General features: G+C 35.1%; 6 protein-coding genes and 1 long non-coding RNA gene across 8 annotated transcripts; 5 read left to right on the top strand and 2 right to left on the bottom strand.

The window, feature by feature from the left end:
• Nucleotides 1-4,824: 4,824 nt before the first annotated feature.
• Nucleotides 4,825-8,045, top strand: LOC133828772 (uncharacterized). Its single transcript, XR_009891315.1, has 3 exons — nucleotides 4,825-5,132; nucleotides 5,408-5,477; nucleotides 6,514-8,045. It is a non-coding gene; the product is annotated as an uncharacterized LOC133828772 (long non-coding RNA).
• A 486-nt stretch (nucleotides 8,046-8,531) lies between these two features.
• On the bottom strand, nucleotides 8,532-11,285 carry LOC133829644 (uncharacterized). Its single transcript, XM_062259380.1, has 9 exons — nucleotides 11,156-11,285; nucleotides 10,130-10,201; nucleotides 9,986-10,030; nucleotides 9,807-9,881; nucleotides 9,677-9,706; nucleotides 9,520-9,582; nucleotides 9,354-9,412; nucleotides 9,165-9,257; nucleotides 8,532-9,074 (listed from the first exon to the last, which is right to left on the bottom strand). Exons 2-9 carry the CDS (start codon nucleotides 10,188-10,190, stop codon nucleotides 8,757-8,759), a joined length of 744 nt encoding a protein of 247 aa, XP_062115364.1. The 5' UTR covers nucleotides 10,191-10,201; nucleotides 11,156-11,285; the 3' UTR covers nucleotides 8,532-8,756.
• Nucleotides 11,286-20,781: 9,496 nt separating this feature from the next.
• LOC133829643 (26S proteasome regulatory subunit RPN13) lies at nucleotides 20,782-24,962 on the top strand. The gene is made up of 14 exons (XM_062259379.1): nucleotides 20,782-20,918; nucleotides 21,396-21,493; nucleotides 21,598-21,690; nucleotides 21,769-21,828; nucleotides 21,918-21,956; nucleotides 22,071-22,145; nucleotides 22,250-22,316; nucleotides 22,722-22,803; nucleotides 23,625-23,743; nucleotides 23,866-23,889; nucleotides 24,136-24,230; nucleotides 24,309-24,386; nucleotides 24,483-24,537; nucleotides 24,621-24,962. The coding sequence occupies exons 2-14, from the start codon at nucleotides 21,449-21,451 to the stop codon at nucleotides 24,749-24,751; spliced, it is 963 nt and encodes a 320-aa protein (XP_062115363.1). The 5' UTR covers nucleotides 20,782-20,918; nucleotides 21,396-21,448; the 3' UTR covers nucleotides 24,752-24,962.
• A 547-nt stretch (nucleotides 24,963-25,509) lies between these two features.
• LOC133829642 (protein APEM9) lies at nucleotides 25,510-28,065 on the bottom strand. Of its 2 annotated transcripts, XM_062259376.1 has the most exons (7): nucleotides 27,957-28,065; nucleotides 27,613-27,719; nucleotides 27,358-27,528; nucleotides 27,191-27,268; nucleotides 26,774-27,056; nucleotides 26,031-26,371; nucleotides 25,510-25,952 (listed from the first exon to the last, which is right to left on the bottom strand). In XM_062259376.1, the coding sequence occupies exons 2-7, from the start codon at nucleotides 27,684-27,686 to the stop codon at nucleotides 25,820-25,822; spliced, it is 1,080 nt and encodes a 359-aa protein (XP_062115360.1). In that variant the 5' UTR covers nucleotides 27,687-27,719; nucleotides 27,957-28,065; the 3' UTR covers nucleotides 25,510-25,819. The 2 variants fall into 2 exon arrangements, with proteins under 2 accessions (XP_062115360.1, XP_062115362.1); XM_062259378.1 differs by lacking the exon at nucleotides 27,957-28,065 and having other exon boundaries at nucleotides 27,613-27,933.
• Nucleotides 28,066-43,695: 15,630 nt separating this feature from the next.
• Nucleotides 43,696-48,271, top strand: LOC133829640 (carotenoid 9,10(9',10')-cleavage dioxygenase 1-like). Its single transcript, XM_062259374.1, has 14 exons — nucleotides 43,696-43,962; nucleotides 44,424-44,494; nucleotides 44,725-44,739; nucleotides 44,877-44,988; nucleotides 45,346-45,445; nucleotides 45,617-45,679; nucleotides 45,903-46,013; nucleotides 46,088-46,272; nucleotides 46,489-46,627; nucleotides 46,800-46,917; nucleotides 46,999-47,100; nucleotides 47,222-47,473; nucleotides 47,598-47,709; nucleotides 48,061-48,271. The coding sequence occupies exons 1-14, from the start codon at nucleotides 43,711-43,713 to the stop codon at nucleotides 48,088-48,090; spliced, it is 1,662 nt and encodes a 553-aa protein (XP_062115358.1). The 5' UTR covers nucleotides 43,696-43,710; the 3' UTR covers nucleotides 48,091-48,271.
• A 187-nt stretch (nucleotides 48,272-48,458) lies between these two features.
• Nucleotides 48,459-52,319, top strand: LOC133829641 (carotenoid 9,10(9',10')-cleavage dioxygenase 1-like). Its single transcript, XM_062259375.1, has 14 exons — nucleotides 48,459-48,859; nucleotides 49,024-49,094; nucleotides 49,262-49,276; nucleotides 49,371-49,482; nucleotides 49,697-49,796; nucleotides 49,893-49,955; nucleotides 50,177-50,287; nucleotides 50,373-50,557; nucleotides 50,675-50,813; nucleotides 50,935-51,052; nucleotides 51,133-51,234; nucleotides 51,320-51,571; nucleotides 51,703-51,814; nucleotides 52,135-52,319. The coding sequence occupies exons 1-14, from the start codon at nucleotides 48,614-48,616 to the stop codon at nucleotides 52,162-52,164; spliced, it is 1,656 nt and encodes a 551-aa protein (XP_062115359.1). The 5' UTR covers nucleotides 48,459-48,613; the 3' UTR covers nucleotides 52,165-52,319.
• A 1,585-nt stretch (nucleotides 52,320-53,904) lies between these two features.
• LOC133829638 (carotenoid 9,10(9',10')-cleavage dioxygenase 1-like) lies at nucleotides 53,905-60,550 on the top strand. The gene is made up of 14 exons (XM_062259373.1): nucleotides 53,905-54,498; nucleotides 54,605-54,675; nucleotides 55,257-55,271; nucleotides 55,575-55,686; nucleotides 55,960-56,059; nucleotides 56,438-56,500; nucleotides 56,644-56,754; nucleotides 56,871-57,055; nucleotides 57,740-57,878; nucleotides 57,983-58,097; nucleotides 58,185-58,286; nucleotides 59,066-59,317; nucleotides 59,731-59,842; nucleotides 60,043-60,550. Exons 1-14 carry the CDS (start codon nucleotides 54,031-54,033, stop codon nucleotides 60,070-60,072), a joined length of 1,875 nt encoding a protein of 624 aa, XP_062115357.1. The 5' UTR covers nucleotides 53,905-54,030; the 3' UTR covers nucleotides 60,073-60,550.
• The last annotated feature ends 1,619 nt before the right edge of the window (nucleotides 60,551-62,169 follow it).

Here is a 62,169-nt window from a genome sequence, read left to right as displayed (position 1 = left end):
AATTTTTTTAAAAATTGGTAGGATGTCTGCTATAACTATAATATATACTGCCATATAAAAAATTGGCTTATAAATTCTTAATGTGCTGAAAAACGCCTAGCATTGCATTGCTTCATATATATATAACAATATTTATGGGATTTTTTTCTTCATATTTATAGGATTCTAAAAGTTGTTTTACAAAAATATGGATATTTAATTTTTCTACTTATTATGGCTTTTTGATTTAGAAGTTCATATTTTTTGGAATTTTTTTCTCATAAATTTAAAAAAAATATATAATTATGACACATTTTTTATCATAGTTGTATTTTTTATTTTATTTTGAATGTTATTTTATTTTATTTTTCAATTTTTTATTTTTTCCTTCATTTTTTTATTATTTTTTTAGTTTTTTTTCTTTCTTTTTTTCCTTACTTATCTTTTCTTCCATTTTTTCCTTTTTCTTTTTTTCATTTTTTTTTACAAATTTTTTCCTTCATTTTTTTTTCTTTCCATTTTTCTTCTTCTTCTTCTTTTCCATTTTTATTCTTTTTTTTTGTTGATATTTTTTCAGTTTTTTTTTCATTTTTTCCTTCTATTTTTATTCATTTTTGTATTTATTTTTTTCTCCTTCCATTTTTTTCTACCAATTTTTTCCCTCATTTTTTTTTCTTTCCATTTTTCTATTATTTTTCTTCTTCTTCTTTTCATCTTTACTTATTCATCTGTTTTTTTTCCTTCATCATTTCTTTTGTTTTGTTTTTTTTTCATATTTTTTAGTTTTCTTTTCTTTGTTTTTTTTCTTCATTTTTTTCCTTTTATTTTTTTCTTCTGTTTTGCACTTATTATTTTCTCCTTCCATTTTATTTATTTTTTATTTTTTTCACACATATATTTTAACATTACATAACTAATATAAAAATAATCAAATGAAAAACACGTAAAAGACTAAAATAATCTCCTAATTTAAATAAACTTAATTAAGAGTAAAACTATGGCATAAACCAATTTTTATACAAAAATATGGAAACTAAATCCATAAAATTGAATTATTTTTAAAATGGCCATAAAATAAGTTCTTTTGAAAAAAAAGCCATATTTTTGTAAATTTGTTAAAAAACAATAAAAGATGTAATTTCCTCTAAATTTATACTTATAATAACTTTTGTATTTGTGCTTGAGGCATAAAACCCATGATTTAATATATATATATATATATATTAAATCAAAAGAGATCTAGATGAATCAATATATATATATATTAAATATATATATATATATATAAAATTTGTTTGGTTATCAATTTTTTTTTATTCATAATTATGCCAGAAGCTTGCCTTTCTGTTCTTGACACCAGAAGCTTGTCTTTCTCTTTTGTTTCATCTATATCTTTAAATATGGCATAATTATGAATAAAAAAAATTTGATAACCAAACAAATTATATATACCAATCTGGATCATAAACAGCGGCCAAGCCCAATACAAAATTAAAAAAAAAAAAAAATTTAAAATATGTGAAATTCAAAGCTCATATCTCAAATATTCCAATATAATTAAATGGAATTATTCAAAAATATGACTTTTATACTATTATTGTGCAAATATATGATAATTATACATCTGATAACTCTATAAAATAGAGTTATTTATTTACCACATTTTATATGCTAATTGTTGCTTAGTTCTTGGGTTTTTAATTGATTTATTAAGTTTTTAAGTAATTGTGAATTTATGGGATTTATTTTGATTTTATAGATTTTTGTGTGTTTTTATAGTTATTTTATTACAATATGTTGTAGTTTATAATTTTTTCGAATGCCAGATATAGAAAATGCGTATAAAACAAGTTGTTTAAACTTTAATTTCGACGTCGTAAATTATTCAAAATTTCTTGGAAAGTTGTAGAATATCTGCTCTATGTTAAAATGAGGTTCCATCTCAAAACCGTGATAAGTAAAGTAACTCATACTCTTATAAATTATTGAATATATACTTACATACTTTCCATGTGGGATATTTTCTCTAAGATTCTATAACTACTACATAGACCGCCATGTAAAAATTTTGGATTATAAATTCTCTAAAAAAATTTATATATTTATATGGATTTTTTTTTTGAAAAGCATAAACATTTGAATTTTTTTTTTTTATTTATATTGTTTGGTATTGGTTGCTTTTCTTTCCAATGGATCGAGAACCTCTCTCCAAGGTGACCTTTGAAAATCATGGTAAATCTGCAGCAAAATCGTACCTTTGATTTGCTCTCTGTTTTAATCCATTTTTGGGGTCTTACACTTTGCATGACACTAATATATATATATATATATATATATATATATGAGTGTCACTATTTGGTAAATAATATATGAGGTGACACTTTATGATTGGTTAGCAATATCTCATAATGCTTATTAAATTCAAATAAATGGGACCCAATATTGAATTGCACCAATAACAGTGTGTCACATCATTGTAGTGTTGGAACCAGTAGTGCTCCTCAGCAATTCTCTCTATATATATATGAGTGTTGCTATTTGGCACTTAAGGTGTTCAACAACACATGAGGTGGTACCGTATGATTGGTTAACAATATCTCATAATACTTATTAAATTCAAATAAATGAGACCCGATATTGAATTATACAAATAAAGGTATACAACTTTCTTTATAGTGTTGTACCAGTAGCACCCCAGAGCAATTCTCACTCTATATATATATATATATATTTATATAGCTAAGCTAGACCATAATAATAATAATAATAAGTGTGATTGATGATAATATCACGTGGAGAAAGACCCAAATAGCTAACTGTAAGAACTGCAGTAAAATAGGCAAGTTTCTATTATAATGTATATTACTTATTTCGCGTTTGGATATATGTGCTTAAATTACTTTTTGGAATACTTAAATAATTATATTTTTATGGACAAAATCAAATTTTAAAATTAAATATTTTATGCTAAAAAGTTACTCTCATCATGTAGTATTACTGTGCCAAACTCAATATTTTGTTGTTCTTTTTTTTTTAATCAAGAAGCAGAATGAAAAAAAAACAAAGAAAAGACAAAAAAAAAAAAAAGAATATATTCATTTTAACCGGAAAAATAGTTTCTTTTTGCAATTTGATTTCCTTCTCTCACCGCTGATATATGTATATATATGTATATATAGATATACATATTAGGGGGACCATTTTACAAAATGGTACTGTTTCTTAATTAATGACTTTTTTCATTTTTGGAATACTTACACTCTGCATGACTACAAATTTTTTTTTTGCTCATACACGTAAATGGTAATGGTCAGCATGGGTACGTACATATGTATATTTATATATAGTCAAATATATATAACAGCTGGACAACACTTATTAACATCAATGAAGTTAATTTATGGTGTGTTTTCTTTTCCTAAGATCTGGACAATGGTGGGTTCACTGATGAACGAATATAAATTCGTTGAGTAACGGTGATAGGGATATATATGAGAATTATTTTATATGAGTTTCACTTTAAGTCCTACCGGTGTGGGACTTTTAGTATTCGCAACCCATGAACAGTTTTTTATGCAAATTTTTAAAAAATTCCAAATAGTTTACAGTATCGAAAACTATGTTCAAACATGATATTGTACGCGTGACTAATTTTTTTTATGCGCGTGGAAATCAACATGTTTGAATCTAGTTTTCGGTACTGTAAACTATTTAGAATTTTTTAAAAAAATTTCAGAATTCTCTAAATAGCTACAATATACACGGTCATAACAAAAAATCGGACAGAAAACTTGTTTACGGAATAAAAAATACTAAAAGTCTCACAGAACTTTTTTTTTTTTTTTGAAATAAAAAAGTCTCACAGAACTTAAGGTGAAGCTTACAGAATTCAGCTTTATATATATATATATATATATTTATATGTTTTTTCTTTCTCATTATTATTTAAAGATATTTGTGTGTCTGAAGAGAGAGAGAGAGAGTGGAGATCATACTGCTAACGAGAGAGATGGGTTCTTAGCTAGGGGGACCATTTTAAAAAATGGTACTTTTGATCTTCTGATCTGTGTTTTAATGTATTTTTCATTTTTTGAGTTCTTACACTTTGCATGCCTATAAAGTTTTTTGTTTTCCATATACGGTAAATCATTATTAAATGGTATATATATATATATATATATAGATAGATAGGGTTTGAGGTTACTTTGCCAGCTAACAGCTATAATAATAATCATGATGTTCTTCACAGCATTACTATAGTCCATTGATTTTTATTGAGGTTTCCTTTGTTGGGTATGTAATAACTTTGATCTCACTTTTACGTATTACTCTTCTCTTCGAATGAGTGATATTCACATACATACATAAATACATGCAGATTAATAATTACATTACATATATTTACATATATAAAATACACAACAAATAATATATATATATATACATATATACACATACGTACCACCAGGTTCTGAACCAGCATATATATATATATATATAGAGAGAGAGAGAGAGAGAGAGAGAGGGGTTATTAGGGGGACCATACTTTTGATCTTCTGATATGTGTTTTAATGCATTATTTTTCATTTTTGTAGCTCTTACACCTTTCTTTGACTACAAATTTCTTTTTCCTTATACACGTAAACGGTAAATTTTGCATGTGATGAATATTAAATGGTTCAGAATAATATATATTTATATATATAGAGAGATGCACAGAAAGGGCTTGGGGTTTGAGGTTTCTTATTAATTGTTGGTACGTAATAAATAAAGAATATTATTGGTATATATATATACATATATACAGTCTCTCTCTCTCTCGTGATAAATAAAGAATATTATTGATCTCTGCAATACTAAGAAAGAGTTATATATATATATATACAGTCTCTCTCTCTCTCTCGTGATCTTCATCATCTTCTTCACAGCACTAGTCCTTTGATTTATTGAGAACCCTATCTCCTCTCCTCCTCGAATCCTAGCTGAAAAAATTGGTCAAAAAATTTACCTTTCTCTCTCACTACAAATCTTCCTCTCCCTCTTAATCTCTCTCTCTCTCTCTGTTTTTCTTTGTTGCCGACCACAAGCAAGAACAAGGGCCCTATCAGCTGTCATGGTCTTCCTCTCTGTGCGTCTCTCCATCAGGGTCTCATGTATGGTTTTTCAGTTTCATCACATATATATATATAAATATATATATGTCTGTAGTCTGTCTTATATATATATATATATATATATATGTATTTCAACTTAAGAAAAAGTACTACTGTTGGTTTCTTTTTTTTGGTAGTGTTGTGTTTGTGTTGTCTTCCTTTGTGAGTCTGTAAACCATATTTGATATTTTTTTTTCTTCCCTTTAACTTAAAAAAAATGAGCACTAACTTTATATATATATATATATATATATATAAATATATATATTTTGCAGCAGAGAGCTTAACTTAAAGAACTACTGAGCTTTGAGCTTGTATTGGTGTTGGCTGTTCTCCACTGGCCTGGTATGAAACTCTGGCTCATTCAATACTACTGCTCATATAAACGTTATATATATATATACATATTAATTTTTATTACTTGTTTTCTTATAATAATAATAATATTGGTTCTGTAAACCATATTTGCTTAAAATCTTACCTTTGATTTTTCTCTGCTTAGAATTTTTATCAATTTTTGGTGTCTTTTACTCTTTGCTTAAAATTGGTTCTGTAAACCATATTTGCTTAAAAATGAGCACTAGCTAATAACTTTATATATATATATATATATATTGGCTTAATAATATTGTAGAAAGACTTAACTTAAAGAACTGACTGAGCTTTGTTGAGCTTGTGGTGTATTGGCTGTGCCCCAAATACCGGTCATATACATTTTTTTTTTAAAAAAAAAATATTACTTGTTTTCTTATATTTTCTGTGGTTATATAAATAAATATATTTTATTTATTTATTGATTAAATTAATTAGATAATTTTAGTTATTCATTTAAGTAATAAGTAATATATATATATATGCATGGTGTTGGCTTAATTAAAAACTAAAAACTATATATAGAGCTCGATATATATAGACCACTGTCCTTTTCTCTTTATCTCTCTCTTGTTATGTATTTTTATATACTAAATCAACTATAATATTTTACCCTAAAAATTAATTAGAGAGAGTTCTAAGATGAAAATATGAATCAACACCCTAATTTTCCTTGTCAAATATGAAAGTATTCAGTTTTATTATGAAATATACTATATGTACTTAAACCCCTAAATGCATAATAAACGAGATAAAAAAAAATTAATATAAAATACATATAGTATATTTCATAATAAAACTGAATACTTAATTATTATGTTAAAACAAACATATCTTCTTTTTTTTTTGTAGCAATTTTTTATTATTATTTGGGTTAGATTATTTACTCGAAATGATAGTTTTTGTATTCTGGCTTGGTTAATTACTGTCACTAATTATATATATGTATATATATATATATATTTGAAACTAAATGATTAAATAAATTATTATTGTTGTTGTTGCACAGGAAATGAATCCATTTTATAGAGATGCATGTCAAGGGTGGTCGGATTTTATGACAGATATTAAAGACCAAGACCAAGAAAGTAAATGATACATTTTTATATAAAAAATGATATATATATATATATTTGTATTACTTATTTTGATTTATATTATTACATGAGATGACATGCATGCACTTGTGTTGGTCATACGCCATACCTGATTTATTAGAAATGCTAGTTAAAAAGGAGTGGTGGGGGGAAGTGAGAGAGCTTTCACCAACTAGTGTTGTTGGCAGTGCACAACAAAATAGGATAGGTAGAGATAGAGTGGTTGAACGGGCTTTGAGTTGGTTGTGTACAACTATGGATAGAGCAGTGTCTTAGATATATTTGACGTTGTTTATGATTACGGTGTGGCATTCAAAGAGGACGAAAATAATAATATTGCTTTAAGTAATGAATTGTTACCTGTTTTTATGGTCATTTAATTGATTAGTGTATATTTATACATATATACATGCTATTATTCTTTTATGTAGAATAATAATCCAAGAATTTTATATCCATTAAGAACATATGAAATTGTTCCAATAATCAAGAATGAAGTTATAAGTCGTCTAGATGAAAGACATCCTCTAATGGATGTTGTTAGTGTGGGAGATGACTTTTTAGGTTTAAGATGGAACCACAATTGTATTTTAAACAATAGTATTATTTATAACTAATTATATAGAATGTTTTAATTAATTAGCAAATTATATAATAATAATGTAATTTGTTAATTAATTAAAACACTCTATATAATTAGTCATACGTAGTATTATTGTTTAAAATACATACTCAATTGTTGTTCCATCTTACATCTGAAAAGTCCTCTTCCAAACTAAAAACAACCATAAGAGGATGTCCTTCATCTAAACGACTTATAACTTCATTCTCGATTGTTGGAACAATTTCATATGTTCTCAGTGGATATAAAATTCTTGGATTATTATTCTGCATAAAAGAATAATAGCATGTATATACATATAAATATACATTAATCAATTAAATGATCATGAAAATAGGTAATAATCAATTACTTACAGCAATATTATTATTTTCGTCATCTTTGAATGCGACACCATAATCAGAAACAGCATCAAATATATCTTGGACACTACCCTGTCCATCGTTGTACACAACCAACTCAAAGCCCCCTTCAACCACTCGATTGCACAACACTAGCAGTTGAAAGCACTCTCACTTCCCCGTACTCTTTCTTCAACAGCATTTCTAGTAGATCAGCTGTCGCATATGCCCAACACGTAGCTGCATATATAGGCAATGTAATAATAACAAATCAAAATAAAGTAATACAAATATCATGTTTCTATGTAGAATTATATAGGTTGATTCATATTACCATAAAATGTATTTCTTGTTGTTGATTCTAACTGAGAGAAGGGGGAATCCTACGAAGTGCTTTGGTTTTTTTTTTTTAATATGATCTAAAAATTAAGTCTTTGTGAATAAGTAACTATGAAATGTGACAAAAATCTCACTTTTTCAGTGAAATGTGACCTGATTTTAAATGTTTTTTTTTCCTTTCAAGGTAAATAATAAATGATTTTCATAAATAAAAAAAAAGTGAATTAAAAATAATAAGCGCTTACTTAAATAATAAGGCTAGAAATATAGGAAACTAATTATTTTCATAGCAACCAACATCTCACAAAGAAATAATATCATCTAAAAATAAAGTATTTTGTGAAAATAGTGAGAAAAATAAACTTATTTTGTGAAATATACACCTAACTTTGACCGTTTAATCCTTTCAAGGGAAATAATAAATTATTTTCATAAATATAAAAAAGTGAATTAAACTTTGTTAACATGATTAATTTTAGATATACTTGTGAAAAAATTCCATAGAAATAAGCCTTTTTTATTTGTAATTATATCTTGGATCGATTGTTTTGTAAAAAAAAAAACTTGTTTTATTATGTTATATAGAGATGAAAATTTGACATATTAATGTATGTCAATGGTATATATCTTATTAAAAATCAAAAACCCTATCTCAAATTCACATTTATTTTAAAATGAAAAATATAACAAAAATACTCAGCAGCAACGTTGCCCATCAAAATCTTCATCTCAACAACTTTGTCAATGCCACTTAGCAGCAAAAAGACTGAGTGAAGAAACGTTGGAACTACCTTTACGTACGGACTTAACTTTATGGTTAAAAGAAAGAGTATGAAATACTATAATAGAAGAGCTAGCTAGGCCTAGACCTAGACCAAGGCTTGGGTCGAGAAGCTGAGGTCCTCCTAGCCCATGGAATGGGTTTTCTTGGTATGCCCCAAAATTTTAGGGCGTAATTGGCACTCACTCTTGGGGCCATGGAACCACCTCTGGACATTCTTGACCTGACAACCAAGCCACGTTTTGGTACTAATTTTGACCAAACCTTAGCAAGGTAGAAACCCATATCACGGCCCCTCAATGTAAGATAATGTGTAAATGAATTCAAGTTCCAGTTCACAACATGCCCTTGATTAACACCGATCACAGATTCAAGTTTCACATCACTGCCCTGATCATCATCATCATCATCATCATCAAACAACAATGTAATAAGCTTATATCATTAATTAACTGACTTGTAATAACATATTGTTATTACCATTTTCTTGTTATGCTCTTCCATTGCAAATCTTGCCATTGCTAGAAATGGACGAGGCACAAATGGAGTTCCTGGAGCAGCACCGAAAAATGCCTACATCATGAAACAAAACATGTTATTTATCTATATAAATATATATATATATATATATGATATTGATAGGTTTACTTATATGCATGTGTGTAATACCTTCTCTCTTTCTTCCTCGTAGTTTTCGTCCAGATCAAAGCTTTCGTCACTAAAAATGTCTATGAAAATATAGAGGCCATGATGATCAACATGCATGCATCACATTATTAATTGATGATAATAACATTTAATCTCAAATTAATAATAAATATATATATATACATACCATTAAGAGTAAGATCCTTTCCACTGTGTCTTCTGTAACTACGCCAAATAATTTTGGCTGCCTCTGCATGCATATATACATGCAGATTAATAATTACATTACATATATTTACATATATAAAAGACACAACAAATAATATGTATATACACATACGTACCACCAGGTTCTGAACCAGCAGGTTGATGTTCTAATAAGATTCAACAATTATAGAAAAGTTAATTGCAATTAAATAAAATTCGAAAATCATCAAAACGTTTAGTAATTAATAATAATATATGCATATGTACCAATAATAGGAGGAAGGCGTCTGAAACGATATAGTACTCCTCGGAAGGCCGGGGAAACTCTTTTTACCGATGGATCTATATATGCATATGTTAACCCAAATCAATTAATAAATAAACCACCAAAAAAAACATATATAATGATAACAAAATATCACTTCTCTACCCATATATATATATACCGTAAAACGAAATGGGGCATCCTCTAGGTTCTGCCTTGGCCGGCTCTGCAAATTAAACAACCAACCAATTAATTAACATGCACTATTACATACATAATAAATTTGTATATACATGTAATAAACATAATATATATATATATATACCAGCAGCAGGAGCAGGGGCTGAATGATTAAGTTGGTTGATAGTAGTGACTTGATTGTCCATTTGATGTAATTCTATTACATTGGGCAGCGAATGAGTGATATTGACATATTGTTGCAGATGGAATAATAATCAACCAAATCAGTGTTTTTCACAGTAACCAAAATTCAAACCATATTATATAATTTCAACCCCAAATCATTCCTAGCTCTTGGCCTGATAAAATTCAAACAATTCTAAATATAAACATATAAATATATATAGACTCGCCTGAAAACACATATATAAGACCAGAATACACACTTACAGAAGAGAATTATCTCTTCTTCTAAGTTATACATAGACTGAATATTGTCTCAGTCTCAGTGACCCAATGGACCAAGGAAAATTAAGTAAATCTTACATGCAAGTACAATTATTGGTGTTTCTACTAACTACAGTTCCAGGTGGAAACATGCCCAAATCACAACTTTGGCACAAGAGACTTGGGCATGTAAGTGAAAGAAAGAGGATTGCAAAGACAGCAATTACTTTGTGGTGATAAGTTAGAAAAACTTGATTTTTGTGAAAATTGTGTTTGGAAAGGATACAAGCAGAGTTAAATTTAGAGAAATCCTTCATTATGTACACTCGAATTTATGGGGACCAGCAAGACATGAGACACTAGGTGTGTAGGAAGATATTTTATATCTATTGTTGACGATTGTTCAAGAAGAGTTTGGGTATATATCTTGAAAACAAAAGACGAAGTTTTCAGTACGCTTAAAGCCTAGAAGACGATGGTTGATAGTAGTGTCTTGATTTTCCATTTGATGGTGTTCTAATAATATCAACACATGTGAATGTGAATGTGAGATAGAGTATATATATAAACCCCAAATCATCTTCAAATTCAAACCTAATTGCAACAAAAAACATCTGATTCAAACCTAACCTAATTGCACATATAACACTAACACTTGAAATTGAAACACTGAGAAAAACAAAACAAATTGAAAAAATAGGGTTTGAGATAGATAAGGATATACCACTGAGAGAGAAAGGGCCGGCTCGATGGAGATCGGACCGCACCGGAAACGAGGCCGGTCGACGAAAAGAGGAGGTAGGGTCAGAGTTCAGTTTCACCAAATGCCTAATAACAATATTAGCATTAATCAATTAAATTATTATTTATATTTTAATGTTTGGATATCAAATAAACAAATTAATAAATATATTATGACCATTCTATTTTTAGGAAATTTCTTTGGTAGGAGTAGTTTTCGGTGCGATTTTTTTATGACTGTGTATATAAATTTTCAGAAAATTCCGAGCCGAAAACTAGTTTAAAAACAGATAGTTGCATGTGTGACTAATTTTTTTATAACCGTGTATATTGTAGTTATTTATAACTCTAAACAAAAATACAAGTAAATAGAACAAGAATAATGAGAAGAAAAATATAAGAACAATAACAAATAACAAGAAACTCTCTCACACAACCAAAGTGAAGAGTGTTGGGGATCACCAACTTATACAAGGTTTGAAACATTTGTCCAAAAGCTTATTTCCCCCTAACTCAAGCATTAAGGGATCTCTCACAAATTTTGGAAATGTTTTCTAGAATAATCAAATTTCTAGGTGTTTTCTAGCAAAGTGCTCTAATGGATAGAAAAGTTGTGTCTTGCAAGTGAGCAATAGACTCCTATTTATAGAGTTTAAAGACACCATTTGAATTTCAAATTCCATCAACCCTATGGCTGTTATTAATGATTAATTTTATGTTTATGGAATTAAAAATTAGATTTGGGAGTTATTTGGGATTTTGGAGCCGTTCAAAAAGGTTGGAAAAAACTTTAAAAAGTTGGTCAGTTAAGCACCTGTAGCCGTGGCCAGGAGCATCAGTGGTCGCGGGCACCAACATCTTGTGGCCGTGGCCATTGACCAATTTCAGCACACAAAAATGTTTTGTTTTTCCAAACGGTTCCAATACACTCCCAATTGATTTTATAACTCCTAAAACACAATATTGGGGTTAACATCATACCTCTAACATTCATTTCACATATGGCTTTAAGAAATTCATCTCAATATTGTGTAACATCAAATCTACACAATAATAGGCAATATTTGGAAGTTACAAATTTGTGACTGGATTTGTAACACTAATTATGTTACATATTTGGATATTCACACATATTTAAATATTGTAACTCTCAATTATATGTTACAATATGTGACACTCTTTGTCACATTTATTTAATCTAAAACATTATATTATAAAATAATATAATACTGGTCACACCAACATAATTGGGGAAACGTCTCGATCTGTTCCAGATGGGGATGATGATTTCATCAATGACGATTGTTATCCCCAAAAATTGGAGATCAATAACGTGGCAATAGAGATGACAAGTGGCAGTGCATGGTCCGTAAACGACACATTAATAGTCAATAAATATATTGGCTCCTCAGAGTTGTGATAAAGTGATCTGGCATAGGAGTGGCCCGGTAGACCAATGAAGAGTTTTGACTGGCCAGTCAAATGTCATGACCGACCAGGCATGACCTTGTCCGACCAGTCATATGATTGTCTGCCCAGGCATTACCTTGTCTGCCTAGACATGATCTTGTCTGCCCAGTCATGACCATGTCCGACCAGTCATGACCTTGTCCGACCAGTCATATGATTGTCTGCCCAGGCATGACCTTGTCTGCCCAGTCATGACCATGTCTGACCAGTCATGACCATGTCCTGCTAGTCATGACCTATCTGCCCAGCCAAGTGCATGTCTGCCCAGTCATGACCTGTCTGCCCAGTCAAGTGCATGTCTGCCCAGTTAAGTGCGTGTCTGCTCAGTGAAGGTGTGGTCGACCAGCCTGAATGTGATATGGATCGACTAGATAGAGCAAGACTACGTCAAGATTCCCAGAAACGGTTTCAACAAGAATCGGTCTTGGCATACACGGGAATCTCTCAATTTATCCCACAAATTTAGTGTATTGTTATATTTTGGATATTATTGTAATTTAAATATAATGAGAATAATAAAATATCTCAATTATGGGGATATCATCTGTACAATCTTGAGCCTATAAATACAAGGCTTATGGCATCATAAATGGGACTTTTGGAATTTTGAACTTTTGATCTGAATTTTCTAGAGAGAGAAAGTATTTGTATTTGAGAGAATTCATGTATTCTTGTAATCTACACTGAAGAAACTCAGTTGACTCGGGTTCATTTGATCTTGAGTGTAGATATATAATCATAACTCTAAGTAGATTAGGCTATTACCATCACATTGGGGCTGAACCACTATAAAATCGTCTGTGTCGTTTATTTTCTCTTGAAGGTTTATCGTTTTTGACGTTCTCACGTCGTTGGCCAAAAACGCGGTCAACAACGATGATGATGAAGAAATTAGTGAAGATGATTTAGAAAGTACAGATGGTGACGAAATTAGTGAAGGTGATTTAGAAAGTACAGATGATGATGTAGGAATCGACATTGATGAGGAATAATATTTTTCTTATGCATATTCATATTTATATGTTTAATGTGTATGTTTTAATTTTAAGATTTTCCAATCAATAGATGACTATTCTCAACAATGTTTGCTTTTCAATAGTTTCAAATGCATTTTCGAAATTATTTAAATTATGCAATTAACTTCCAACTATAACTGATTTTAAGTTAATAATTATATAAACTGCAAAGATATGTCTGCTATTGTTGCTTGTTCTCATGGCAGTGATGGAGCAGGTGATCCTCCTCCAGATCCCACGCGAGTTCCTACTTCCTGTGAGACAGGTAATATACTATAATTAGTCTATCTTTTTATTAATAAATGATCAATTGCTATTATTTTATTGTTTAATTAACATACGCAGCGACTGCTGCAAAAAGAAGAGGTCAGTCTCGATCCAAAAATTTGCAGCAGCTCGTCAACGACAATAAAAGTCTGTTGGCTCTACAATTTGATCTGAATGAGAGAACCTACAAAGCAGTTGGTGATTTTGGGACATTGTTCACCAGACTTATTGGTCACCATGTCCCGTTATATTATGACTCGTGGCAGAGTGTTCCGGATGAGCATAAGATATGATTGATACAAAAACTTGAGTTAAATTTATCAACGTATTCACATGTAATTTTTTTTTTTATAATTTAAAAAATCTAACCATTTTTTTGAAGGATTTTTTCATTCTTCCCTGAGCTCTGCTTGAGTGGCGACTGATAGAGATTGGGATTGAGCGAGAGTTTCAGGATTGCTACAAGGATAGAAAATGTCGCAAGAAAAGACACTTCGATGAACATGGAGGGTATAATGATATCGAGACAACCAGAAAGAATCCACCTGAGGACATGCACAACGAGAGTTGGCAGAAGTTGGTTGACATTTTCACCACTCCACAGTTCATGACACGCTCAAAGGCAAATGCTGCCAACAGAGCAAAACAAAAGTATCCAAGTCTCCATGGATTGACTTCTTATGCTTCTACTCGATTTAAGAAGGTAAATAAAAATATATAGATAATTTGAAATATTTTAAGTTATCTTAATAATAATTTCAATATTTAACTGAGATTTTGTTAAATTTTATTTTCTAAAGATGAATCTTCAGACTAAGGAACTGTCCAACATTATCGATACGTTCCATGACATACACAATCAACTGGCACGTGGATGGGTGAACACGAATGCTAAGGATGCATTTGTAAGTAACTTTCTAAGTTTTGTATATGTAATGCCCCGGATTCCCTATTATGGTTTAATGGCTGGATTAGTAGGCCGGGAGGGCCATAACTGTTTAATTATGTCATTAAATGTGTTTATGCATGTTTATGAGAATTATATTATAATATGATGTTAAATGCATGCATGTGAGTCCACATTTGTTTACAGGGGTGTTTTGGTAATTTGGCCCGTTGAGGGTAAAATTGAATATTTGTTTGCGTGCTTATGACATATATTGTGAGACCACATTATAATGTGGATTGGTTCGAGTATCTCGACATGAGACGATTTTTAAGTATGATTTATCGGTTTGGTCATAACAGGTTTGAGCTCGGGGCTCGGGATGAGTCTCGAGGTGATATTTATGATTATAGCGTAACCGAGGATTTTAGGGTAACGGGATATGAATTATTGGTGTTTGAGGATATTGAGATTAGCGGGAATTGGGAAGCGTTAATTATGATTAACGGGTTAAGCGAAAAGTACCAATTTTACCCCTAGACTAGTTTGAGAAGCTTTAGATGACACAAGGGTATTTTGGTCATTTAAGGGTGGATATATATGATTTAAGAGGATGTTGGCTATAGAAAGTTGTAGACTAAAACAGAACAAAACACAGAGATTTGCCTCTTCCTTCCTCGTACACCATCTTCTTCATCATTCCTTTGAGGTTTTGAGTTCTTGGTGGGAATCCAAGCTAGGGAACTTAAAAGCTGGGTTGGTGGACTTGGTTCAGCTAGTGAGGGAAGTTCAAAATAGGTTCTAAGGTGAGTTTTGATCATTGAACTCAAGTTATGCTCTGTTTTTGTAACGCCCTGGCTACCCCAGAACAGTTACGGTGAACGGTGGACCGGAAATTTGACTCATTGCCTGAGTCCTTTGGTCAAAAACGTGCTCTAAGTGTGATTAACAGGTTAAGGTACAAAACCAATAAAAAGGAAATAGAGATTTTATTACAAACTGCTCTGCAGAGCTAAACAAAACACTTACAAGTGGTTCTCAGTACAAAATGGTCATTACAGTTTCAAGTTTACAATCCCGCCGACCTAAGCGGAAAAAATAGGGTAAACCCCCTAGTTCCTCTGAGAACACCATGACCATGGCGGTCAAGCGGCCGCATATGTATACACCACCACATCAGCTCTCCACTCCAGGCTAGGTGAGATTTTCTTTCCCTTTACCTGCACCATATAGCACCCATGAGCCAGGGCCCAGCAAGAAAACATAACACTTTATATAAACATTATCAAATGATTATCATTATAATCACACTGAGCATAAAGCTTTCAAACAAATGAGTGAACACCACATGAGGTCCTGATAAACCACACTGAGTGACTGACAAGCGAGTCACTAATTCAGATGGAAGAGTGGCTGATGGGTAAGCCACTAGCCTTCAACGGGTTCTGGTAAACCGCACTGAGTGACTGCCATGCATGTCACTAATTCAAGTGGGAGAGTGGCTGCTAGGTAAGCCACTAGCCTCCAAGCGCTTATTTCATTCATCGACCCTCGGGGTCGGTCTGGCATTAATGCTCTTTGAGTCATTCAATGTTAATAATTGATTAGATCCAATCTTAATGCCCTGCGTGACACACGCCAAGGCCGTCCTGACTAATAAGTCAGTCCATCGTGATCAATGCCCAATACCCCTGCCGAACCTGACTAATAAGTCACAGCTTCACAGTGATACTAGCACCCTTGCCAAACCTGACTAATAAGTCAGTGCCATGCACAAATGAGCAGCATATGCTAAGCATTCTATGTTCAATCCATGTCCATATTCTCACATCCAACATGCCTCAGGAATATCCATGCATGTTACACTTGGGGTGCAGTTTTCTTACCTCTGGTTCGAGCAAGAACGAACAAAAGAACAACCCTGAGAACGATCGACTTTTTGGTCCTTTAGCGGTTACCTAATCACAACCAATTAAAACCTCCATTAATGAGAATCCACAATAATAGGGTCTTAACCTAAGCACCACCCTCGGGACCTCGAAACATGCCCACACGGTGAGTAGAATCGATCCTGGGCCTTAAGGATTGAAACCCCAAGTCAAAAACCCTTAAAAACACTCAAAACGGGGTTTGGAAGGAACAGGGTAGCGCTACAGCGCTCAACCCCTAGCGCCACAGCGCTAAAATCAGAACCGCCCAAGTGCCAGAAACCCTCCTGAGGAGCGCTATAGCGCCCTAGGGTGGGCGCTGTAGCGCTACCTTCAGCCCAGAACACCCCTGAACCAACCTTCTTCATCTCCTTCGATTCTAACTCGATTCCCAAGCTTCCAAAGCCTATTCTTGATGCCAAATGAACCCAAAAACCATCCCAACACATCCCAAACATCACAAGCATGGGAACCCTAGCCAAAACTCCCAACAAAAACCATGAATTCACCCTAAACATTTTAGCTGCAAAATAAAACCAAAACAGAGCAAACTAGAGAAACTATGGTTAGAAACTTACCCAAAGCTCGGCTTATGATGGCCTTCACTAGTGGAACACACTCCCAAACTCCCAAGGCTTGCTTCCCAAGCTAGAATCCTCAAAGTTGGCTCAAAAACCACAAAGAACAGTGAGAGAAAGGAGGTACGGGAGAACTCTAAAGCATACTCTGTTTTTCCATCACCCTTTTTCAGCTAAATAAGGTTATATCTATCCTAGGGGTGAAATGACCATTTTACCCCTAGGTCAATTAATGGTTTCTAAAGACTCCCAAGGGTATTTTTGGTACTTTCCTCCTAACTCGTTAATCATAATTAACGCTCTCCAATTCCCGTTACTCTCAATAATCTCAAACACCAATAATTCACATCCTGTTACCCTTTATCTCCCGGTAACGCTCTTACCATCAAAACACCCCGAGACTCAAACCAAGTCCCGACACTTAAACCTGTTGTGACTAAGCCGCTAATTAATAATCTACGATCGTCTCATGTCGAGCAGCTCGAACAAACCCACGTCATAATATGGTCTCAACATATATCATCGGCATGCATACAATTAACATTATATTATAATATAATTCTCATAAACATACATAAACACGTTAAATGGCATAATTAAACAATTATGGCCATCCCGGCCTACTAATCCAGCCGTTAACCATAATAGGGAATCCAGGGCATTACAGTTTTCATCTTTAGTTTTCAGCTTTAAAGTTCTTGATGGAAGTGGGAATCAAAGGGAGTTTTAGTGTTGGTTTGATTGGGATTTGATGAGGGTGAGCTAAGGGTGTTGTTTGGGGGTTTAATTGTGTGTTTGGAGGAGGATTGGAAGTGGTTTGAAGGGCTGGTTTAAGAGGAAATAGCACAGGGAAAAAACTGGGTTCGTGTGGCCGTTTTAGTTGGTCTGGGCTGGGCGCCGCGGCGCAGCAGGGGTGCGCCGCGGCGCAGCAGGGGTGCGCCGCGGCCCTTGGCGCCTGGCAGGGGGAGAGCCCTCTCTGTTTGAGGGCGCGCCGCGGCGCAGCAGGGTAGGGTCGCGGCCCTTAAGGTCAATTTTGCAAAAATGTGGTTTTTAGCTTGGGGATTCAAACCTTAGGCCTCGGGGTTGGACCTAGTACCCGGTTGGGTAGTTTTTGATGTCTCGGGGGCTGGAATTTGGTTTGGGAACCCTCAGTTATCATTTTTATTGATGAATCCTATAATTTGGTTATGACCAGGTGACCGTCAAGGAATTTAAAGGTTGATCGTTCTCAGGGGTCGTTCATATAATAATTCTCACTCGAACCAGAGGTAAGAAAACAGTGTATGAATACAGTTGCACCCTGTATAGATATATGACATGCATGGTTTGATATTGAGGCATGTTGGTTGTTATATGTGGACATGGATTGCATATTAAATGCCAGTGAACGCTGATTATCTGTTTGAGACACTGACTAGTCAGGGACCGACTCTAAAGTCGATGATCACGCATTGAATGGCTCTATGGCATTAATGCGAGACCGCCCTAAGGTCGAAGAACTTATAAGCGCTTGCCTGGTCTACGACCAGATGTCTATAGCCAAGGTATATGACCCCGGTGACCGTTAGTCACATGGCTAAGGGACGTTGTCCATAGCTTCGACTCTAGAGTCGTGAGGAAGGTTATGTTGGTGACTAATCACCTTGCACCTGTCCTGATCAAACTTATGAAAGAGCCACTCGTCGGTTGAGCCCTGGTGACCCTATCGTCACATGGCCAGAGGAGGTTGTACTCATTATTGTGACTTTTGGCTATTGCCACCTATTTGTTTGGACTGGTAGTCCTGAGTGGTTATTATGATCGTTGTTGATACTATATCATGCTTTATTATGTTTTCTTGCTGGGCCTTGGCTCATGGGTGCTTTGTGGTGCAGGTAAAGGGAAAGAGAAGCTCACCCAACCCTGAGTGGAGAGCTTGGGCGATGTTGTGTACATACAGGGCCGCTTGACCGCCACGGTCAAGGAGTTCTCAGAGGGACTAGGGGTTTACCCTATTTTTGCCGCTTAGGCCGGCGGGGACTGTAAATTTGAAACAATAGCGACTCTTTTGTACTACGAACTACTTGTAAACATTTTGAGAGGCTCATGAGCAGTTTGTTTACTTAATGAAATGTACCCTTTCCTTTTTGCTGGTTTTTCACCTTAACTTGATAATAACACTTAGATCACGTTTTTAACCAAATGACTCGGGTAGCGAGTCAAATTTCCAGTTCACTGTAACTGTTTTGGGGTAACCAGGGCGTTACAGTATATATGTATATTATTCAATTATAATATGTATTAATTATCTTGTTTCTAAACTACAGAACGCCTTGCAGCAAGAAGTCCAGACACAATCACAATCTCAATCTAAATTTTCAGTAGGAAGTGCCATTGTCAATGAGACACAAGTCGTCTCAAAAGTACTTGGTCAACGTCGTGGCCATAACCGAGATATTGGACGTGAGCTGAAGGGCACTAGTACCTTTGCCTCAAGCGCCACCGAATCCTCTTTACAATCAGAGGCATCACCATTTCCGTCCACCACAGTCGTCCTTCCAATGGTACCATCTGAGGCTTTCCAGTCCATGATTCAACACTTTAGTCAAGCCTTTATGACCCACAACAACAACTTCCAACAAGTGCAACAATTTTTGCAAGCAACAAATCCAAACATCCAAGCTCCACAATTTCAGCCTGTCAACTTAGACATGAATATGATACAATCCATGATGGCAAGCTTTCAACCACAACAACCACAGCCACCACAACAACAACCACCATAACCACCATAACAGCCTAACGATAATGATTTTGGAAATGATTTTGATAACATTTAGTTTTATTATATTATTATTTTGAACTTATTAATATTTTGTGTCGTTTTTTTTATTTATTTTGGAGACAATACTATTTATGCTTTGTTTTTACATTTTGGAGTTTATGTATATTGTTAAATTGGTTTTATAATTTAATTAATAAATTGAGTTTATTATTTAATTAATAAATTGGGTTTATTTATTTATTTAATATTTTATTAAATAAATTTTAATCAATATAATTATTAATATATTTTTTAAAATTGTATACCTATAGTCGCTGTAGGGTGCTCGCTGAGCACGAAAATATGAGATTTTCGTGACACTACAGTGACGAACATCCCATCGCTATCGGTATATAAATCCACACACTCTCCAGCAACGACATACGTCAGTGTAGATAGGGCGGTCGATGGACCACAACGATACCGTCATTTTCTTGTAGTAACACAAAGAAAAGTTTATAGTAATTATTTCTCTTTAATTAAATTTCTCATTTTTCGTTCATTTTAACATTTTTTCATTTTCCTTTAAAAAAATTATTTTAAACCCTAAAAAAATGAAAGTATTTTATTTTATTTTATTACTAAAAGACAAATTTTAATTTATATTTAATATATTTTAAAATAAAATAAACAAAACGACGTAGTTTTAGCTTGACTGTATTTGGAGATTCTAAACCCTTAAGCCCCTTCGCCTCATCTCGCCACTCTCTCTCCTCTTTCCTCTTCTCGCTATTTCAGAGCTTCTCCGCCGTGAGTCGTCGCCTCACCGTCGCGATTCGTCGCTTTTAGTTGATTTGGGTATGTATACTTTTCACATTTTTTTAATTCTTCGGGCATGGCTGTGTTCGAGTGGCAAAGGTTTGATTTTTTTTTTCTTTCGTTCGTATTATTTTGAACTGTTTATTGGGGTTTCTTCTGGGGGTGTAAAATGGGTGTGGAGTTGTGAAGTCAAAGTTCATTTCTTTATTTGGTTTGTTCAGTTTGGTTCAATTCGCTTTGGTTTTTTTGTGTTTACTGTTTTGAGGTTTGAAGATTTGGTTTCTGGCTTTGAATTCTGATTCAATAATTGTGATTTAGTTGGGGGTTTTGGTCGATTGAAGTGAAGAATAAGTTGAATTAGTTATAATTATTTGGGTTTGAGGCCTTAGGATCCCTTATAACAAAAATCGTTAAATTAAGAATCGTTCTGATTATTTCTAATTATCATATATATAAATAATCAAACTAGGGTTTTGTTTCGATTAAGCTGATTATTCTGGTGTCTCTTCTTGGTAGATTTTGTAAGGAGAGAGGAGAAGTAAAAGAGGTGTATCGATCGACTATTAGCTATGGCTTCTTCGTTAACCGGTGATACTTCTCCAGAAGAAACTCAGGTTCTCTAATCGTTTTCCTTTACTATTATTATGTATTTGAATATATGAATGAAGATAAGCATGTGTTTTATTATTGAGATTTGCTCACTGGATCGTCTTAACAGGAAGTTTTGGTGGAGTTTCGTGCTGGTAAAATGAATTTTGAAGGAACCAGAGTTGTGCCTGATACCCGTAAAGGACTTGTTCGCATTGCAAGGGTGTGTATCATGCTGTGAGTTTTTATGATTGATAAAAAACTTGGATCTTTTATGATTGATTTTTATTTTATGGCTCAGGGTGGTGAGGGGTTACTCCATTTTCAATGGCTTGATCGAACTCTAAATGCTGTTGAAGATGTATCCTATTGGATTGTTCGCTCCTCTTTTTTTTCTTCACATTACTATTATGTTTCTGTATCTTGTTTCCTTCACATAAGGTGTTACAGGATCAGATTATTTTCCCTGATGAAGCCGTTTTTGAGAAGGTATTGAACTTGGGATGGTACAATTCATTAGTTTTGTGGTGCATACTTCCATGTATGGTTTGTTACTTTGACACTGAGGTTTGGTCTAAGTATTGGTTTATCTCACTTGCTCAGGTTAATCAATCGTCAGGAAGAGTTTACATATTGAAGTTTAATACAGACGACCGAAAATTCTTCTTCTGGATGCAGGTTGAGACTTGGGCTCATTGACTGTTGTTATCCGTTGTCACTGTTTAAACTTATGGTTCAATTCAACTTAACTCTTCTTTTTTATTTTACTAATGTCTTTCCAGGAGCCTAGTGCTGAAGGTGACTCAGAGTTGTGCAGCTCTGTAAATTACTACATCAATAGACCTTTAGGTAAAACAATATAATTCATTGCTTAGTGCTTCCAGTATGTGTAGGCTGTAGCTCTATTGTATGTAAACATTTTGAGCTGGATTCTTGAACGTATGCTTGCAATTAAATTGAAATATTTGCAAAGCTTAGCAATATATACAGCTTTCATTAGTCTTCTTCATATGCTAGCATGAAAATTTGCACAAATTAATGTGATATTCACCCTGGTTTTACGTTGTCTAAAAAGGATATAGCATATTGACATGAAAATTGGATTAAAAAATGTTTTATCTTATCTTAAACCTTTAGGTCTTGTTCAATTTCCTACTTGGCATATTGAATGAATTTCAATAAATATTAAAATTTGAGTTTTGCTATGTTTTTCTGCATCAAGTTTTGATAGTGCTTATCTTCTTCTTTTGGAAGACTTCCTTAGTGAAGAAGAACCCGATGCTTCTGTTCCACTACAAGTTTCTGAAGATATGATGGATGACGATATATCATCAAGGTCAGCTACTAACATGTGAAACGTACCAAATTCTGAGAAAAATAGTAATACAAGAAACCTAAGAACATATCAACTAGGTTTTGGTGGTATAGATATACCATAAAGGTTGGCTACTAACATGCGAAACTTACCAAATTCAGGGAAAAATAGTAACACGAGAAACCTAGGAACATATCAACTAGGTTTCGGTAGTATATGATTAACTGGAACAAGATCAGATCTAGGTATTGTACAAATGGTCTGCTGAGCACTAGTTAGAGGTGTTGGTCCATTGAATCCAAGACAGACTTATTGAAAATGTTGCAATGCGTAAATACACAGATTATGATTATGTTTAATAGTGTTCACGGTACTTGGATAGAAAGATATGAGTAATAATACGTGCACAAAAAATACGTTCAAATATATTACACACGTAGGCATAACAGGTTTTCTCAACTTAAAAATTATGTGTAAGATGGGATTCACTATATTAAAAAGGCATGCCATGTCACTGCATTTTGTGTTCACATATCATTACCGTAGAGATATTGACCCTTTTCTAGGAGTGTTGTTAATGCACATTTTCTGCAAATTTAAATAGTTTACTAGAATTTGATAAGTGTAGAAATAGTTGTTTATTTTTATCAGCTGGCCTTCATATTTGGCTTCTGCTAAGAGGTAATGAGAAGACAGTATTCAAATCTGGTGTTTGGCCTATTTGGCTTTCTGCTAAGATGATATTTCTTGTTAATTTACTTCATGTGATTTGTAACTTTTATTACGTCATATATTTCACTGCTTTTTCGTGACATTGCTGTAAATGACTTGTATGCATTCAGAGCTGGAAACTTGATTGTCCCAAACTTGGGTGCTGAAGTATCTAGTGATGTTTCCTCGTCATCCGGTCCGGTTAAACTAGAAGATTTGCAAAGGATTTTGAGTAACATTGGACCAGCAGGTGTGGAGTTTCTCCTTGCAGTATGCTCATAATAATGTATTGTTATATATTACTCCATACAGTTTGTATATGTTTGAAGTTGCTCTGAGCTAACAGTTGTTATGATATCGTACTCATTGCAGATGCAGCTGGAGACCCAGATGGAGGTAATGATATGAATTTGTTTGTTTTTTTATCCATCGGCTTTACTGTAGAACATTTTCTCAGCCTATCAAATGGTAGGAGTGTATTCCATGTGTTCTTAAAGCCCTCTTCTTGGGACCTGATGATGATTCTATACAAGATACATTCTTAAATATGCATTTGCAGTTTACTTATTTTTAGGTAAATATATGTTTGCTATGACATTACTTCATTTTATAAACTATTTTTCAACTTGGCTGGCTGGCTAGGCTTGGGACTTGATGATATATTGAAGCCTGATTTGATAATGCCATTGATAGAGACATTGCCATTGGAACAACATTTAGCATCTTACTTACCAGAGGTGAGTGATAATGCGTTGTTTGAATTTGTTAACTTTTTCCTGCTCTGTTTCGTTATATAATTCCTTTTGGGGCTACAGGGCCAGTGGTCACCTGAGGATATATTGGAGTTGTTGCAGAGTCCGCCTTTCCGACAACAAGTGGATTCATTTACATATGTAATGATGAATTTCGATGTCGATCCATATGTTTAGCGATAATTTTTGCTACTTTGCTATTTGCTAACTCATTTTCTGGGATAATTATTTACTTAGGTACTTCGAACTGGACAGATAGATTTGACTCAGTTTGGAATTGACCCAAGTAACTGTAAGTGATGATATATATGGATTCATGTTATGGTTAAGTTGTAATATGTTTGTTTTAATTTTATGTCTTTCATTATTTTGCAGTCAAGTTTACAGTGTTGTCCTTTCTGGAGGTGCTGGAGGATTCTGTGTCGAAGACATCGGAAACAAGACAAGATGAGAAGGATTTGAGATCTCAATCTTGTAACCGAAATGAACCGATGGACGAGTCCTAGTAGCAGTGTGCTCTTGTCAAGAAAGAAACTCCATCAAATCCCTGTTGTTCAGTTGTCCTTTGTTGATTTTTGGACCTTATTTTTGTATCTTTGGTATTTACTACATTAATTGTGATCCAAGAGAAGAAGGGAGGAAAGCATATCGGTGTTTCATGTTTGAACATTTCCAATAAATTTAATTTAAAGGTTTTTTTCCTTCTCTTTTCTGTAATCTGTGACCAATTATTCTTCCTAATTTCCCTTCAAATGAAAATACATATAAACTCATTGCAATGCAACTCACTCTAAACCATATAATTTGACATGGCTTGAATTGATTTTTAAATAATGAGTGGATTTTTTTTTTTTTGTAGCTTTTGTATTTACATTTGATTTTTGCTAAAATGTTGATATTTACTTCACATGAAGCTGTAAATTTTGCCTTGTGATCTTCCTCAATACTGTTAAATTCCTATTCTTGAATGTGGGATAATGCATACAACAGATAAGATCTTTTTTTTTACATTGTTAATCACTTTCATCAAACCAACTTTCAATATCTTTTACATTTATTTAGTTTTGAAATTTCCCTTGGCTTAGTGAAAGATCGAATGACTTAAAAACATCTAGATGGAGGCACACTTTTACACAAAGAACATGTATAGCACAAATTTTTATTGTTATATTTCTAATTCTTATTCCAAAATGGAGCCCTGTAAAGGATTGTTTGGTATGAGTATTTGATTTGGTGGGAATGAGAATGTTAAATCTAACCTATGTTTGGTAAATTTATTTTTAATAACTTAGGAGTTTGTGTTTACAATTGAGTCTCATTTTTTAGCTTAATATGAGGTAATCTTAACCTCTTTAAACACTTAATCTAAACTCCCTTAATCTAAACTCCTACCTTTAATCCCACAAACTCAAATCCCATACCAAACACCCCCTAAGTGAAATGTTAGCATTACAAATTTATAGACCAGAAACAAGGAATGATGAAAAGTTCCATTGTATTATTCTTAAATGAAACCGTAAAATCGAGACTATAATATATTCTATTTGATAGAGTAGTAGTTGTTGGATATAACTTCATCTTTGACCTCCACGGAATGGAGCAGGAGGAGACTGCACAGCAGCTAAAGGATTCACTTGGTAAGAAAATGCAAGTTGCCACAAGTCTACAACAGCCTTCTTTATGTTCAAAGCTTGTCTCTGAACAATCCTGAGAATTAAAAAAAAATTGAATGTCAGATGATAACCACAGGACTTTAGGTGCCGTCTACTATGGAAACGAGCTTACCCCTTCAGACTAGCTCGTTTTCGTCTTAAAATCCAATAAATGAGAACGATTAAACAGCCAAACGCAATCTTCCCGTTTGATACGACTATCTGAATGCTACCGAGCTTTAGATTTAAGGAACGGTACCACCAGTTGTACGGGGTGACTCCTTTGGAAAATCTCAGAACTGCTTGTTTTCTAATCTTCTCATCATTTAAAGGGTAATTGTTGTCCAACACTTGTGGAGATCCATTAGGAAGATTTCGCTGTTTTTTCGAGTTATCTGCCATCAATGCTGAGGATCCTCTTGACGAAGTTGTTGCTTTCGCAGAATGCAGGGAGTGTAATCTTCTTAGAAGTTCCTAGAAAAACTGTGTTCATGAATCTTATATTTCAATAAACTTGATAAAAACTAAGGATTTGTTGAATACTTCAACTTAGCATTAGTGTTGGCCATCAGCAGCTGCAATCTTATAATCAACAAATGATAAACTTTGAAACGAAGAAGGAAAATCAAGAAGATGAACTGAGCATATAAGGTTTTGAAGATGCCATGAGTATATGGTTTCAATTGACAAGTTCAGGAATGTTGGATTCAAGAGAGTTGTCCAACTTTCTTGTTATTTCTTTTATTTTATTTCTTTTTTATAAGAAATAGACAGTGGTGAAAGTTTCCTTGAAGATAATAAGAGGCAAAGCACAACTCAAATATGATCACTTCAATCAATCGCAGTTGTGAACAAGATACAGTTATTGTATTTTACCTGTCGTCTGTCCTCTGGTAACTCAGCTTTCTCAACCCAGTGGATTGCAAGGTCTAAATCAGATAGAGTGTTTGCAAGAATCTTCATAACATAGACCTCAACAACATCAAGATAGTCATCAACACTCAAACTAAAGCGCCCACCAGATCCTTTTACATAATCGACGCTGGTTTCTTCACTAGCAAGAACATAGTAATTGTCATCCACAAATCTCCACTTACTGAGAAACTCTTCAAGAAAATTCCGAACAGCAGAAGGACTTTGTGATATCTGGAAACATGCCCTGGAAAACAGAATAGGATGAAAAACTAACATTCATTCTCTACCCCCCAATCATGTGTTCCTTCAAAAATACTAAAAACATCACTTAAGACTGTAACAGATTAATAGATAGATATTATATGAAATTGAAAATACCCAGCAAGAAGAACTTGAAGGGGGATGGCTGCAACTGAAGAAAATGATTTTTTGAGCTCATTCAGGATTTCTGATACCCTGCTTGCAAACCCATCAAAACAAGTCAGAACAAAGCATGAATAAACAGAGATTGCAGAGCAGAAAAGAAAAAGCATGTATGTAGCTACCTGCCGAGCCCATTCAAAGACTGGACGAGTACCATTCCAGCTGATTCCAACATGTCATAAAGTTGATCATCATCATCACCACCATCATGTCCAGTTGCAATAGTAGAAAGTTGGTTCAGAGTAGAGGAAGCTAGTGAGGCTGCCTCCTCATACATGGAGCACACAAGGTAGCTGTACACTCATACACACAATAAGAAAAAGTTGTGCAAATCAAAGAAGGAAAGTAGAAAATTGAATTGAATTGATTTGAATTACCTCTCGGAAAGCTCAATTTGTTCCCAAATTTTGGAGTGTAACGACCCTATTTCTCCCGCCTCAACCGTTCCCATTTCTTCTCTCTCTCTCAGGCTCAGCACAGAAGCCTTATTTTATGTATATAAGAAGAAAGAAGACATTTTCATGAACAATAATGATGAATTGTTCAACTAATCACATCAAATAAGCTCAAACAAATAAAAAAGCTAAAGTCTTTAATCACACTCTTGAGCCAAACAACAGTTCATATTTTTGTATCCTCTCCCATATACATTCAATCGATTCATAGAGTCGTAACAACTAATTTGAGTAGACAGAGGAAAAAAATAAAAGAAGAGAAATACCTCTCGATTTCTACAGTCTTCTATTGAAGAGGATAATTGGGTGACCTAGGGCTAAGTGCCAGCGCGCGCAGTGTCAGCGGTTGAATCGACAACAGAACAGAGCGTTTAGAATTAGAGCAGTCTTTTTATGGAATTTTAATGTAATAATAATTAGGGTTATTTGGGCCGAAAGTCCGCACGAAAATATTTTCCGTTCATGTTTGGTGCAGCTTGTTACAAACGTCAATTCTCCCGTTAACTTCATCTATAAAATATTGACAAAAGTATTAAATTAAAGAAATATTTGCGGCAAAAATACTAAATTTATGAGATTTTTACGGTGAAAATACTTAAGTTATAAGCAAATTTCACACTATATAGGCGTACTTAATGATGAAACAGATAACTATACTAAACTGCACCAAAATATGGACGGAATGTACTTTCACCATAAAAAAAAATAACTTGGGTACTTAAGTGATTCAAACACAATAATTTAAGTATTTTCACTGCAAATATCCCTAATTATTATTATTATTATTATTATTATTATTATTATTAATGGATGAAATTATATTAAGAACATTTGTAAAATGATATTAATTTTTTTTGGATTTATATCTGTTGACCCACGATTTAGCCAACTGACACGGAGTCAAAATATGAATGATATAGACGAATGTATAGAGAATAACGTAATGACAAAAGTAAAGAAAACACAGTAATTTATAGTGGTTCGGCCCCAGGATCTGGTAATGACCTACGTCCACTTAGAATGATATTGATATGGGATCAAAAGTGTGATCAGAGAACTTGGGTTCAATGAGTTTTAACACTTCTGATAAACAATACAAGTTTACTCAGATAAATTCTATAATCTCTATGATTTCCCCGGCTCAAAAAGTCCCTTCCCATGAGCCATCTCTTGCTATTTATAGGCTCATGGAGGGTTGCCCAATATTGTTACAGATATTATCCCCTGAATCATGGGATATTCAGAAGATTGCATGAGATAAATTCGGGATTTATAAGATCTTCCCATAAATGTTGCTTTGCCAGCGGAACCACCGACCAGACTGGTCGTGGTAAAGATAGGCTTGTCCTGCTTCTGGTGTGTCTCCTGGTCGATACTCTAGCAGACGCTTCAGGTATCAGCCACGTGTCAAGAGATTATTCGCCACGTCACAATATGCTAATTTATTGGATAACATTTGCCCCCCAAAGTTTATTTACTACGAACAGTAAATAAACTTTGAACGAATGACTCTTCGGTGACCCCTCCTGACGTGTCAGAGCCCTTCGTGCGTCTTCGAAAAAAGCAAACCACTCCTGTCTAATCAGGGCTTTTCAGTTTCCCATAAATAATTTTGACGGCCATCACGTTTCCCCATACTTCGAAAAGGGAAAACTAATGATCACGCCTTTTGAATATCAAAGACAAACTTATATAAGATTACTTGAGCCACTTCTTTCCTTTTCACGCACGCCATCTCTCTGCCGAAAACCCTAAAAACCAGAGCTTTACTTTCTCCAGCGAACTTTCCTTTGTGCTGTCTAGGCTCATACGGTGGGCTCCTTGACTCCCGAAGCTCTCACTTCCATCTTCACGACCATTTTCCTTGGTAAGTTATTTTGAAACTCCATGCTTCTAATTTTTTCGTGGTGCATGCTTTTAAATGGTGTACTGTTTGAATCTCTTGGTTTCTGATTTTTTTAAACGCCTGTAGATAGGATATTTTTGTAGGCAAAGTAGGCTTATGAGTAGGTTTAAAACCCAGGATCAGTGCTTTTTAGGACGTAGGATCGAAGTAGCATTTCGATTTTTTTAAGCCAGTTAGAAATAATTTTTTCCCGCCGTAAGGGGAGTCGAAAAATCTTTTCAGGAAAACCTTTCACTTTCACCTTTCTCTTCCCTTACTAACCTCTTGTGTTTGTTTTCATGCAGATATGTCGACTCCCAATATTTTTGACATGTACCAGGCCGAAGAGGAAGAGGAAGTCCCTCAACTTCGACGAAGGTTAAAGAAGCGAACTGGTGAAACCAGTCAAGGCCCTTCAGCCAAGAAGAGTCGACCAGAAGACCTTCCTCAGGGCACACCAACTGGGCAAAGTCCTGCGCCAACTGGGCGAACTCCTACCCCTCCTCCAGCTTCTTCTGAACAGCAAAACACTCCTGCTCGGTCCAATCCTCCACCTGCGCCTGCTAGGGAGCAGCTTTCTCGCGAAGAGGCCCATGGGGCCAGGCTCGTGAGTCGTGCCATCCGATCCGCTAAGGACCGACTTGAACGCATAGGCAAAGGTGAGCGTGTTGGGAACGCCATGATCCAAGCTGAAGAGTTACCGGTCAACCAGATCCTGAACAGGGCTCTGAACGAGATCTCCAGCGTAAGTGTTTCTTTATTCTTCAAGTCTTTGTTTTTTCAGACCTCGTGATAAGTCTTGACCTCTTTTTCTTCATTTACAGGCCTTACTTTCTGCCACTACTGCTCGTACCCGAGCCCAGGCCTACTTTGAGCAGGTTGAGGCCAAAGTTCTCGAGAAACATCAGGTGAAGGTGGCCGAGGAGCTTTCGGCTGCTGAGGCTAAACATGCTGAGGAGTTGGAGACGGTGGTCCGAGAGAGGGATGCAGCGGTGACCAAACTGTCCGCGGCTGAAGCTGCAAAAGATGCAGCGGTTAAGCTGAGGGAAGAGTACCGGTCGTACAACAAAATCCATCTCCGCGAAATCAAGCATCTGGAGGGGTTAGTCAAGTCTAAGGACGAGACTATCGCCACTCTCGAGGGCAAGGTGCAGCAATTGGAGCTTGACAACTCCAAGAATCTGGAAAAGTACAAAAGGACGACACTCCGATGTTTCTATAACTTCTGGAAACACAATCAAGGTGCTGACTTTAGCTACCTTTCAGAGGAAGTCAGAGTTGCGGAGTTGGCCCGGTGCGCTGCTCAACTGGCTGAAGAGGAGGCAAGAGCTGCGACTCCTGCAACCCCAAGCGTCGTTGGTTTGGAAGAAGAAACCATCGAGGAAGAGACTGACCAGGTTGTTGCCCAGGACCCTCCTGCCCCCCATGCCTCTTAATTTATTTAACTGTTTATCTTTCTTTTTGAACATGCGACCCACGGGTCGCGATGTAAAGACAATAGTTTCTTTTTAAACTTTGCTGCACGGGCAGTAAATCTTTTTGTTCGAACAATTACATTCAAGCAGCAATGCTTGCGGTGTAGAAGCTTAACTCTTGGTGCTATAATATTTTTACTTATTATAACATTTGTCCGTATGACCGAACTTAGCATAGTACTTTGGCCTGATTTAGCAAAACATACATTTTGAAAAATACTCTAAGTACTTGTAGCATGCTTTCACTCATTTTGTTCGTGTGTTTACATACCTTGAGAGTATGCTTTGCTATCGATGTGCCTTATATGCCCCCCAAGTGATTGAGGAGCTTTAGGTCCTTGGTCACTTGCCTTGACCATGGCCTTTCCGAACATTCCTGTTCCTGTGGAAAAATGATACTTGTAATACAGCAAAACAGCACACGTAATGAACAAATACTTGCAAATGTAAATTCACAAAGGTTGGCAAGAATGACTGGCTGAGCTCAGTCCCTTATAATTTCGTATTAAAAATGGACTAATCATGTCTTTACGATCGATTCTGAAATAGAATCTTACATATACGAGCAGTTAGCCACACAACGTGGCTAACCCTCTTTGCAAAACTTGTAAAAGAAAATTTAAACAAGCCAGTCCTTTAAGAAGGGCTGTTCATTGATAATACTTGCGCAGGTGTTCTCCATTCCAATAGCGTGGAACGAGATCTCCGTTTAAGCGCGTGAGTTTGTAGGTGCCTGGGTGAAGGACTTCTTCAATTTGGTAAGGCCCTTCCCAGTTAGGTCCGAGCACTCCAGCTGTGGGGTCGCGGGTATTCAAGAAAACTCGTCGTAACACCAAGTCTCCGACGTTGAATCTTCTTTCTTTAACTTTGGAGTTAAAGTACTGGGCGACTTTTTGCTGATAAGCAGCAACTCGGAGTTGAGATTTTTCTCGTATCTCGTCAATTGAGTCTAAGGACTCCAGCATTAGCTGGCTGTTTTGGTCTTGATCGTACATCAAACGCCGATGCGAGGGGGGATCTATCTCGACGGGTAACATGGCCTCATACCCATAAGCTAAGGAAAATGGGGTACGTCCTGTTGCTGTTCGATGAGATGTTCTATACGACCAGAGGACTTCAGGCAGTTGTTCTGGCCATGCTCCTTTAGCTTCTTCAAGTCTTTTCTTCAGGGTGTCCTTGAGGGTTTTGTTTACAGCTTCGACTTTCCCATTCGCTTGGGGGTGTGCGACTGAAGAAAAGCTCTTAATTACCCCATGCTTCTCGCAGAAATCGGTGAACAGGTCGCTGTCAAATTGGGTTCCGTTGTCTGATACTATCTTTCTGGGCAAACCATACCGGCACACAATGTTCTTGATGACAAAGTCGAGAACTTTCTTGGTTGTGATGGTTGCGAGTGGTTCAGCTTCGACCCATTTTGTGAAGTAATCAACTGCCACAACTGCGTACTTTACTCCTCCTTTTCCTGTTGGCAGTGATCCAATCAAGTCTATTCCCCATATTGCGAAAGGCCACGGGCTCTGCATCTGCTTTAGCTCGTTTGGAGCTGCTCGTGGGATTTTGGAGAACCTCTGACATTTATCACACCTTCGTACGTACTCCATTGAATCCTCGTTCATCGTTGGCCAGAAATAGCCCTGTCGGAGAATTTTTTTCGCCAAACTCTGCCCCCCAGCGTGATCTTCGCAGAAGCCTTCATGCACCTCTTTCATGAGTTCCTTAGATTTTTCTGATGTAATGCACCTGAGCAGTGGCATTGAATATCCTCTTCGGTACATAACACCGTCGAGCAGTATGTACCTAGCAGCTTGTCTTTGCAGAGTTCTGGCCTTGTTTCTATCTGCTGGCAATGTCCCATTTGTCAGATAATCCAGGTAAGGCGCCATCCATGTATCTTCTATTCGAATTTCCATGCTGGCTTCGGCCGCATCAATGCTTGGTTCACTTAATCTCTCCACTGGGACTATGTTCAAGGTGTCAGCATCTTTAGCACTTGCAAGTTTGGCCAAGGCGTCTGCATTTGAATTTTGGTCTCGCGGAATCTGCTGGAGGGTGTACTTTGTAAACTGTGCTAGCAAATCTTTTGTTTTGTTAAGGTAGGCCATCATTTTTAACCCTCGCGCTTGATATTCTCCCAGGACTTGATTCACGACCAACTGAGAATCGCTGTAAATATCGAGCGCTTTTATATTCATATCCCTGGCCATTCTCAGTCCAGCGAGGAGTGCTTCGTATTCCGCTTCATTGTTTGACGCTGCGAAGTCAAACCTGATTGCGCAGTGAAATCGATGCCCTTCGGGCGTTATCAATATCACTCCCGCTCCAGCGTGAGATTCATTAGATGATCCATCTGTGAATAGCTTCCACGAAGGAGTCTTGTCTTGAGGCATGGGCGCTTCAGGCTGTTTGCACAGCTCGTTGCTGGGGAGTTCGGTGAACTCCGCAATAAAATCGGCTAAGGCTTGCCCTTTTATTGCTGCTCGCGGTGAATAAGTTACGTCGAACTATCCCAATTCGACCGCCCATTTTAACAGTCGTCCAGCCGCCTCAGGTTTTTGGACGACTTGCCGAAGGGGCTGGTCGGTCAGAACTATGATAGGATGGGCTTGGAAGTACGGACGCAACTTTCGGGAGGCTAGAATTAGGCAATATGCTAATCTTTCGATCGGTGGATATTTTAATTCTGCACCGATAAGCCTTTTGCTGACGTAGTAAACAGCTTTCTGCACGCCTTCTTCCTCCCGTATCAGTACCGCACTAGCAGCAACTTCGGTAATCGCCAGATAAATATACAAAGTCTCTCCTTCGATTGGTTTTGATAGGATGGGAGGTTGCGACATATGAGCCTTTAATGTCTGGAATGCTTGCTCGCAGTCTTCCGTCCATTCAAACTTCTTATTTCCCCTAAGTAGATTGAAGAATGGAACGCACTTGTCAGTTGATTTTGAGATGAATCTACTAAGGGCAGCTATGTTGGGGTTTTATGCCCTAATTAAAACACAAATTCTTTGTAATCTCATTTTATTATCAATAAAAGAATAGAAATCATTTTTTGACTTGGTCAATCACTTTGCTCACACGTTTTATTTTCATGATTATTTATTTAATATAAACTTCTATTAAATCCCGAGCATATAGCTAATCTTATTTATAGTGACGTAATCACAGTGGAATATAAATATGATTATATGTTCAAAATAAGTTAGTCCTAAGATTAGTCAGTGCACCGGATTTACACTGACTTGCCAATCTACGATATGATCTACTTACACATTACAGTGTTATGTTATTTCCAGAACATTAGCAAAGTAGATAAGATCGGATGTATTTGTTACATCGGACAGGACCGATATTGACAGTTGATAAGATAAGTAAACATACCGTTATTATCTATTCTAGTCATATCATATAGTTGACCATAGGTCAATTCAATCTCAATTCTGAGTGGTTAGTATTCTAACTGATTGTATTATTTGAGTTCTTTGACTTGTTCGTTACCAGCTTACCCTACGGACTAGCCCATACTTACATCTTGGGAACTCGGTAGTATAATTGAGTGGGAGTGTTAATCATAGATATGAACATCTATAGCTTCTGATGAAGAAGTGAAACGATGGTTTCCTTTTAGTTTGGTTCAAGGTGTTAAATGATAGAGATCTCATTTCAGTAATTAAATTAGTTTACTGAAATATCATTTACAAGGAACTAAGTGTTTTAAGGATAAAATACAATGAGGGGTAAAACGGTATTTTAGTCCTATCTCATTGTAGACCGTCTATAGAGGATTGAGTGACAATTATGGTTGTAACAATGGATAATTAATAGCGTATCTATATTTGTTATAGAGCGTTCTATGAATTCAAGAGTGCAATTCCAAGTCTATAGTGGAGTCACGAGGAATTAATAAGTTAGTAAATTTATTTGTTAGATTTATGAAAACTTATTGGAGCTTGATTTCATAGGCCCATGGTCCCCATTGTACCTTGGATAAAATCATCTAGATAGTCTCAATTAATTGATTTAATCATCAATTAGAATTATCAAAGTTGATCAGGTCAATTTTGGATAGTTTCACAGAGTTGTGTAATTTTGAGAAGAAAAGAGAAATTATGGCAGATTTATTAATTAAGATAAATTTGTATCTAAATTAATAAATAAATTTAAATCAAGGTTCAAATTATAAATAATTAATTTGATAAAGGATTTAAATAATTATTTAATTAATTAAATCAATAGAAAATAATACAGGCCTTGATTTTAAGTCCAATGGGCTTATAATCAAATGGGAAATTTCACGGGCCTATAGCCCATGATAATTTCGACCTAGGGCTTCAAAATGACTGCTATTTTATTGATTTTTTAATTAAATTAAATGGCCTAATTGAGTCTATAAAAGGAGTGTTATAGAGAAGTCAAAATAAGGGTTTTTGATAAGTCAGATTTTCTGATAGTTTTATATTCTCTCAAAACACAAGTCCTTTTCTAAGCCTCTTTGTATTTTCTCTTCTTCTCTATATATCTATCTCATGTGTTGAGAATTTCCCACACTAGTCTAGGTGGTTCTAAGGATACATTGGAAGATCGTGAAGAAAATAGAAGATCGGTTCAGTTTCTTGATAATACTCTGCGACAGAGAGGATACAAGAGTTAGAGAAACTGAAGGAAGGACTCTTAATTCCGCTGCGTATACTGTAAGTATTCTATTTTTGTTTCTCTTTGAATTCAATTTTAGAAACATGTTTTAGGCTATCTCGTATTAATTTGTTTAATATTAGATATACATGAAAATAAATAAAGATCCTGTATAAGTTTTTCCAACAAGCTATCCTTCCGGTCAGGCTTTGGACATCCTTGATCTTTTCTGGCGACTTCATGTCGATCAGGGCTTTTATCTTGTCGGGGTTGGCCTCGATTCCTCTTGAATTCACTATAAACCCCAAAAACTTTCCTGACCCGACTCCAAAGGAACATTTGAGGGGATTCAACTTCATTTGGTACTTGTTTAACACATCAAAGCACCTTCGCAAATCCCTCACATGTCCTTCAGCCTTCTTGGACTTTACCAGCATGTCATCCACATATACCTCCATGCTTACTCCGATCAATTCCTTGAACATGTGGTTGACCAGTCGTTGGTAAGTCGCACCTGCGTTTTTCAGTCCGAAGGGCATTACTTTATAACAATATAAGCCCGTATCGGTCCGAAAGCTGGTATGATCCTCATCAGGGGGATGCATGCTGATCTGATTGTAGCCTGAATATGCGTCCATGAACGAGAGGATCTCATGTCCAGCAGTTGCATCGACTAGCTGGTCGATCCTCGGGAGTGGGAAGCAGTCTTTTGGGCAGGCTTTATTGAGGTCTGTAAAATCCACACAGGTCCGCCATTTGCCGTTAGGCTTGGGGACCAGCACCGGATTGGAGACCCATGATGGATAAAACGCCACCCTGATGAACCCATTTTCTTTAAGTCTTTCGACTTCTTCTTTCAAGGCTCTTGATCTGTCTTTATCGAGTAGCCTTCTTTTTTGTTGCACCGGTGGAAAGACTTTGTTTATGTTCAGGACATGGCTGATAACTGCAGGATCTATCCCGACCATGTCTTTATGCGACCAGGAGAAAACTTCCTGGTTCTCTTGCAAGAATTCCACCAGCGCCTGCTTTGCGGTAGGTTCTAAATTCTTCCCAACCCTTACGATTCGGGTCGGGTCTTTTTCATCGAGCTGGACCTCCTCCAGGTCCTCGACGGGTCCAACATTTTCTTCAAAATCCCCAAAGCGAGGATCCAAATCTACATCCTCACTTTGGGCAATACCCTATTTGGTGACTTTTCCACCTGATTGGGTTTGTCTTTCTTCTGTCATCTGCAATCGTTCTGGGGTAGCGCTCCTCGACGCTCCAGTTTTTGCCTTTGTGATCGAGGCGTTATAGCACTCCCTGGCTTCCCTTTGGTTTCCCAAAACGCATCCTACCCCTGCGTCCGTTGGGAACTTTATGGCTAAATGCCACATGGAGATGATGGCCCTCAGTTCAACCAGTATGGGTCTTCCAATAACGGCGTTATATGCTGAAGGACAATCGACCACTACAAAAGTGGCGAGTAATGTCCTTGAGGCAGGCGCTGTACCCGTTGTCACTGGGAGTTTGATCATTCCGGCTGGTGCGAGTCCTTCTCCAGAGAAGCCGTATATGGTTTGATTGCAGGGCTCCAAGTCCTTCATGGACAGCTTCATGCGTTCCAGCGTTGATTTATACAGGATGTTCACTGAACTTCCTGTATCGACCAGTACTCTTTTTACCATCATATTGGCCATTTGGATATCCACGACCAGCGGATCGGAATGTGGGAACCAGACGTGTTGGGCATCGCCCTCAGAGAAGGTTATCCCGCACTCCTCTGAGTGGGCCTTTTTCGGCGCGCGGTCCTCCACAGTCATCATCTCGATATCCTGGTCGTGGCGTAGAGTTCGAGCATATCATTCTCTAGCCTTTCCGCTATTTCCTGCGAGGTGCGGACCTCCACAGATGGTTAAAAGTGTTCCGGCTACGGGGGCAGGCTGTAATGGTGGCGAGCGTTGGCGTGTGGACGCCTGCTCGTTCCCACCTGGAGCTTCTCGTTGGGAAGTTCCCGAGGCCCGTACGTACCTTCTCAAGTGTCCTTGTCTAATGAGGAACTCAATTTCGTCTTTTAGCTGGTTGCATTCATTAGTGTCATGTCCGTAGTCGTTATGGTAACGACAGAATTTGGTAGTGTCTCTTTTTGAAATGTCTTTTCGAATGGGCCCAGGTTTCTTGTAGGGCACACTAGAGCTTGTGGCCTGGTAAACCTCTCCTCGAGACTCAACGAGGGCAGTGTAGTTAGTGAACCTAGGTTCATAACGATTACCCTTGGCTCGTTTATTGTCGAAGGTGGAAGGCTCATTGTGTGGCCGTTTCCCACCATTCTTGCCATTACCGTTGCCGTTTCCGTTGCCCTTGCCGTTGCCATTTGGTTTGGTGCCATTGGCGGCTTTGGCGGGTTCGGCAGCCTTCTTACCCTTGTTCGAGGGTTTTCCATCATCGGCAATGGCTTCTTCGAGCTTGATATACCGATCAGCTCGGTCTAAGAACTCCTGGGTGGTTCTAACCCCATCCTTACGAAGACTTTTCCATAGGGGCGAACGGCGCCTCACTCCCGCGGTTATAGCCATAATTTTTCCTTCGTCCCCGACTGTCTTTGCTCCGGCTGCCGCTCGCATAAAGCGTTGGATGTAATCCTTCAGTGATTCTCCATCCTGCTGGCGGATCTCGACCAGTTGGTTTGCTTCGGTCGGGTGGACACGACCTGCGTAGAACTGTCCGTAGAACTCCCTTACGAACATTTCCCAGGAAACTATGCTTGCAGGTGGGAACTTAAAGAACCATTCCTGCGCGGCTTCAGAAAGTGTTGCAGGAAAGATCCTGCACCGAGCATCTTCGGACACTTTCTGAATGTCCATCTGGATTTCAAACTTATTCACATGGGAGACGGGATCCCCGTATCCATCAAAGTTTGGGAGCGTAGGCATCTTGAACTTGCTGGGAGTCTCTGCGTTGGCTATTCTTTGGATAAATGGAGTGCCTTTTCTTCTATCGTGGTCGATGTAAGAGGTTCTTCCTCCGACCAGCTGTTGCACAGCCTGATTTAGTGCGTCTATCTGGGCTTGCAACGCAGTAGGAATAGCTACGGTCTCTGCTGCTGGGGGGATGTTCTCACCATGCTTCTCTCGACGATCATTGAGTATGTCTCTTAGATCTTCCTCTCTTCTCCGTTGCTCGCTACCTCCGAGCCGGTTGAAGACATTATTTTGCCTGGGTTGCCCCCCAACATCTTGTCTATTTGGTTGATCATCTTGAGGTATTTGGCTCCTGCTCTTACCTCTATTTCCGTTCCTCCCATCAGCATTGTCCTTGCCTGAGTCAGCCTCGTTGTAGTCGTGGCCATCCTTGAACTTTGACTGGCTGTGGTAAGACTGGTTGTTCCCTCTATTCCCGTCTCTGACAGAAACACCCCGAGCGTTAGAGGGTGGCCTGCGCTGGTCGCGATGTCCCCGTGCATTATCATGCCGTTGGGGTCCACGGACCGCAGAGCCTAACTCCGAGTCCCTCCTGTTACCAGGAGGGTAGTGTCCCCTGTTCGCTTGGTGTGGCCCATCATTCTCGCGGCGTCTAGGACTACGAGGCTGTCGCTCGGCCCTATTCTGCCTTTACTGCGGGGGATTACCTCGAGCAGCTTGGGATGGTGGATCTGCCTCGGGGTCCAGTGGGACGTCGTCATGGGGCATCTGGGGCTGTTCGGGCCTTTGCGGACTTGAAGGATGGATCGGTGGGCTAGGATTGGGACCTCCCTGGGGTGGCCCATTTTCAGGTTGGTTAGGCTGCGAGGCAGGCGCGGCCTGATTTCTGGCCAACAGCAAGGCCGCTTCAAGGGCTGCCATGGCCTCGGTCTGGCGGCGATCCACCTCCGCTTGTCTCTCGCTTAACTCCGCCCGCTGACGATCAAGTTCCTGCTGCTGCCTTGCCATAGCTTCTGCGGCAGTCTCTTGATTGGCTCTCAGACTAGCCAACTCTTCCTGCAACGTGCCCAGGGTGCTCCTCAAGGTCGCATCGTCCATCTCCTCCTCTTCAAAATCTAGTTGTGGCTCATCTTCCGCCATGCTTGCAGGGGGAGGAGGAGGTGGCGAATTCGACGGTGCAGCGGCGGCGGTCTGAGCAGCTTTCTTCCCTGCTTTCGCCATTAGTTTTATCAACAACGATGAATCGTCCTCTCAATGAAAGCACCAGAATGTTGACCCACGATTTAGCCAACTGACACGGAGTCAAAATATGAATGATATAGACGAATGTATAGAGAATAACGTAATGACAAAAGTAAAGAAAACACAGTAATTTATAGTGGTTCGGCCCCAGGATCTGGTAATGACCTACGTCCACTTAGAATGATATTGATATGGGATCAAAAGTGTGATCAGAGAACTTGGGTTCAATGAGTTTCAACACTTCTGATAAACAATACAAGTTTACTCAGATAAATTCTATAATCTCTATGATTTCCCCGGCTCAAAAAGTCCCTTCCCATGAGCCATCTCTTGCTATTTATAGGCTCATGGAGGGTTGCCCAATATTGTTACAGATATTATCTCCTGAATCATGGGATATTCAGAAGATTGCATGAGATAAATTCGGGATTTATAAGATCTTCCCATAAATGTTGCTTTGCCAGCGGAACCACCGACCAGACTGGTCGTGGTAAAGATAGGCTTGTCCTGCTTCTGGTGTGTCTCCTGGTCGATACTCTAGCAGACGCTTCAGGTATCAGCCACGTGTCAAGAGATTATTCGCCACGTCACAATATGCTAATTTATTGGATAACAATATCATTAGAGGTCCCTAATTTTTTTGGAAAGTATCACATAGGTCCCAAAATATTATTTTGTATCACTTAGATCCCTAAACTTACTAAATGTATATCATATAGGTCCAATCAGTTAGAAAATAGTTTACAAAATGCATAACGGAGAGTGATTTATGACACAATTAATTACAAAAAAAATTAACTGGGTTATAAATTGATTTCTGTTGAGCCATAAATTGCTTTCTGTTACACATTTTGTAAGTTATTTTCTATTGTAAGGACCTATGTGATACACATTTGATAAGTTTGGGGACCTAAGAGCATCTACAATGCTAGCACTCTCCCATGTTGCCAAAAAAATTAAAATATTAATACTTTTGTATTCTCTTTCATCCACCTAATCAAAAATATTTTTATTAAAATAAAAAACAAATTGGCAACGTTGCCAACTTTTAGCACTCTCTCTTAGCAACAATCTGATTTGGGGACCCATTTTTTAGCAACAATATGATTTGGAGACCCATTTTTTGACTTGAGACCCACAAATGACTATGACAACCCTTCTAGCTTCAGCATTAGAGTTGCTCTAAGTGATACAAAATAAAATTTGGGGACATATGTGATACTTTTAAAAAAGATTGGTAACCTCTGGTGATATAAACTTTTTTTTTTTTGTAAAATAGTTTTTGTGCTACCAAGTGTGGAGATATGTGGTGGAAGACTATTTTACAAAAAAAAAAATATATAAATATTATAAAAAAAATATTTTTAATATGGTTGGTGATAGAGATTTATCAATAATTAATAAAGATGAATTAATCTAAGTAAATTGGAATTTGGGTACTAATACAATTTTTTTTTTTGAGGTGGTTTGGTACAAGTCTGGTCTAGTCTATGATATTAATCCATAGATTTATGAAGGATTTAAGAAGAGAAAATAAGATATTTTTTCACTATAAACACTTACTTTATAAATTCAGAAGACAGTAAATAGAAGTGATTGATTGATTAATGTGTATGTTGGATGAAAGAAAAAACTAATATTTATATCTTTTTATACTTAGTTTGTGAAGAAAATAAATGTAATTTGGTAATTAGAATATGAGATTATGAAATAATAATAATAATAATAATAATAAGTTACCTACTAAAAGTATCTTGATATGTAAGTTACTAAATAGTTGAATGTAATTATACAAAATCAAATGTGTTTATCATAAAATAGGATTGAATTGTCTTCTATATTTGGTTACAAATGAATTCTAATGCAAAATTTCATAAGTAAGATTGTGAAGATGATATGAAGTGGCCAATTTTAATCATAAAAAATTACTTAATTTGAAATATTAGAAACCACACAATTTAACCCATATATTCCAATCCTAGCTATATCTACTTCTTAATTCTCACCCATCTTTGAATAATTTTTTTTATCCATACAAAATTTATAGCCATACATTTTTTTTTTTAAAAATTCGAAACGATTATGACCACAAAATAGTCTAGGAAATTTGGCCTATCTTTTCTTTTTCTTTTCTTCAAGAATTTGCCTTTCATAAAAGTTAATTACTTTAGAATTTTTTTAATAGGACAAGATATGTATTTTCAAATTTGCTTAGATCAATAGTATTATTGTTAATGGTTTTTCTAATAAATACCATTATTGTGCTAATATCATAAATATCAATATTAAGGGATTAAAAAACAACAACTTTCTAAACTAAAACAATTAGTCACATTTTTTTTCTTCAATTTTTTGTCACAAAAAAGTTTTATCAATCTTAAGTTTTATCTATAGTGTTATTAGTATATATTCAAAGATGATTTAGCATACTTTCTTCAGAGCAAAAATTGCCTTAACAACACTTAGAATATATATATATATATATAGAGAGAGAGAAAGTTTCTTCTAAAAAGTTCATGATCTCTCACTACTTTAATTAACTAATCAAAAGAAGAAGAAAAGAAAAGGACTAGAGTATATATATTTAAGGTTCAATAGTAAATCACTAGTTGATTTATGATAAATATTACAAACAAAATTCACATCCGACGACTTTAATGTAGACTCATCTCGAATATAAGCATTTCAAAGTCAACATTTTGTCAAAGAAATATGTCATAAGATCTCGAGACAGGTATCAAATGATAAGGATCACAATAACTTCCAACCATCTTGACAGAACGCCGAAACTCATACCATCAAAAGAGAATGAGACAAAACACTACCAAATATAATGGTTTACACTCATCCATAGCATGTGACATTATTAACTGAAAATAAAACCAAAACAAAACACACAAAATCTAAAAAGAAAACAATAAGGCTTAATAACACTCGAACTGGGAGAGCGGCACCACTACTACAGCATAACTCCGTCTTCCCGAGCCCACCCACCAAAACACCCACAAATGGGATCCGAGGTCAACCAACAAATCTGAACGAAGGAGTACCTGCAAATCCGAGACCCAAAACCCACCTCCCAAACGGAGCCCCACCCCCATGATCGCACACCACCAGACGAGGAAGCCCTACAGACTCGAGCCCGAAATAGTTAATGGATAATACTATTAAATTTTATAATACAAAAATATATAAAATATATGAAATGTTTTATCAAATATTTTTTATGATTATAACATATGAAAATCTCTAATTCAATTGCAAATCAAAAAATATAAATATATATAAAAATTATACTTACGTACTAAAAAAAGAGGTTTAATTATAATACTGAATTTGTATTAGTTTGTAAAATAATTTTTCTTTTTCTTTTTTATAGTTATTTACGAAATTATCTTCTATGTGTTTAAGTCAGGTCAATAGTTGAAAATATTAATTTATTAAAATAACATTATTTTACAATTTTACAAAATGATATTTAAAATAAAAAAAAATTTACGAAATTTCCTTTTAATTTATTTCTTGAAATAAAGGAAAATAAACCAAAAGAAGCAAACAAGTGAAACAAACCATTCACAAATTGTTTATTATTATTATTATTATTATTTTTTTTTTTTAAAACGACAAATTTCATTATTCATGGGCGAAACATCAATGCTGACGTGGCAGACAAACCGTTAAAAGCAACCGCTACATACTTTGGACAGCATCTTCACGTTTATTAACGCACAAATTATTATTATTATTTTTTATTTATTTAATGGAATAAATTAAATTTAAATTGGCTGATAAAGCACCACGTGGCGAACTCGTGACCAAACCAAAGCAATACTGAAAAAGTTGATATTAATATCAGAGTCTGAGCTCACTAGTGGAGAAGACAGCAATGGCGGAACTCGACGAGACCAAGCCTAGCTCCAACCATGGCGGTGGTGGTGGTGGAGGAGGAGGACTTGTCTCTGTTAATCCCAAACCTAACAAAGGCCTCTCTTCTAAGCTCGTCGACTGGTTCGAGAGCCTCGTCGTTAAGTTTATGTACGACTCCACTCAGCCTCAGCACTATCTCTCCGGTAACTTTGCTCCCGTGCACGATGAAACCCCTCCGATCAAGGACCTCCCTGTCATCGGTTACCTTCCGGTATCGGTTTCTTCTGGTTTTAGCATCTAATTTCGTTTCGATTTCTGGAAGATTTTAGTATTTGCTTGGCTGATTCTATATTACAGTACCTGGAATCACTGTGTTTTTGTGTTTCTTCTGTTTTCATCATTAAGTATTGTTTTGAGTTAATAATTACTTTTCAATTTGTATGGTTTTCTTTTCAGTATAATGGTTGCTTTTGCTTAGATGTTTTGTATTGGAATCGCTGTGTTTTTGCTTAGTTATAGTGTAATAGATCAATGTTGCTCACAAAACAAACTGTTCAAAACCTCCATTGATGGGACTAGTAAATTTAGTTAGTAATTGTTGATTAGAGTGGTAATGAATACTGTTTTTAGAGCTTCAAACAATAGTTTCTGGCACTGGTTCTGAATTCTTGGCTTCCGGTTCACTTTGTTGAGATTTTTATTGTGTTTAAGTTATGCTAATTGTGTATGCAGGAGTGTTTAAACGGAGAGTTTGTTCGAGTTGGTCCTAATCCCAAGTTTGCTCCGGTAGCTGGATATCACTGGTACATCTTTTCTTTTGATTTTAAGTTACAATAAAATCTTAAATGAAACCAAAATTTGATTGATTTTGAGGTTAGTTTTGTTCCAATGGGGCACATATCTCATGTCTGTTGATCATTTGATCAAAATGGAGCTGGTTCAGCTTGCTTAATTCTTGAGAAAAACTAGTTTAGAGATGTTAAATAGGTGGAGTTTTGGCTCTTCTGATTTTGTTTTCTTGCTCTTTGTGCAGGTTTGATGGAGATGGGTGTGTGCTCTTCTGTTCCATTATTGACTTCATTGCAAAAACTTATTTACCTAATTGAGTTTAACATCTAAATCGTGGTTGATATTTGGTAGCAGTATGCATATTATCTACTGAACTGTATTTGGTAAATTTTGCAGTATGATTCATGGTTTGCGCATTAAGGATGGAAAAGCAACATATGTCTCCCGCTATGTTAGAACCTCACGTATTAAACAAGAAGAATACTTTGGAGGTTCCAAATTCATGAAGGTAAGCAATACTTATTATTCAATTTTCATAATTGTTAAACCATTGAATACAACATGAACACAAAGTGAAAATATACATACCCTTAATGTAGTTAGATGTATAAGCAAAAATGATCTCCTTATATTGTTTGGTAATGATTTGAATTCTATCTTTGTTATTATGATATGTACAAGTTTCGATTTCAGTCAGTTTGGTATTGTAGTTTTCTTCATAATTGTTCACTTATCATAGACTTCCTAAAGATTATAATACTGAAGTAGTTTTCAGTTGTAAGATTAAGAGTTTGGCTTAATTGAGTTTAAATTTCCAACTTTAGGTTTCAAACTTCACTTAAAATTTCTTCTATGCAACTTTCAGATTGGAGACCTGAAAGGGTTTTTTGGATTATTCATGGTCAACATGCAAATTCTGAGAGCAAAACTCAAAGTACTAGATCTTTCATATGGAAACGGAACAGGTATGATTAGTATCAACGATCCTTAAGAAGCAGACTGTATATATAGTAATATCTTTCACTCTATTGAGCTTGCACTATTATATGAGCACAACTCTACTACACATCGGATACTAACTACTTTCCTACCTGTGTAATTAGTAACCGGAACTAAATTTTATCTCCCTCTTCCAGCTAATACTGCTCTTATATATCACCATGGGAAACTTCTAGCACTGTCAGAGGCAGACAAACCTTGTAAGCATATAATCTCCCTATATTTCTCTGTTAAGGAATGTATAATTTTTCTTCAGTTTCTTTGGATTGTTGTACCACTTATGGTAAGTGATGCTCGCCATGGTCTAAGACCAAATATTAACTTGTATGAAGAAGCAGTTTTATCCAGAGTTCCGACCATATTATTGTATCCTTCTAGTTAGTTTATAAAGTTGGCTGAAATGATCCATGTTTAACCATGCAGATGTCCTTAAAGTCTTGGAAGATGGAGATCTACAAACACTTGGTATGCTGGATTATGACAAGCGATTGGCACATTCATTCACAGCTCATCCAAAGGTTGATCCATTTACAGGTGAGAGAATCATCATTAAAAGAAAACATGCCTAGTGAATCTTCTCTTTGCTTACAAAGTTCCTAATAATGCAGGAGAAATGTTTACATTTGGTTATGCGCATACTCCTCCATACATCACTTACAGAGTTATTTCCAAGGATGGTTTCATGCATGATCCAGTACCTATAACAGTATCAGATCCCATCATGATGCATGACTTTGCCATCACTGAGAATTATGCTATTTTCATGGATCTTCCTTTGATTTTCAAACCAAAGGTATGCTTGTTGATTGTTGTTGATTTGTCTATGTTTTAGACCATTTAATTCATCACTGTTTTAGACAGAAGATCTCACACAAATGCCTAGGAAATGTAGACATGAGATGCTCATGCTTAGTAGTTTTCATATCCTGTGCAATGTGTGTTGATATCATATTTTAGCATAAGGTTGTTATGTTGTTTGAGATTTATTTTATTATGTTTCAATTTCCAGGAAATGGTGAAGGAAAAAAAGCTGATATTCTCATTTGACCCCACCAAAAAGGCTCGCTTTGGTGTGCTTCCACGGTATGCAAAGGATGAGCTTCTGATCAAATGGTTTGAGCTTCCAAATTGCTTCATATTCCATAATGGTGCGCACTTTTTCCTTCCTACCTTTTATGTGTGTGTTTGTTTTGGGTCAAGTTTTCCAGCGGTTGAGCTGGTCCCTATCATAGATTGCCAGTTACCTTTGTCACCTTAAGCTGTTATCTAATAAAGAGGTTTGAGACTTATTTCATGACCTTGTTTTTTGCCAATTCTTAGCAAATGCATGGGAGGAGGAAGATGAAGTTGTTCTGATCACTTGTCGTCTTGAGAACCCTGATTTGGACATGGTCAGCGGGACTGTCAAAGAAAAGCTGGAAAACTTCTCAAACGAGCTGTGAGAATTTTTCGACCTGTTTACATAAAAGCTTCTCTGTGGAGTTTATGTATCTGATATTATTACTCCCTAATTCCTTAGGTACGAAATGAAATTTAACATGAAAACTGGCCTAGCATCCCAGAAACAACTTTCAGCATCAGCTGTAGATTTTCCTAGAGTGAATGAGAGCTACACTGGCAGGTATATATTATATACACCCTCTTTGACGTTTGTGTTTTACATGGTGGAAGACCATTGTGTAACTTTTATAGTTCCTCTGTTCTGTCATTTCACATATCTTTCTTTGTGAGAGTGAAAACAGAAAACAACGTTATGTGTATGGAACCAGACTAGACAGCATTGCAAAAGTCACAGGGATTGTGAAGTTTGATCTGCAAGCTGAACCACAGAGTGGTAAAAAATATCTTGAGGTTGGTGGAAATGTTCAAGGACTATATGACCTGGGACCGGGGCGATTCGGTTCAGAGGCTATATTTGTCCCCAAGGTTCCTGGAGTCCACTCTGAAGAAGATGATGGGTACCTCATATTCTTTGTTCATGATGAGAATACCAAGTAATACTTTCATTTTATCCCTCTGAGTATTGACAAGTTATAGCATCCTTTCAGTCAAGTGCTATTATAAGCTCAATCTTCATAACAACAGAATGCATTCTGAGATTGGTTTTTTATCGTGCAGAAAATCAGTAGTACATGTTATTGATGCAAAAACAATGTCATCAGATCCTGTAGCAGTTGTTGATTTGCCCCATAGAGTTCCATATGGATTCCATGCTTTCTTTGTCACTGAGGTCAGTCTTATTGCTTATAAAATTTGGGAAGTAAAAAAAAATCAATTTCATTTTATTTTATAAAGTTTAGAACTTTCATAAATTTATTCGAAAAGAGAAAAAAATTCATAAATGTTTTTTACAAAATTTTGGAAAATATTTTATTTTTCTCAAATTTGATAGTGAATTTCATATATATTTCTTGTGATATGAGAAGAGAAAGAATCAGAAAAGACAATTATTGAGGTTGAATGTTTAAAAAATGGATCTTTTGGCAAACCCAACACTGAATAATTGGGATATTATGATTTAATAATACAAACGATTGGACTTAATTATTGGACTCATTTGAATTTCATGGTTTTTTATCAGGAACAACTGCAAGAACAGGCAACACTCTAAAGTGCAAAGCTTTACTAAAGAAGAGGAGGCCAAACGTGTAAATTAAGCTCTTTTACCAAGTTCATCAAAATAATGCATTTCTGTTTTTACATATTTCCTAGTAATTACACCGTTTGTAACAGCTATAATTTCTGGAACAACTGAATCTTAATTTACAGCTCTCTCTCTCTCTCTTCTCTCATTGTACTTGTTCTCTTTATTGAATTTCATTTATGATGTGAATGGTTGGTAGAGTCGGTGTTCACAGATTCGTAGACAAAAATATAATCATACAAAAATGGGGACGAAGAACCCCATGAAACTAAAGTACAAAAAGCAAAAATCAATCAGATAATTTAAAAAACTCCACGTGTCAACACGAGACATGAGAGGAAATGGTAAAAGATTGCTAATTCTACTCTGCTCGTGACTATATCTCTATGTGTTCGATCGACCAGAGAACAAACAAAGCATTAACATTTACAGAAAAGTAAGCAAAACCCACTAAAGACTGAGCAGTGAAGAAGGTGGTACAGGTATAGCTATGGTGGAGCTGGAGCTGAAGAAGAAGAAAAGCAACGACAACAATGGTGGAACAGTGAAAGGAATAGTGACTGTGAATCCTAAGCCCAACAAAGGGTTGACCTCAAAACTCATCGACTGGTTTGAGAGTGTGGTAGTGAAGCTTATGTACGACTCTTCACAGCATCAACACTATCTCTCCGGTAACTTCACTTCGGTTCCTGAAACGCCTCCCACCAAGGACCTCCCAGTGATGGGTTACCTTCCTGTCAGTATTTCTTGTCTCTTACTTTGAGTTTTGTTTCTTAAAGATTGAAACTTTGGATGAAGATCGAATCTTTACGACTTGGGTTTGTGTTGAAATTGTTCGATGAGATTGTTAATCGTTTCCATATGAGACCCTTTATTGAAAATTCTTGTTCATGTTGTCAGGAATGTTTAAATGGAGAGTTTGTTCGAGTGGGTTCAAATTCCAAGTTCTCTCCAGTCGCTGGATATCACTGGTACTAGTTAATTGAACATTTGAAAAGTTATTTTAAAATCTCTGTTCGACTGTGTGAGCTTATTTATCTTTTGGATTATATTAGAAATGAGGGCTGTTTAAGTCGCATTATCTCCTTTAATATTATTGATTGGTTAATTAATTACGTGGGCTTTACTCTCTGTGTAGGTTTGATGGAGATGGGTAAGTGTTCTTCTGCTTCTCTCTCTTCTACACACACACACACACACACACACATATATATATAAACTACCGAATGACATGTTTAAATCTGTAGCATGGTTCATGGTGTGCGCATCAAAGATGGAAAAGCAACATATGTTTCCCGTTATGTTAAAACATCACGTCTTAAACAAGAAGAATATTTTGGAGGTGCTAAGTTTTTGAAGGTATGTCTTAATGTCAGAGTCAGAAAATTATGCCAACTTGCACAAGTTTATGCTGCGTTTTAAAGAACACGAGAAGTAATTCATTTCCGGCTGAGTCCAGGCTAGTGTTGCATGTGGTTTTTTTGTACACATTTGTAGGATACTGAGACTAATTTTAGTAACCTATTAAGGAATAGAGTGGAATGGTTGTGGTAAGCTACTATGCATGTCTCAGGTTGGAGACCTTAAAGGGCTTTTCGGACTATTCATGTTTAGCATGCAGATACTGAGAGACAAATTCAAAGTGTTAGATCTTTCTTACGGAAATGGAACAGGTATAATCCATAAAATATTAAACTTGTGAAATTATCTTAACATAACTCTGTGACATTTTATCACTCAGGAACTAATTGCTTATCATCATCTTCCAGCTAATACAGCTCTTATTTATCACCATGGGAAACTTTTAGTACTTCAGGAGGCAGACAAACCTTGTAAGCATATCACTCTTTTCTCTTAAACTTTATGTAGTTTCACTAGATTTCATTGTTAAGGAACAACATTGTTTTGGTTCTGTTTCAATGTGCTCAACTACTGCTTCTGATGCCTTAAGAAAGCAAATGGTGCTTTCATGATCCAGGACCAAAACATGTAATTTGGTCCTTCTTGATTGGCTCTCAAGTGGATTGAATTTATCAATTCTTTCATTATGCAGATGTCCTTAAAGTCTTGGAAGATGGGGATTTGCAAACACTTGGCATGCTGGATTATGACAAGAGATTGGCACATACATTCACAGCTCATCCTAAGGTTGACCACTTTACTGGTGAGCATACACATCCTCATAGAAGAAATTTAAGTTAGCCAACATAATGGATATCTCCTTAGTTTCCAAGTTCCTAATAATGCAGGTGAAATGTTTACATTTGGTTATTCGCTCTCTCCTCCGTATGTCACATACAGAGTTATTTCGAAGGATGGTTTCATGCACGATCAAGTACCAATAACAATATCAGACCCCATCATGATGCATGACTTTGCCATTACTGAAAATTATGCTATTTTCATGGATCTTCCTCTGTTTTTCAGACCGAAGGTATATTAGTTATTAATGCGTTACTATTATAGAATAAAGTAATGTGTTTCATTTTGATTGAAACAATAACCAAATTAATTTTGGAACATTTTCATGGATTTGGCTTCAAACCCACAGGAAATGGTGATGGAAAACAAGCTTGCATTGTCATTTGATGCAACCAAAAAAGCTCGGTTTGGTGTGCTTCCACGGTATGCAAAGGATGAGCTTCTAATCAAGTGGTTTGATCTTCCAAACTGTTACATATTCCATAATGGTGTGTGTTCACCTGTTTTCTCACCTTACACATGCTAGAAAAGTTGGTGTTTTTTTTCTCCTGATTCAGGGTGTTTGATATTGTGTTGTCCTGGTCTTGTTATACAACTATTTTTTACCAGCCAATGCATGGGAGGAGGAAGACGAAGTTGTTCTGATCACCTGTCGCCTTGACAATATAGATATGAATATGATCAGTGGGGCAATCGAAGAAAAGCTTGAACATTTCAGAACTGAGCTGTAAGAGGATTTTGAACTATATATTGATACTAAAGCTTTTCAGTAGCATGTAGATTTTCCTGAAATTCTTATTGCTTCAGGTATGAATTGAGATTCAACTTGAAAACTGGTTTAGCCTCCCAGCGTAAACTCTCAGCATCAACTGTAGAATTTCCTAGGATAAATGAGAGCCACACTACCAGGTCTAGATTTCTTTTTTCTCATTTTGGAAAAGAATCGTCCAAGTTCATCACATTTCTAAAATTGTCTCTGTGTGAGTGAACTCAGGAAGCAGAGATATGTGTATGGAACCAGAATGGACAGCATTGCAAAAATCTCAGGAATCGTCAAATTTGATCTGCATGCTGAACCAGAGAGCGGCAAAACATGCCTTGAGGTTGGTGGGAATGTTCAGGGCCTTTATGACCTTGGACCTGGTCGATTTGGTTCCGAGGCTATATTTGTCCCCAAAGTTCCTGGAGTCAACTCTGAAGAAGATGATGGCTACCTAATATTCTTTGTTCATGATGAGAACTCTGGGTACTACTTCATCTCTTGCACAGTGACACCATTAACAATCTTATAGACCGATATGTTCATAGTGCTAATAATCGAGAATCCAACTTCTGTTGAAGATACATGATTAGTTACAATCTTTATGACAAGTGCAGAAAATCAGAAGCACATGTGATCGATGCGAAAACAATGTCAGCAGATCCGATTGCGGTTATTCATTTGCCTAGCAGAGTTCCATATGGATTTCATGCCTTCTTTGTCACTGAGGTCAGTCAGTATTACTCTTAATCAACTTTCTTAGACATTGTGATCTTGCTCATTCTCAAAACCAGTAGATAATTTAGACAGACTAACTTAAGAGCTAAATAGCTTTGAAAAGTTAATTATAGATGGGTATGTGAAGGTGAAATCATAGATAGAGAAGAGAATCTAGGATGTTAGAATTCATAAGATTAATCTGAAGGGAAACAAGTTCAGTTAAATGGCATGTGCTATAAAGACAAAAGAAAGAGCCACAACAAGTTGAATGTTGAAAATGGATTTTTATAAAATGAAATTCACTTGATCTTTTTTCTCTTCTTTATTAGGAACAACTACAAGAACAAGCAGAGCTCTGAATTGTAAACTTTTACCATAAAATCTGTAAGTGGAGGAGGCTAGCTAAAGCGCTTACGCTTTTACTCTTTCCCGAATAAATAATCTTTTTTCGCATTGTAATGACAATAATTTGTTCCTTGTCCCTTAAATTACAAGCTATCTCTTTCAATGTTGTGTATACTCTCCTTGTGCAATTGGCTGCACAGTTCTGAAATGTTAGAACTTCAAATCCTTAATCTCATACTTTCATTGATAGAACGACACTCTCACAACTCAAATATGGTCTAGAAATTTAATTAAGACACACATGTGAATTCAGTTAGTTGTAAAGAAAAACCAGAGATAATTATATATGCTGAAAGATCAGTAATCGAGCTTTCATGCACACACAACTCAAAACCAGTTTACTTGTGATTTAAGATAACGTAAAAAGAATTATGACTAACTAAATTAACTACCAAAGTCTAAAGGTAATAACACTAGGAAGTGAAGCAACACTAGCGTAAAAATCATGCTCTTCTCTCTCTCTTTTATTAATTTATTTTTTTATAAATATCCAATCCAATATTTCTCTCAGTCTCTTCTCCAAGTTAATAGTTAATGGGTTAATTATCATACATTATTACTGAATAACATGAGATTTTTTTTAATAGAAATTATTTAGTTTCATATCTTAATGTATATGTTATAGCAATAGTGCGAGATGCTAATTTTTAGTGCTATGTTTGAGGAGAGGTTTATTTTAGTTGCCCTCTTCCGTATGTGTTTATTAGCTTTGAAAATGTTTATTAATTTATTTCATGGATTTTTGTATATATGTATGATGCTTGGTTGCTGAATTAATAATAATTATAATAATAATAATAATAATAATAATAATAATTTTAGATTCTGTGTTGTAACGAAATACAATTTTAGTACTCTATATTTTCAACAATATCCGCCGAGCTCATGTTTGAAAATTTAGAGGTACAAATTAGATGGAATGTATGATAAATCCAAAATCTAATACATTATTAATAGTTGCGTGAGTGAGATCAAAGCCAAAAATCTAAGTAGGCTCTTTCTCTCTAATAATATTATAAGAACCACAAGTTTTTTTTTTTAAATAAAAAGACAACCACAAGTTTTTTTTAGAAAAAAAATTAACATTTAATTGACTCAAATTTTAAAAAATCATATAGAAATGCATACCACCAATTATTTTATATATAAAAAAAAGAGCTAACAAATAAATTATGGATAAAATAAAATAAGTATCAACAGCAACAGGACAACAGCGGAAAACCATGCATTTATTTACTTGTTTATTTTGATCGAGATTTTCTAATTTAAGTCAAAGTATTTATTTGTTTTTTTATGGAATAATTTATTATTACTATTTTTTGACAGTATAATATAGTTTCTTTCTAATTTAGTCAAAGTATTTATTTTTATTTATGGAAAAATTTATTATTACTATTTTTTTACAGTATAATATAGTTTCATAACTCTTAATAATAATAACAAAGCATTCATTCATTGTTATTATCAATAAAAATCAATCTTATATTGTAAAAAATTGAAAACAAAAATAAAAAAGTAATAGAAATACAATTTCTAAATCGTTAAATATTAAATATACATACATATATATTTCTTTCTTTTCTTTTAAGATACTACAATAATATAGTTATTTCTTGCACGTTACGACCTTACGTAACCTTTTATTATACTCCCTGACCAATAATATTATTAAGATGTGATAGCTTGAAAAAGAAGTCCTTAATTGGAATATTGTCTTCGTAATAATGAAATCTCATCATCCATACATAACTGAAAACTAATATAAATGCATTAACAACTAACAGTTTTATTGAGACTAGCATTCATAGTGAATAATATCTATGAATGGAATGAAAAATTTAGTAGTTACACACAAAAGTATTCGGTTATATACTCCTAATGTCACATCAGGATCGACTAGGACAGAAATAAAGCATTGGCTCGAACCCTTCTTTGGTGTCAAGCTAATAGCTATGAACAATCATCGAACACCTAAAAAGAGTAAAAGAATGAGACTTGTAATGCATTACAAACGTATGGCCATTAAGCTTCAACCATTGACGAAATTGGACGTGAACAAGCTTAGCTACAACAATGACTATCGTGGTGGTGGTTATGGAGTTGTCTCTGTTAATCCAAAGCCTAACAAAGGCTTCTTTTCGAAGCTCCTCGACTTGTTTGAGAATCTCATGGTTATGCTTATGCATGACTCTTCTTTGTCTCACCACCATTTTCTCTCTGGTAATTATGCTCCAGTTCTCCATGAAACTCCTCCCGTCAAAGACCTCCCTCTCATTGGCTACCTTCCGGTCTGTAATGCTTCTTCTTTCGTGACCTCTCTTTATTATATTGAGCTTTTTCTTAGTATATAACATGGTAGCTACTTGTGTGTATATACTGTATATATATATGCAGGAGTGCTTAAATGGAGAGTTTCTTCGAGTTGGTCCTAATCCCAAGTTTGCTCCACTAGCTGGATATCACTGGTATCTACACATCTTTTCTTTTGATCATTTTATAAGTTGTATTAATCAAATTATAGGTAGTGAAAACCAATTTTTTTTGATAGATTTTGAGCTTAGTTTATTTTGTTTCAAAGGGTCACATTTCTCTTTTGTCATTTTAACCTCCTTATTGGAAAAATCACAGCTTAATAATTCTTCAGAATAAATATGTAAATTGAAAAACTAGTTCAGATGTAAAACTATTATTAGGTGGTTATCTGATAGTTGGAAACAAAAGATTTAACTTAACTGAAAGCAATAAAAAAGAGAAAAGAGTAATACCATGTCTTGAGCTTTCAAAACTCTCTCAATGATTTTCTTTCTTTGAATGTAAAATGCTAGTCTACAGATAAGAAACTTATCTGGTTATTATACATAGGACTTAACCAGACTTACTAAAATTAGTAAACCTAGGACTAATAACTGAATAAACAACCTTGTATTTTGTATAAAAATAAAGTCTTCTTGAATTGATTGTTGTCATCTTGATCATTTGAAACTAACTTGTATATTAGGTGTCAGATTTGGACACTGATTTTGTTTCCTTTGCTCTATGTGTGCAGGTTTGATGGAGATGGGTATATATATTGACTTCATTATTCTAAAACCTTGTTTAAATGAGTAACATTTGGTAGCAAATAGCTTTCTTTTGAAATTACTTTGCATACCAGTCTTTTTTTGAAAATGTTTTGCAAAATGGCCTTAAAGGCCTTCCAGGCCACTCGACGCTTCGTCTGACTGTGTCTGAAGGCCATTTTGCAAAGCGGCATAACAAAATAGTCTATTTTCACCATTTTGCAAAATGACAGTAGAATAAAATATAGTAGATTTTCACCATTTTTCAAAATAACACCAATTATGTAGATTTGGTAAATTTGCAGTATGATTCATGGTTTGCGCATTAAGGATGGAAAAGCAACATATGTCTCTCGTTATGTTAGAACATCACGTCTTCAACAAGAAGAATACTTTGGAGCTCCCAAATTCATGAAGGTAATAATAACAAGAATTACTTAAGAATTTGATTCATTTTCAATCACCATTTAGGCTCAAGTTGTCAGGTGACTGAATATTCATGAAATCCAAGTTTTCTTCAAAATTATTGGCTCTCCCTTGTAATAATAATGCTTATGAAAGATTAATTAAAATGTCCAAAGTAATTTCTGAGTTTTAAGATTACAAAATCTGGTTTAATTAATTGAGCTTAGATTTCAAATTAATTTTTATTAGTTTCAAACTTCATTTTATTTTAATGCAAACATTCAGATTGGAGACCTGAAAGGGCATTTTGGATTACTCGCGGTGATCATGCAAATTCTGAGAGGAAAGCTCAAAGTATTAGATCTTTCATATGGAAATGGAACAGGTATAATTAAGCACAACTCTACTACATATCTGGTACTGAAATATCTGTCTTTATGTGAATGTAATTTTAGAAATTAATCAATCCTAAATATAGAATATAAATAAGGATTGGTAAAATATAGTGAAGCCTAAGAATGCAAACTTCACGCCATTGAAGTTTGGTACACTCAATCTCTATTAACTCTTACTCATGAGCATTGATATTCAACAACTGAATTTGAAATTGAATTAGGAGCTAAATATATGATAGAATTTGTTTTAGTTACGGATAACTTAATATTTGAATTTAAAAACTAACATATGTAATTGCTTATTATATATACTGATCACTAACTATTTTCCTAAACCAGAACTGACTGTTTGAATACCTTTTTTCCAGCTAATACAGCTCTTGTTTATCACCATGGAAAACTTCTGGCACTGTCAGAGGCTGACAAACCATGTAAGCATAGCTTTTCTTCACTTTCCTTATTAGATTAATTTGCACTTCTGCTAGCTTTTGATAGCATAAGAATATATTGCTTTGCATTAAATTTTTTTGCTTCTAAAGTGAACTGAAATTATTCATGTTTAATCATGAGAAAGATGTCATTAAAGTTTTGGAAGATGGAGATCTTCAAACACTTGGCCAGTTGGATTATGAGAAGAGATTGACACATCCATTCACAGCTCATCCAAAGGTTGATCCATTTACAGGTGAAGAGATGAGATCCTCATATAAACACATCAATAGGAGAGAGTTGGCCTATATATAATATATAGTGAATCATATTTTCTCTTTGTTTATTACAAAGTTCCTAATAATAATGCAGGAGAGATGTTTACATATGGTTCTGCGCATACTCCTCCATACATCACTTACAGAGTTATTTCCAAGGATGGTTTCATGCATGATCCAGTACCTATTACAGTATCAGATCCCATCATGATGCATGACTTTGCCATTACTGAGAATTATGCCATTTTCATGGATCTTCCCTTGATTTTCAGACTAAAGGTATATGTTTGTATACTGTTGATGAGACACTCCATTCATTTTAATTTGTTTCAAGATGGAATCCTGTGATTCTTACTATGATCTTAGAGTTAAAAGCTCAGACAAGCTGTTCAAAACAGTCCCACATAAAACTTTCACACATTTATAAGAACATGGACATCAAACACAAGTGTACAATGTGTGTTGGTGTCATATATTAGCATAATTGAGGTCGTTGTGTTTTTGTGAGGATCTTTGAGTCCTCCAACCTCGTATAGAACACAGCTAGCACGTGAACACACATAGAAAGAAGTTAAAGCATAAAACACAGCAGAACACAAGAAGTACTCGGGTGGGTTTTTAAATGATCATACTCTAATCTAAGACAGAGTATTGATCCCTAGTCAAATCCACTAGATGAACAAGGTTAACACCCTCCAGCTCACAGTACAAGTACACTTTCTATGCACTCACTAGGCCAAAACACTCTCACTGTTGCAGATTTTTCTGACTATAAATCTCTTTCAAGAATCTGATGATCTAGATTAAGAGAAACCACATTTATATCAATAATTAGAACCAAGACACGTGCTGCTGCAGTGACACAAATTGAAAAAGTAAGAAACAGAACTAACTTCTAACTGTATTAACAATCAGTCCACAAGAAGCTGTGTTAGGCTTATATCATTGAGTTTCAAATTCCAGGAAATGGTGAAGGAAAATAAACTGATGTTCTCGTTTGACACCACCAGAAAGGCTCGCTTTGGCGTGCTTCCACGGTATGCGAAAGATGAGCTTCTGATCAAATGGTTTGAGCTTCCAAATTGCTTCATATTCCATACTGGTGCTCATTTTGTTTTCTTCACCATTCTACCTTTGCTGCCTTGTGTTGTTATGCTCATTTTTGTTATTTTCCTTAACTTTCTTTTTTGGCCAATTAATTCATAGCAAATGCTTGGGAGGAAGATGATGAAGTTGTTATGATCAGTTGTCGTATTGAGAACTCTGATTTGGGATTGTACAGTGGGCAAGTCAAAGAAAAGTTTGATACAACCACTTCTCTGTAAGAGATTTATTAGTTAAAAAAAAGTTTCTCATTATGTATCTGATCTAGTGATATATTAATTATTATTTCTTGTTAATCCCTTAGGTATGAGATGAGGTTCAACATGAAAACCGGTCTAGCTTCCCAAAAACAACTTTCAGCATCACATGTAGATTTTCCTAAAGTGAATAAGAGTTACAGTGGCAGGTATACATATATATATATGTATATATTGGTAGAGATGAGAATAGAGAAAGCCATCTATTCTATTACACTATTTAATTGATTAAAAATAGAAGAGAATACATAGATTAAGAATGGTGTAAATATAGTTTTATTGGAATGAAATTACTAAAATTTATGATGTAGGAGAATAATTATGAATATTCTAGAATAGTATAATTTGTTAGGCTAATTGGTTAATTCCTTTATGTGTTTTATTTTATGTTATTTCTATTATGGTGTCATATTTGTTAATGGGCTATATATGCTTATGAGTAGGAATGTATTAGGACATTAATGAATATTAATATAGAGTTGAGAGAGAGTTTCTCCCATTTGGGTCTTGTTTGCTATGGATTTGGCTTGAGTTTTGCTCACCAATCCAATCCAATCCATTGCATCGTTTGGTATCCAAAGCCTCGTCAAAACTCCAGGTATATAGTTGTTAGGCCACCTATAAGGTTTACCTATGCTAGAAGAAAGAATAAGACTACATAGTGGCTAGTCTGGATTGATTACCATGCCTCTTGAATGCTTGGAAGTTTGTATAATTCATTTCAGCAAGATCAATAAGAGTTCTCATAAGTTATTCTTCGTTATATAATTTGTACTTACTGGTTTGATGGAGTTGTAAGAACCAATCAATAGTATGTATATACACTCTCTTTCATATCTGATGTTTCTTATAAATATATATATATATATATATATATATTTATATGCTTCCATTTTATACACATCTATTTTTGTGTGAGTGAGAACAGGAAACAACGGTATGTATATGGAGCCAGATTGGACGACTTTGCAAAAGTCACAGGAATTGTGAAGTTTGATCTGCATGCTGAACCAATGAGAGATAAAACATGTCTTGAGGTTGGTGGAAATGTTGAGGGCCTCTATGATCTTGGACCTGGTATATTTGGTTCTGAGGCTATATTTGTCCCCAAGGTTCATGGAGTCAACTCTGAAGAAGATGATGGCTACCTAATATTCTTTGTTCATGATGAGAATTCTGGGTATTACTTCATTTATTTCACAGTAACATTATTACAATCTTATTGGCCAATTTCTGCATTGAGTTTTTTTTCTAATGAATTTGTTCATAGAGTCAATGCTAACTTATGCTGAAGATATGTAATTAGTTACAATCTTTGTGACTATAGACTCACTACTACAACTAAAGGACTTTTTTTATGTGTTGTACCGCGTCACTCACATGTGCTCACTGACATGCCGGCTTAGCTCTGGCATAGGCGGGTCAGGCCTGTGTCTAAGCCTCTGGTTAAGAAGGCCTTCAAATTTAGAAAAATAACATTTTATATATAATTATTATAAAAATACCATTTTTTGTACGAGTCTTATTACGCGGTTTTATAGTGACGTGAAAGACCTTTGTTGTAGTAGTAACTATATTTCTTTCACCTTGCAGAAAATCAAAGGCGCATGTGATTGATGCAAAAACAATGTCAGAAGATCCAATTGCTGTAATTGATTTGCCTTGTAGAGTTCCATATGGATTCCATGCCTTCTTTCTCACCGAGGTCAGTCAATATTACTCATACTCAAAACCAGTGTAGGATTTTAAGCTAAATATGTTTTGAGTGTTGAAATGCATAAACTGAATCTAAATGGAAACTTGTATTCTATAAAGACAAAAGAAAGAGCCTTTTAACAAAGATTATATATTGTCATTTGGATGAAGCTGAAAATTAAGCTTTTTCTTTTTTTGGTTCTTGTTCAGGAACAAATACAAGAACAAGCAGAGCTCTGAAGTGTCCACATACTCCTAGTTTCTAGGCCAAATAATATGTTTTAGAACTAATCTTAGGTAAAGAGTCCCCTTTGATAATGACAATAATTTGTTATAGAATCATAGTTTCCTTGTTCAAAAAGAAAAGGTAGAAGAAAGTTACCTTAAAAAAATTCGACAAGATTAATGTGTGTTCTTAGGAGACCTTATATCCTTTTGATTAGATAAGATAACAAATTTCAATAGAAAATGACAAGAACAGGTCTGAAGTGGAGGAGGCTAAGCGCTTGCGTTTTTACACTTTCGCGATTAAATGATCTGTTTTTGCACTAATGTTAGGTAAAGATTCAACTTTGTAATGGCAATAATTTGTTCCTTGTTCCTTAAGTTACAAGCTATCTCCTTCAATGGTGCGTATGCTCTCCTTGTGCAATTGGCTACACAGTTATGAAATGTCAGAACTTCAAATCCTTAGTGGATTATATTTTCATTGATAGAATTACTCTCTCACAACTCAAATATGGCATAGAAATTTTATTAAGATACAAATGTGAAATCTGGGACTTGAATGAGGCACACACACAACTCAAAAACCAGTTTACTTGTGATCTAAGAAAACGTAAAAAGAATTATAACCAACTAAATTAACTGCAAAATTCCAAAGATAATAATACATGTATATGTAATTAAGCCCAAATAACATTAGTGAAGTGAAGCTACATTGAAAAATAAGAGAGAATAGTTTGCTCTTAGGACACCTCTTATATCCTCTTGATTAGATAGATAACCTCTTTTTAATAGAAAATGGTAAGTATATCTAATCTAACTATTATAAAACTATCACGAGGTCTTGAATATATACATCAAAACACTAATTTGGCTTTTTGAATACGAGTGTTGTTATTTGTCATTTTAAGGTGTCCAACACTATATGATGTGACACCCCATAATTAGTTAGTGATACCCCATAACACTTATTAAATTCAAATATGTAAGACCTGATATTAAATTACACCAATAACAGCAAGCGACTTGATTTCTGGTGATGAGGAACAGTGTACCACTACCAAATCTATATCTCTTCTATATAATAAGTATGTAGATCACATAAATTCTTAGTTTTAAAGGTTTTTTTTAATTATAACTTTAACTAAATATTCTTATATTTAACAATAGTTTGTAAACACTTACACTTAAATAAAGTAAAATAAATAATTAAAAAAATTAAAATATGATAATAGGATATTTTTGAGATATTTTACAATTATAATTATTTTAAAATAATAAATAATTAAACAAATTAAAATAGAATATTTTTGAGATATTTTAGAATGATAATTATTTAAAAATAATAAATAATTAAACAAATTAAAATATAATATTTTTGAGATATTTTACAATGATAATTATTTAAAAAGCATATGTTTTATAACTTAAATAAAATTTAATTAATATTAAACTCACTTATTAGAATAATATTATATTAAAGATACAATATAATCTATTGTGAATTAGTAACAAATTGTTTTTTTAAAAAAACTAGCAAGAACCTTAAATTTAAAATCCACGTATAATATTTAATATTACATTAAACATATAATATATAATCTCTGTGTTGTCAGTCTCAAATTCAAAAACTAGAACAAATATAAGCTTAAACAAAAATAAATAAATTATTTAATTAAAATATGATATTTATTTGAAATTTATATGACATTAATATAAATTTAATAAAAATAATTAATAAATTCTATAAATAAAACTAAGCAAACGTGCATATTGCACGTTGCTTGTATCTAGTATATATCTCTTCTGTATAATAAGTGTGTAGATAACGGAAATTCTTAGTTTTAACGGTTTTTTTATTTTTTTTAATGTTAATTTTAACGAAATATTCTTATATTTAACGATAGTTTGTAAACACTTAAACTTAAATAAAATAAAGTAAATAATTAAAAAAAAATTAAAATATGATATTTTTTAGATATTTTACAATGATAATTATTTAAAAATAATAAATAATTAAACAAATTAAAATATGATATTTTTGAGATATTTTACAATGATAATTATTTAAAAATAATAAAATTATACGTTTTATAACTTAAATAAAATTTA

The sequence above is a fragment of the Humulus lupulus genome, chromosome 4 (genome assembly GCF_963169125.1).
Source record: "Humulus lupulus chromosome 4, drHumLupu1.1, whole genome shotgun sequence".
Classification (NCBI taxonomy): Eukaryota; Viridiplantae; Streptophyta; class Magnoliopsida; order Rosales; family Cannabaceae; genus Humulus; species Humulus lupulus.
Note: the sequence above shows the minus strand (reverse complement) of the source record. Positions and strands in the feature narration are given on the sequence as shown.

Excerpts from the sequence above, each read along its gene's own strand:
- LOC133829644 (XM_062259380.1), bottom strand. The coding sequence starts at position 10,190 with ATGGACAATCAAGTCACTACTATCAACCAACTTAATCATTCAGCCCCT. Across the intron at positions 9,707-9,806 it reads ACGCCTTCCTCCTATTATTG|AACATCAACCTGCTGGTTCA; the intron begins GTACATATGCAT and ends GAATCTTATTAG. Across the intron at positions 9,583-9,676 it reads TGCTGGTTCAGAACCTGGTG|AGGCAGCCAAAATTATTTGG; the intron begins GTACGTATGTGT and ends ATATGCATGCAG.
- LOC133829643 (XM_062259379.1), top strand. The coding sequence starts at position 21,449 with ATGGCTTCTTCGTTAACCGGTGATACTTCTCCAGAAGAAACTCAG. Across the intron at positions 21,957-22,070 it reads ATGAAGCCGTTTTTGAGAAG|GTTAATCAATCGTCAGGAAG; the intron begins GTATTGAACTTG and ends TCACTTGCTCAG. Across the intron at positions 22,804-23,624 it reads GATGACGATATATCATCAAG|AGCTGGAAACTTGATTGTCC; the intron begins GTCAGCTACTAA and ends GTATGCATTCAG.
- LOC133829642 (XM_062259376.1), bottom strand. The coding sequence starts at position 27,686 with ATGGGAACGGTTGAGGCGGGAGAAATAGGGTCGTTACACTCCAAAATT. Across the intron at positions 27,269-27,357 it reads TCTTTGAATGGGCTCGGCAG|GGTATCAGAAATCCTGAATG; the intron begins GTAGCTACATAC and ends GTTTGCAAGCAG. Across the intron at positions 25,953-26,030 it reads AAACGAGCTAGTCTGAAGGG|GATTGTTCAGAGACAAGCTT; the intron begins GTAAGCTCGTTT and ends TTTAATTCTCAG.
- LOC133829640 (XM_062259374.1), top strand. The coding sequence starts at position 43,711 with ATGGCGGAACTCGACGAGACCAAGCCTAGCTCCAACCATGGCGGTGGT. Across the intron at positions 46,918-46,998 it reads GAAAACTTCTCAAACGAGCT|GTACGAAATGAAATTTAACA; the intron begins GTGAGAATTTTT and ends CTAATTCCTTAG. Across the intron at positions 47,710-48,060 it reads ATGCTTTCTTTGTCACTGAG|GAACAACTGCAAGAACAGGC; the intron begins GTCAGTCTTATT and ends GTTTTTTATCAG.
- LOC133829641 (XM_062259375.1), top strand. The coding sequence starts at position 48,614 with ATGGTGGAGCTGGAGCTGAAGAAGAAGAAAAGCAACGACAACAATGGT. Across the intron at positions 48,860-49,023 it reads CAGTGATGGGTTACCTTCCT|GAATGTTTAAATGGAGAGTT; the intron begins GTCAGTATTTCT and ends TCATGTTGTCAG. Across the intron at positions 50,288-50,372 it reads TAAGGTTGACCACTTTACTG|GTGAAATGTTTACATTTGGT; the intron begins GTGAGCATACAC and ends CTAATAATGCAG.
- LOC133829638 (XM_062259373.1), top strand. The coding sequence starts at position 54,031 with ATGAATGGAATGAAAAATTTAGTAGTTACACACAAAAGTATTCGGTTA. Across the intron at positions 54,499-54,604 it reads CTCTCATTGGCTACCTTCCG|GAGTGCTTAAATGGAGAGTT; the intron begins GTCTGTAATGCT and ends ATATATATGCAG. Across the intron at positions 57,056-57,739 it reads CCTTGATTTTCAGACTAAAG|GAAATGGTGAAGGAAAATAA; the intron begins GTATATGTTTGT and ends TTCAAATTCCAG.